Genomic DNA, 69964 nt, shown 5'->3' with positions numbered 1-69964 from the left:
ACACAAATATTGAGAAGTCTTTTGCAGGCCTTCTGAGCTACTGAAGCTGGGAAGGCCTGCATAAAGATTTCTTTATATGATTTCTAGTTATCATCAAGTTGCTACCATTACGCTACTCGCATTAAAACAGAGGTAGATAGCTAAGGGGTGTGGCTATTTCGGTTCCCAAATTACTCTAAAGGAATAATTGTTAATTTTGCGATATAGCGGAATGATGAAAACGTTTTATGTTGTCATTTCTGATCTGTAGTTTTCAATTAAAACAAAAAGACGAAGGGGGGGAGGGTTGCGGCAATACCAAAACGGGGGTGTGTCTATACCGGTTCCCTAAATTTATTATCCATTATTGTCCTCTTATATGTAATAATATTTATGAAACGGGACACCGCGTTAAAGGTTCCAATCAGAGTCAGCATTGGTCGGTACAGGTCCAACTAAGCAAATGCAGAGCATCGCAATGATTGCGACAGAGATTTCATATTAGCAATTTAAGACGAGCGCACTTGTCCTAGGCGAGATGCGTCTTGTTGCCGAATCATTCGATTGTCCCTTTTAGATTAGGATTTCTCGAAGTAACGATTTCAGGAATACTTTTTGACCGTTATTAAACGGTCAAAAAGTATTCCTGAAATTGTCGAGCTACAAAGTTGAAATTATAATGTATATAGTGCGCCTGATGCGCCATAACCCGTCAGCTTCAGCACGGTCAGTAACAGCTTAGTTTTGGCTGCGGAATTGTCAGCTGCTTCTATCGAAATGCCATTTTCTCTTTAATATCGACACGCCTCATACTTGAATTGCCCTATGAGAAGGGGTCAATGCCGATTGGAAAATTGTGTTTTTGGCGGTTGACGTGAGAACAGAAACTTTTGCGATGTAAAGTGACTTTTAACTGTAAGTCGTTTCTTTGAAAGCGCTGGTATCTTTTTGGTGCTGGCCAGGATCTACCATTCGAAAACTGGAAGGTTTGTGCAACGATGAAGACTATTCTAGCGATAATTGCGGTGCTCTGTTTTGTGGCAGCTGTTGCTTTATCGGAAGAACCTACGGTAAAAGTTGGTGTTCCTACTGAAGCTGATCACGTAAAGAGCGATGCTGGCGTTGAAGCCGGAGACGTGGTACCCGATCTTCAGGAGAACCATCGTGGCGGGCATCATGGTGGGCATCATGGTGGGCATCATGGTGGGCATCATGGTGGGCACCACGGTGGGCACCACGGTGGGCACCACGGTGGGCACCATGGTGGGCATCATGGCGGGCATCATGGTGGGCATCATCGCGGGCATCATGGCAGCTAGCTTGGTTGTCATGGTTATAACCGCGGTGGCGGTGGTGTTTGTGGCGGGATGTGGTGAGCGATCTCACGGAAATGAAGTCTCAAGATTCGAGCTCCGACTTATTTTCAAAAATTTGACGCCGGAAGATTTACATAAGATTTCTATAGCTTTTTAAGAAATTAGTAATTGAATCGTTTTTGGGGAACGTATAAGTCGCTGTTTGTGAAGTAACTTTCGTGGTCTCGAGAACTGCTTTTTGGATGAGTGAACAAGCAAGCTCGAAATGATTACGACATAGTCAGTGACCATGGTGGTGCGTCGTCTCGCAAGTTCAATCGGTAAACGGACGACTTTTATTTATTCGGCCCATCTCATGTGGCAGCTTTTGTTGTCAAAGGTTTGGCCACATACTGTAAGCAGATTTTATCGTTGTTGACTTAACAACGCGCATTTATCGAATTTTGACTCAACAAAAAACAATAAATACCGAAACTTTAATTAACGACAGGGCCCTTATTTGAAGGTAGGCCTTCGGCTTAGTGTGTATGACTCAAAATCCTAAACTGGCGCTTGAACACAGTTGCTGTGACGTCGCAAGACTCTTACTCTCCGAGCTCACGCATCACAGCACGCTTGTACGAAACAAACTTAGTAACGACAAAATCTCTCCCTTGTATCTTCAGCACGTCGGCCTTCAGATTGGCACAGTCTGCGGCACGCCACTTGTAGGCTTAAACATCTTGGCTGAAAGGTCCGTATGGAACGCAAGTCGTTCATGAGTCATCTTGCGTTTTTCCCCTACAAATGCGTGCGTCGTCGACAGTTGTTGGGACACTGAATAATGTAATTCTGGCGTCATCGATTGCATTGGGCTCATCATCATTTGCGGGTGTGGAAACGTTGGAGGCAAGCCTCGTGATTGGCCATCCTGGTGATATGCTGCGGGCTGATGAGTGTACGGATTCGTAGCCATCGCCAAGACGTTTGAGACAAGCGGGTTCCCATTGTGCGTCATCAGTGGTTGCGACTGTCCACACTGTAAAGACGTCATGTCGGATTGGGAACTCGTAATACCGACCTCTGAAGTACTGGAAGCGGCTTTGCGTTTCTGACGGGCGAGCACCCGACTGGAGCCAACTTCAAAAGACGTGGACATTCCAGAACCAATGCATGCATAGTATCGGCGGTCTCCGGCCACGATCTGTACAAATGCTTCAAACTGCACATAATACTTGACGTTTCGGCGTTTGCATTTGCCTTGGGTCATGTCTTCGGTGTACTTCCACACTTTTGGCTTGAATTCAAAACACGTCACGTTCGCGTCTTGCTGTACAAAGTTCGGCAACCGTTCGCCCGTGATCCATTGATCCTTCATTAAATCCAATGCATCCGCTTCGACTGTCTGGCCAAGCATACATTCCCGAATAACAGCTTCTTCAAATGCCACAGGAATGTTCTCAAGCGAGTGCACACGTCCAAGAAGGACAATATCATCAAACGTCATGGAGCTATTGAGTGTAACTTCAGTAATGAGACTTCCGCGGCACTTGCCCCACATGAAATCGTGTTGCTTTAAGTCTTCAATCTTAATCGCGGAATAGTCCCCAAAGACTTTACAGCTCGGAAAACACTGGAGATTGCGTCGTCCGTTCCGCCAGTATTTTAGCTTGAGCGGTGTTTTCACCTTGATCATTGCTTCTTGAGCTGTGCCGCGGACATCGCCATAGATCGATGTAGGAGGATGGGGGTACGCATCGACCTCTTTTTTGGTTACGGTGGTTAGAGGGAATTGATGAGGTAAAGGCAGCATGGGACTGTACATTTGGGTACTTGACGATCGGGGAAAATGGGGTCGCGGGACTTGGGGATTCAATTCAGAATGATGGTACGTTCGCGGCTCGGGGTACTGCAAGTGATGATATGGACTGAGGCGTTGGCTAGAAGGGGGCGGCGCATAGTCCGAATGGGACCCGTACGAGTTGTTGTAATGCATTGGAGCACTGGACGTGACGATCGAGATGGATCCTCGCCCATCGTCTCGGTGCGACGGTGAGTATTTGCGGCTATACTCGAACGGCAACGGGTCCGCGGCGTAATCTTCCGAAATGCTGGGACCAGGCTTGGCAAGCGGGTGGAAATTCATTGCAGTGGATGACGATGGATACAGTGGCGCGTACGGCGATTGATTAAGGAAGGGCATTTGGTAGATCCGATCCATCTGCTGTGGCGGAAGCGATAGCACGTTGGCGTGGTGGATCTTGGCGTCTTCTTGGTACCTTGGGCTTCGTCCATGGGGCGGACTGAGCACGGCATTAACATTCGGCGTTGCCGACGATGGCGCGTACCGCTGATTCAGTGTCATTCCAACAGCCATTGCGTTGCTCTTTCAGATGGAATGGAGAAGTGCACGTGGAGAAAGGTAGTGTGGGATTAAATTTGACCAGCGACGGAGCGAAGCGGCCAACGTTACACGATACAGTATTACTCGGCGCAAGGGGTAGAAAGAGGAAATGAGCGATCTGTGCGCGGGGGACTTGGCACTCTTACGCCCGGTGTTGTTCCACGGTGGGTGGCGCGCATCCTTACTGAAAGCGACCCAAACGAACCCGAAATGGGTCTTTCTCAAAGAAGCCAATTGCACGTGTACCTATTCTTCGAAACCCCAATTTACCCGATCGGGAACGAAATGGGGGGATTGCGTGAAGGATTTGAGTCCAAAAAATAGCTCCTGCTGGCGTATTTGGGCATCGCCGCAAGGTTGAGCAGGGAAAGTGGAAGGAATTTTGTTCACTTTACGGATCATCGTAGAGTAGATCTTGACGCCCCAAATTAAGATAGCAAAAAGTGGGCCTACGACCTCGTCTGTAGCGCGCAGGCGGCCCGTGAGTGGCGTACCATGCACAGGGCCAGGACGTCGCCCTCAGCGTACAGTAGTACTCCTGATCACTGATACAAGTTGCATCTCTTCGAAAAAGCTCCATCTGGGGGGACAAAGAACCAACCGTTCGCGTGTAAAAAAGACAATGGTAATATCAAGGGAAGTCTTCCGGTGGAACAAGAGTGACGTGGGTTAGCGTGGTTGATAGACTAAGGCTGTCGTGCTATATTGAATCTGTCCAGAACTACATACATCTGGGAGCTTTAAAGAAGCATTTTGTTACAACTCGTGCCGATACGAAACGGCGTAGTTGGTGAAAAGGCATCATAGCTTTAGGGTATTACAAAATTCTACCCCGCGACCTTCGGAAAGAATGAATTCCCTCTCTGTGCATCCTTTTCTGGTCAATAGAGTCGCTTCTTTAAAAGAAACTCAGACTCAGGTACGTCCCTGGATCTAAATGGGCTGACATTTCTAAAGGCGAAGAAGATTTTGTAAAATTTATATACGAGAACAAGGGGAATTTGTAGTTAAATCCGCAGCTACCGCATCAGAGTGGGACGACCGTCGTCGTTGATCGTAGGTGGACTAAAGAGTTGCGTCGGCGCGAAGTATATCGTGGTAGCGCATTGTTGCAAATAACAACAAACGTGCAAACTATGCGCAATCAACTGGGTGCGGCATGCTCTTACGTAATTTAATCGCGCCTAGAAGCAATGCCGGATTGCTCTTCTTTGAATACGTGGACAGCCAGCAAGCTTCAACGTTTTCGTGAGGGAAAGTTTTTCAGAAGCGCCACCACGCTGTCCTGTCGCCAGCGCTTCCTTATCGAGTATTGTATGCAGTCGCCGCAACAGGTGCTGGCCATATTTGTTTACGTACAGTATTGCCTGTTGCCCATGCTGCCTGTAGCTTTGGCATGTGCGTCATTACTTTGGTTAATGTTCTAGTGATAGCCGGCAACTTTGTACCACACCGTGCAGCGGAGATGCTTTTGAATCATCATCGACCCGATCATACGACCACGCGATGAAGGCGTTTAACGAACGTTTTCAAGCTGTGACTAAGTCATTGCTTCAGAAGTCGATCGGGTCCTGCGCGAGCTGTGATACGGCATCTAGCCAGCGCGAACCGGTTCTGGTGATTTCTTCATTAGCACTCCGCTGGATGCCTTAGTGAGATAGCGACAAAGGCGCTTCGTTGTCTAGCGTGATTGTATTTCGACAGCAGGGCCTGTCGCTATCGCCGCACGTGCTAATTGCTAGCTGCATATCGATTGTTCCTGAGCACGCCGTTAACCGCTTTATACGGCGGCATTCATGCGATTATCTCGAGCACGCACATGTGTATTATATATATATATATATTTTATTTTGTGCAATCATTGGCAGATCACCAATTTCATCAATATACAAAGTTCCATTATTTGCAGCTTTCCGCCTAAACTAAACAATGTTTTCAAACGTTGAAAGGGTAAAAGAGAACAGCGCAACGCTGTAAAGTCGCGACCGGTCGATTTGAAACTATAGTAGGATCCCTCGCACAAAAGTCGATCCAGCGCTTGGTTCATGCAGACGAACACTTAAAACAGTTTGCAATGGCTAACATTTTGTTCCACTATATAAACACAACACTACACGTCAGACACAATCGTCTCCTTAGACTTGACCGACTTATTGCCTCTCTTTTCTTTAATTCATAATTTTTTGTCATGTACAGGATAGTATAATTTTCATTGGAGGCTGCAACCACCTGCAAATCCTCAACTACAATTTAAGAAGAAACACAAGCGTCGGCTGCTACTTTTAAACATCAGTTGATGCAATTTGCAGAGCTGAAATATATTCCCGCACTTCAAGTGCACGCTGCTCAGCTTCTCGCCGCACCTCCTCCTGCCGCTTCTCCTCTTGCATGGCCACCTCGGCACTGTGTACGCGATGATAAGTGGACGAAATCGGGATATCGTCGGCACTGTGGGATATTTTCTGCAATAAAGCCGGGGAATATTGAGTGACCGCGTTCTCCGGATAGCGCAGTAGCACTTTAGTCCCAACCACCAGCGCCTTCGATTTGTTCACAGATGCTTCGTGCACACGATCCATCAACATTTCATTTATACCATTATTAGCTTCATTTACTTCAGCTTCAAATGCACATCTATCTGGTGCCACGAAGGGCACGACTTCAGTTGTAGCGATCGATTTAGATGAACACAACCCCATTGTGCTCTCGCTTGAGACTTTTCGGCAAATTTATAAGGAAGGATTGTGATTTGAACATTTACGGTATTATAGACATCACACGGAACCCATCGAAATGCATTTGAGGAAAACCGTCAGATGTCATCAACATCAGCTAGACTTTTTTTACGGCAAATTAATTTTGTTACTTTTACGTGTTCGATTTTCAAATTTGTTTTTGCTCAAAATAAGCGCAGCGCCTGCAATTAGCATTGACGGCACATGATGCCAGTGCCTGAAAAAATCGTGAGCCTAAATAGATTCCTTCCTTCTAGATCAATTGATACAATTACTTCTCCACATTATTAGTAGAGTTTAATCGATCCGTACTGCTTTGCTCTACCAAACTAACAATCAAGTTTCTGGGATTACAGGATTGAAAGCGTCCTTAACGTCGACCTTATTCAAGAAAACTCGTTGACTTGCGATCATCGTTAGGTTGTAACGGGTTTCCCCTTTACAAGAATATTATTTCATATGAGAGGAAATAAACAAAGAAGAACAAAATTATAATCTTTATAAATTTTGACTCAATAATTACAATATTACCAAATTTGGTAATATTGACGCAATATGATGGTTGAAATCAACCCGCCAATATTATAAGACACGATTGTGCGGTGCGCAAGTAGCCGCCATACATATTTTGTTATTAGAAAATATAATAAAGACAGTATTAGAAAGAAGATCTTTAGGATGGAATTTAAGAAAATTAATACAACTTTACTTTTTCTCGATTCTAAAGCCTAAGAACTAACCTGTGGTAGCTAAGACTACTTAGCTACCTGTAATTTTCCTCTGCATGTCGTGTACGTAAAGTAACCGAGCCACCCCACCTTCACTGTAATCAGTGTAGGTTGTCTAGTACTGTTAACAAAACTAGCAAAGGGTGCTCCGTAACACATCTTGCAATTCGTAGTCCGTTCAACAACCTACGCATATTCCATCCAACACGTAAATGTTAGATGAAGAAGGAGGGAGCTTTCTAGCCCCTCAAGAAGGTTATCACGCAACGTGTGAAACGTTTACTTATTCGAGTGACCTTGAATTGAGAGCGGTCGAACGACTGAGTTCGGTCGTAGGCGGGCCAGCCGTTGGCGCTATGTTGTTCACTCTGAACACAGATGATCAGCATGCGGCCATAGCCTAGTTCATATAACACGAACTCGACGGGGCCCAAAACAAGTAGCCTTGCTTCACCAGCAAGGCTCTCAACACCCAGAGGTGCGTCGATTGGGGGGGGCGTTCCTTGAATTGTACCGTGTGAGTTGCCGAAGGTCAAAGGCACTCGACACGAAATTGACCTAATCCGAGGTTCGAAATACTGTGTCATGAAGCAATGGTCAACTTGCCTCGTGAACAAGTTATAGCGATCGACAATTTTCTGCCGATCGCTTAGCAGCGAGCCATGTGAGGAAATCAAGTTCCCCTCTGACCTTCTGTGTGCGAGCAACAGGAGGATGGCAGATCGTGCATACATTCAATAAACTAAACGCTGCAACTGTACCGGCTCAAACGCTGATACAACGAAATGACGTAATCATTGATGGTATTGAAAACTATTTAGTCGTAAACGGCTCTGATGATGGATTCTTTCAGATCCTTATGCGTGAGCAAGATGTTTCGTTTTCAGGAGCAAGCACCCAAGCGGTATGCTATGAGAGTGGCTAGTAATGCCACAGGGGCTTAGTTATGTCCTTGCGAGATTTAACAGATGTGTAACCAATCTGTTGAGATCCATGCGGGATTTCACACGGAGTTGTTTTGATGATGGCTATGTTCATAGCAGAGACAAGAATGTAAAGTCGGACGTTGAAGTACACCGTAGCCACGTCCAAAAGATAATTATTTTTATGCGTTAGCACAAGTTGAATGCAAATCTCAAGAGGTGTATATTCGCTGCAAGCAGGATACCACTTCTTAAGTGCATCGTGGGTAAAAGCGGTGTTCGCCCGGTCCGAAAAAGAAGAAGATGATCACTGATTGGTCTGTCCGAGTCGATGTTAATGGACTTCGAAAGCTCCTCCTATTAACGGGGTACCTGTACAAGTACTCACGCAATTACGTCTAAATGACAGTACGTCTCTTTTCAATGTTGAAGAGAAACGCAAAGTGGTCATGGAACGCTGATTGTCAGCGTTCCTTTGAAGATTTCAAGCAACCTTGATGCAATCGCGAATTCTGGCGATTGTGAATCAAGACAAACCATTCCATGTGGTCTGCCAGCGATTTTTGCAATCGCTGGTGTCGGCTGTTCGATAATGCAATGTGACACAGATTGCGCAGAGCGCGCTGTCTGTTATCAATCGCATCAGCTCAACCAGCTGAATGCAACTATCCAGTGCATGACCAGGAACTACTTGTCATAAATACGCACTTGCTAAGTTAAGGGTCTATCTCATGGGAAATAGACCGTTCATTGTTAATTAGGATCATGCATCTTTACGCGCGGCCGTAAATAGTTCACATTTCTCGCAAAACATGACGAGATGATTGTCCTTCTTTGCGGAGTATAACTTCTCCGAAGGTATAAATTAGAACGACTTAACGTTGTCGCTGATGCCCTTTCGCGCAGGCCGATGAGCCGGTTGCGCAAATTAACAGTGATCATAAGACCACTGTTGCAAAAAAAGTGTTTGTCGTCAACATTACTTGACGACGTTAGAAGAGCTTATCAAGCAGGTAGGAATCTTTAATGGTTGATGGATTGAATCAAAAAAAATATCCCAACAATCCTTACCAGGATTGTCAAAATTGCATTGATCCTCAATAGATCGATACACAACACGCAATAAGTTAGTGTATTACACAGCCATTGCTGGCGACACACCTCGTCTCGTCATCCCCACCCGTGATGATTTGCTTTTACGCATTATGTATGAGTGCCACGATGTAGCAATAAGTGGTCATCTTTGATGTGAGATGACTTATCTCACGATAAGTCGCGACTTCAGCTGGCCACGCCAGTATGAGTTCGTCCGCATGTACATACATACTTGCGAAGTTTGTCAACGGGTAAAGCCTATTGCTTCATCCCGTGCACCTTTACAACCTATGCTCGTTCTGGTAGAGTGTTGGCGGTCCGTACCCCTATGGACTTCGTCTTCGGTTTCACCGAAGATGATCACACGAATACGGGTGTTCTTGTGTTTGTTGATCGTTTCAGCAAGATGGGACATCTTGCTGTAGTCCCGGAGTCGATCACAGTCAAAGGCTGGGCTCGTGTCTTTGTTGATACGATTTTTCGGCTCCATGGGTTATTCTGTAAGCTGGTCTCAGATCGAGACCCTAGATTCACGGGAGAATTCTAAGCAAACTTTATTCAAACCACTTGGAACACACTTGTAAATGTCAACTTCTAATCATCCTGATACAGATGGTCAGACAGAACGCGCAAATCCTATCCTCGAAGAGATACTTCGTGGATCTGCCCACCACTTTTACGAGTTGAAGCGAGATCTTGCCGATGGTTGAATTTGCTATCAACAGTTCAGCGCATGCTTCTACAAAGCATACATGAATGACTTGCGCCATCCACGTAAAAACCTTGTTTGAGAGAAACTCGTATTGAAGAGAGTTGGACTAGCTCGAGCAAAGAGGAATCTAGCTGCTGCTCATCACTCATTGGGCTTACAATCAATGCGAAGAATACCAGTGTTGATCAATCAACATTGAAGTGGAAAACTCAGAAATAACAATAATGCTATTACTTACTTTCACAACGATGCTGAGTGACTCAGCATGAGAACAATATTGTTTATGAAACAATAATGCTCTCACGAATGAGCAGAATGACATTTCCGCACCGGTCGCACTGACGACAAAAACAAATCGAGTCAGCAGGTGAATTCCTGCTGGTTAGAGAAGCAGTAGTCCCCCATTTCATACAATGGTTAATCGCTTTTGCAGTGGATCGAAAACTAAACTGTGACAAAAATAGAAGAGCAAGCATTCTTTATTTAATGATAGCGATCTAGTGCAAATGTTTACGGTAAAGCTACCAACAAATGTGTGGGCACTAATATATTACAGCCCAGGTATCGGACCGTTTCGTGTATTGCATTGACAAGGCAATACATACACGATCGAACTGTCTCGTAGGTTCTGTCGGGCGTCATCGCCATACCATCAGTACGTGAGTCCTTCCAATCCCGAATTACACCGGAACGGTCTAAGGCATCTGCCAAATCCTTTTAGTCCCGAGTCAAAGAATGAAAGTCTCGGGAAAGAGATTGGATCTCATGAACCAGACGTCCCACTCCTCTCTCCAAGGAAGAGATTTTGGCAAGCTGTCACCAGCTTGCTTTGAAGGGACTAACGTGTCCTTTTGTTCGCCAGTTGATCAGTCGCAACTTGCGCATGATCGCTCAACTGTTCCCGAGAAACATTATCGACCGTCACTGCGACTCGCAGCAACGAGATCGCTTGTGATCAATATCGTCCTCAAATAATAAAGGGTGTGATTTAAATAACGATGTTGAATCAGGTTCGTCAAACGAGGAAAACCCGAATTTTCCTTTCCTCCACATCCAATGACGAATTCGAGTGGTCAGTGCGTTTCTTGATAGGTGGTTCGAACGTTTTATCTCGTTCGTTGGCGAGGGTATCCACCCTCGCATAATGGTTAGGAAACTCGTTCTCAACTGATGATGGACTTTTCGGGTCTCGTTTTACCAATAAGACCCATCCTCCTCGACAAAGGGTCCATCAGAGAACGGGCGCTTCCTGCGCTCGTAAAAGGATTGGAGGATTTCAATGCCTTCGCGCATCTCACAAGAGATGAGCGTCTTCCAATGAGTATCCTTAAGGGAGTATGCCTCCTTATGGTCGTGACCTACACCCTTAAAGCAGCATGGACATGAGTCCTCCCACGAGAAGCCAAGTATCCCTGCCTCTCCAGACAAACGGTGCAGCTTGTAGCGTGGACCAAATGCGAACCGTTTCTCTGCCGTTCACGAAAAACATCCAGTTTTTCAAGCCAGGCCTCCCGACCTATGCTTTGCATACTCTGTATAAATCCTTCCCAAGCTAGGAATAAAGGGGTGACATCTTTTGCCCGCTTACAAGCGAACCACCGATGTCGGTAAAATGCATCGACGAAGGATTCCGTTTTATCTCCACCAGGCTTCTGGAGCCTGGACGAGTCAAACAATGGAATACGATACCGATCGTTAGTCATACCAGACCAGCGAATTAGATTGCCCTTAGAGGCCTTGATAGGCTCTTTTCAGAAGCAAACTATAAAGTGTTGCGGTCAATGCTAACGCTTACATCACTTTCAAAGCGAGTCCTAGAATCACTACATTCCTGGTGATGCATACTAGCGCAACCAGTAGTATGCTGATCGAGAGACCTTGACGATCATTTCGTTCCTAGTGGTGCATCCTGACATTATTAGAGCTGCCATTATCTATGGAATTATCATCAGATGACTCCCCACCAAAGAGGTCCGACAAGTTAAACAACCTCGTCATCACCTCTTTATTTGTCATGTTAGAGCCTGAAGGTTAATGGACTCAGCTTCGGGTAATTCAGGCGGCCTTCACATTAGTCACTGAGTCGGGCGATGACGCCGACTTGGACTAGTCACCTACTATTGGCGTAGTACGTGACATAGTCCAATCACCTTGAATGGAAGTAGGAGTTGATATCTTTTTCCCACAGTAGACGCATTACCGTCTACTGAAACATTTGCATTACCAGCAACTGCGCTGATCCGTGCAGCTACCAGCTTAGCAGCCTCGCGGGCTACGCGCATGGACTTTTTAGTTGAAGTGCGCAAACGAATTGATTTTTGAACAAAAATCCATAATGCGATAACAGTGGAATATTAAATGAAACTAAAATGTACAAACTACCGGAAAATACATTAAAGTATATATCTGCCACTCCGCATCAGTCACTATTGTTACTGCTAGTCAAGGGGAGCTAACGAGGTGTCCCGTTGCATACATTTATCTCCTAAAAAGAGTAATAATTAGAATTATGATCTATGATAGGAAATAAACTAAGAAGTACTAATAATTATCTCTATTGATTTTTTGACTTAATAGCTTCGATATTACCAAATTTGTTATATTGACGCAATAAGACATTAGTTCTATTGATTGATTTAGTTTAAATCAATCCCGCCAATGTTCACAAGGCACGATTATGCAGTGCGCAAGTAGGGTATAGATTTTAATATAATAAAGTCAGTACGATATAGAAGATCGTTACGTAAGAACTTAACACATTAATATATTTTCCCTATTCTAAGCGTTAGACTAGACCCTACAAGCTAAGTCCTCTTAGCTTCATAGAATTTTTCTTCTGTATCTTTGTGTACTGAAGTTTCGAGGCACCTCACATTAACTGCGATCAGTGTAGGTTGGCTAATACTGGTATCAGCAGTAGCGAAAGGTGCCCCTTACATAGCTCCAGATTGGTGGGTCCTTTGAATGATGATTTTTTCCTCAATAATAAGTCTTTGTGCTATTGGATACTCAGCAATTATTTTTTGTTCAAGGTTATGCCGGCCATTCTTCACAAGCAACCTCCATTTTGATTCAGGTTTATATACTGTAGCGTAATGCAAAGAAAATGGGCAGTCAATTAACTAAGTGGCAGTTTTGCGCTGTCAAATTTAAATTAGGATTGACTTTTTATTTTTGGATTATTAAAGCTGTACTTTTGTCCCTCCTGAGTCGTACTTTATGTGATATCGCAATTTTTTAATTGCCAATCCATGGCCTTATAATGAACTCTAAAGAGCTCTTCAAATGTGTTATTGGTTTTGCGTAAGCTTATTGAAATGTTGTAGGCAGCAAGTGTCTTTGTCAAGTTTGATGTAAACGTTAGATGAGTGATTGAATTGAAACTGTATCAAGGAGCTGGACAAGCAGCCTTTATACAGACAAGGATTACTGGTACCAATCATTAGTAATGCTTTGAGCCATTCATTTCGTAATTCACATTTAGTATGCGTCAAGTAGGAGAGATGATGATTAGAAGACTTAGATAAGGATAGGCGATACATTTAAGAGTGCTTCACGCCAACATAATTGTTAGTTAGGAAAAACTTAGGATTGATTCAGTCTTCCTTTAGCCTCAGTTGTCGTCACAGAAGCAATATAGTATTCAGGGAAAAGCGACATTTTGTCACACTTTCCAAATGCTGAGTCAAGCTGTAGCGGAGCTACCTCGCTCCTAAAGTCAGAGGAAGATTTTCAGACTCAGAGAGTCGCTTAGTTCTATTGAACTAGTGGGCTTAATGATTCAGGGAGTTGTACAAGCTATTAAAGCTTAGGGGATCCTAGTTCAAGGGATTAAGGGATTCGTAGAACCATGTGGCAACTAGTGCCCAACAGGATATACCTTAGAAAGGCTTCTATGTTTTACAGATCAATGCGCAAGCCTTACGTAGGCACTTAAAGCTTTAAGATCAAAGAGGAACTACACTTGATTTGATTAATAAATATAAAATCTTACCCTAGCTAATTTAAAAATAGATTTCGGCCGCCAGATTTACATCTGGCGGCGACAACATTTGTTACCCATAATAAATGGGATTTTAAGTATTTAACTGTTCTAGAATACAATATAGTTTTTTTACCCATAAAGTAAATGGATTGCAACAACGGTTCTCCAACCGATGTGGACCCATTACACAAGCAAACTCGCTCTTAGCAATATTGAAGTCATGGTTATTTTGCTAAATCTAGTGGCCCATTTATTAATGCAAATTTGTGGTGAGCGTCGCCTTATTGAGCTTTCGATGCGGTGGTTGTGTTTTAAATTGCATTTCTGCACTTAAAGAAATGAAAGACGAACATTTTTAAATTCTAAAAGGAAGTTGAAGTCCATTTTTTTCAAATGAATTTAGAAATTAATATTACGTGAGCATGGACACACCAAACTTCTCGTGGAATGTAGTAAAATGACGTCCTTGACCAAGTATGCACGTCAATGGCTCAGTTGCATAGCGAATGGATGACGTCAAAAAATATTAATCCAGACGGGACGGTCAGATTGTGCGGCTTTTTAAAGGAATTACCCAAGTTTTGACGGGATTGTAGCCCTTGACAAAGATATTATAAAGCTGGGATGTCAAGGGGGTACGATGCTTTCGCGAAAAAACGTATAGGCACTAGCAATTGAAGGATGCCTATTGGTTATGTATGCTTACATTAGCGGCTGCCGCGCTAAAGGGGGAGATTTTTTGACACCTTGTCGATGTCTTTCCTATCGTTGAGGTGCCTACGACATTATAATTTGTCAATATGCTTCATACACATACGCAAGGAGAAGTGGCCATCGGAGATGCTTTACAGAAATTACAAGCGTGAACCGAGACGGCAAAGTTGCTCATGATTACACAAAAATAACGACGTGTTGAAACATTAAAAACTAAGAATACACTTGCTGCTAGCTAAATGTGACCGCAATTTTTTGGGGGAAAGACATATCATGTGAGATAATAGGATTCGTGATGACGACCCAAAGGCTTTCAAATTCGGGAGTTTCCGTTATAGCTGGGCCGTATACTTTCCCAAAATTCCATTTACATTTCTTGCGTAAGCGCTTACGAGTCAATTGTCAACTAAGGTGTACGCGGGCACGTCGTAATGCGGCCACGCTCTTCTCTTGGACACACACCTTAGCACAGCGAGGAAGCAGATTAACCAGCTTCTCTTTCGTGCAGTGAGGTAGTTGTGGTGGGCGCGTTAGCGACCTCGCCCAACGCACTGAGTTCTTTGTTTAAGTGTCGTCACGGGAGCGGTAATCCGGTCCCTCGTGCGCACTTACTAAGTAGGAAATAGTTTTCAGACTGATTTATATTTAATCGCATTAAATATAAACACCTATTTTTACTAATGAAAATGTCATCTCTATAGAAAACACTTAATATGTATTACGAGCGTATCTTTCTAGATACCTCGCGTAACGGATAACGCTAGCCGTCATCCCTCCTAATGTGAATGCACCATGTGCATCACATACACAAGGGTTGGTCACAAATGGGAACGAAACCCGAGTGCGGGGTCTAATTACTTAAATTAAGTAATTGATCATCTTCTTAAGTACACCAAGGTAATTAACGGGATTATGTAACATTAGGGCAACTTTAGCCCGTTACACCATCCCCCCTAAAAAAAATTACATTTTAAATTCGTCAAAGAGGAGCGAGGATCTGCGAGCAGCTTTACGCGCCGCTAGTTCTCTCAATCACTCAAGCGACCTGTTTTTCCATACACGGCGCCATAGATGCCACCTAAAAGGGGCCACGGTGGTGGGTCGTCTGCGAAGACGCCCACTCAACCTCGCACTAAGCGCACGCGCCGCTGTAACTCGCCGGCCGCGTTCAATGCCTTAGTTGAAACGCTGACAGCTACTGCTGCTGTCGCGTTAACGGGGCTAAAGGATACATCCCACTTTAACAGTGAAAATGCTGATCCGTCGCTCATTGTCGACTACAGTGAGTCGACACCGATGCCGTCACCTCATAGTAGTGCTTCGGACAACGAGCTCATGAGGAAGGATGATGGCGCATTATCGCCCATCCAAACTTCTCTCATGGCCCACAACATGGAGACAGTAACATTTACGGATGCTGTCTCGTCGTCTGCGCTGGATAGAGCAGCGATAGGTAATGAGAGCGCTGTTCATAAAGGCGCAGCTGCTTCTTCGATGGCTATAATAACAACACCTTATGCTCAGACCATAATCCATAATGGTTCTGACATAAAGGATTCGGAGCCTGGAGCTCCGCCGACGACGTGAACGTGCTCAGTCGGTGTCACAAGCCAGTCGTTTTGAAAGAAGCTATGTGACGGGTGGCATATCACCGATGCCCCCTCCATCTAAATGACCCCTTTAGAACGGACCAAGAGCGTCGCTCCTAGAGCGCGCTTTTGTAGACGCACATAATTATGATGGCGTCTTTAAATCATGGAGGGCTCAGGGAAAATCGCTTGGGCGTATTTTCCCGATCCCGGTCGTGTTGCGTTCAGATGAAACGTCCGACCAATACGAGGCGGAATTCCTGCGCCGCATTCATCCGCATTCGGATGTGATGTAACAGTGGTCGCAGCGAATTAATTTCGCCCGCTTGCGTGTGAAAGAAATCATGGGCAGTACTGTACCCCCTGTTTCTTCTCACAACGCTACTTTTGCTAGTCCATCTGAGACTAGCGAAGAGGCTAGTGCTCCTTTTCATAGGCAGCCACCAAGCCGGGCACATCAATACGTAGGGTATCGATCGGTTCCCAAGAGTCAAAACGCTTCGGATAACCTTTCCATTGAATGAGAATCTGATGCCCTTGCCTCACGGAGCGGTGGGCAAGCAACCTTCTAACAAGGAAGCGTTCATAATAGATTTATTTATTTACTACGATTAAAATAAAAAAATCTATTATGATTGCTACACTTCAGACTTATGTTAATGAAGGCTTCGTCCCCAAGACTATCGATAGCGGAATTGTGTAACACGGATGCTCGTTACTTAATTATCATTGCCTGTATGAGGAATAATACTTAAAGAGGAATATGATTCCCACCTGCATCCATCAGTGAAGGTGGTCCCTGATAGGAGTGGCGATCTCGCCCACCTACTCGCGGATTCAGTCACAGGCGTTAAGCGCTGCTGAACGACGTATTGCGGATCTCGAGAATCAAGTTTCGCGACTGACCTCGGATCTTGTTGATGTCCGAGCAAAGGCTCGTCAGGGTTATGAATGCCTGAAGACTAGTACTTAACAGTACTTTATACCCACTCTAAAGCGTTCATTATTTTTGCGACCATTTCGGTCCGCATAATCTTTTTGCTTGTCCTGTGCGCTTGCCATTGCGCCACGGACTTTACATGTGATGGCTAATTATTCATTCACAAAGCGTTGAGCCTCGCTCACGCTTTAGCATCAAACTCGTCTATGATACCGCCGAGAGGTCGGTCGTAGGACGTAGTTTTATTGACCAATGCTAAACTGGCAGGGTCACTAGAGCAAGTTTCTGTCTTTAAGATGATACCCTCATGGGTCATCGTCATATTGAAGAAGCTATGTCCCTCTTTCGCACCGAGCATAGTGAGGGGCCCTCCTCCACTAAGACTTGGGCTATGCACAAACGAGACTGACGTCCGAGGATGGCGCAGTCCGTTAATATGAAACGGTGTCTCACCCGTACTGGCGTGGACACTGTTATTTATAGCGAACTCCACAAAGGGCAATTGCTTGCTCCACTCTTTGGGAGTTGCTATAGTGCGCAAGACATCCGCCACGACACGATTGGCACGTTCTGCTTGGCCATCGGTCTGGGGATGATCTGCGATCGACATGTGAAGCTTGCTACCTAGCAGCTCGAACACATCTCGCCAAAAACCAGACGTAAAACGTGGATCCCGGCACGATACTATGGACTCGGGCATCCTATTTAGTCGGTAAACATGATCCAGGAACAAGAGAGCTGCCTTTTTGCCTGTGATCGATGTTTTACATGGTGCTAAATGCACCATTTTGCTCAGGCTGTCTACAAAGACGACTAGCCCTGTCCGACCCTTATGATCGGGCGGCATGCCAAACATGAAGTCCAGGCTTACTGACTTCCATCAGTTGGTTGGAATCGGTAGCGGCTTCAGTGGCGCACTGCTGGCCGGTGCAGGCTTAATGCGCTGACACTGTTCGCAAGAGCGAATATAGTTGGCCACCCATCTAAATAGATGTGGCCACCAAAATTCATATGACACTCGAAAGAATGCCTTCTCACGGCCCAGATGTCCACTGTATGGCGCATCATGGAGCTCGTGAAGGATCATCAATTTGAGATCTGTGTCATGAGGCACATTGATTCTCAAGGGATCACAAGCTGACAGCTGATGCCATACATCCTTTCCTGTGTCCTGCGTAGAGTTCGCAACTGTGTGTGTACGCCAGTCTATCCATGGTTGGCTTTTTGCCAACCATGGCATGCCTAGGATAAGGTCATACGGACTCTTCATACCTAGCACCGCGAACTTCTCCTTACAAGAGAAGTCACTAAAGCTGAAGGCGAGTTCTACCTGAACTCCCTCAGACTTAACGAGTGCGCCGTTCGCTAAACGAACGGTCGCCTCTGCTCACTTGCCATCCTGGCAAAGCGACTCAAACATCGCCGGTTTCTTTCTTAGAGCCGCGAGTTTTACAAAATTTTGTGATGCACCCGAATCCACTAGGAGGGGCATCACCTGGTCATAGCCTCTTACTTGAGCGCTATAGACCAGCGGTGGTGAGGTCCAGAATTTCGAGACCTCAGGGACTATGCTACCCATTTTTTCCACAACTCTGGACTTAGGGATAGCTTCAGAGTCCGCGTCAGTAGGGCATCCTGCCCATACTGCGCTCCTGCATTTCCCGACCCCTCAGTGGTCGATGCAGAACTCATACGTCTCGCACGCTGGTTCTTGCCATCGCCCTTTGGGAGGGAGTCCTCTTGCTGGGCGTCTTCGCCCCAGCAAGGACCCTGGCATAGCAGCGAGTCATCATATGGCCGCGCTTGCCGCATTTGTAACAGACACCGTCTGCATTGCCCAACTCCATGGGAGAGGCATCTGACATCTTGGCCGACGGCTTATATAAAGCTGTCTCCGAGGCACTGTTGTAGGATTGCTCCTCAACCGAGGCAACTTTGATTGCCTCTTCTATCGTTGACGGCACCTTTCTGAAAAGGGCCTGTCGCGATGGGCCATGCCGTAGTCCGTTCATAAACGTGGGCACTTAATGTGCTCCGGAATCGGACCTACGGTTATGGATGCGGACAGCGAGCGCATCTCTTGCACATACTCTTGCAGAGATCGCTTCGCCTGTCGCGCTCCAAAGAAGCGCGCCTGAAGCAACACTTCGTTGTTCGGCGGCTGGTACATGGCGCAAATCTTGTCTTAAGGAGAAAAATCGCCCATGTAGGGAACGCCTTTCTGTCCGCCATGAGCGCCGAGTAAGCATAATCTGAGGCCTTACCGCACAGATGCGACATGGCGTACGACACCATCCGGCTCTCGTCCTCGATGAGCTGCGCGACACCGCATTGCTCCACGGCTAAAAGCCAGTGGACAATCGTTTGCGCTGCAGTTCCATCGTTCCATCGAACTTGGGCGGGTCCATCCGAATAGGCCTCGGCTCAGCCGGGCAGAGAGCATCTCAACCGTCCTGTTGAGAGCCTCGCTCCGAGCCTGCTCATGCCTTAGCCCAATATGAGTCGGAGTGACGGACTCCGCCGCAGCATGGCCCTGCACCTCGGACGCAGCCCTCCGCTGTCCGAGCACAAATGCTTCAAACTGCTCCAACTGAGCAACATGTTGCTCAGGAAGACTACCCAGGAGCCTGGCCAGGGCTTGTTCACCAAGTCCCTACGCCATAAGCCCTACCACCTCCCGATGATGTTCGGAGAGGTGGGAGAAATGAGCCCAATCAATATTGAAGCTCATCCTCACACGTACACTCGCAGAGATGCGGGTCATGGGAAGGATTTCAAGTGCTACCAAGTGTAGGCGGGCATGTCGTAATGCGGCCACGCTCTACTTGGACGCACACGCTAGCTCAGCGAGGAAGCGGTTAACCAGCTTCTCTTGCGTGCAGTGAGGTAGTTGTGGTGGGCACGTTAGCGACCTCACCCAACGCACTAAGTACTTTATTTAAGTGTCGTCACGGGAGCGATAATCCGGCTCCTCGTGCGCACTTACTAAGTAGAAAGTAGTTTTCAGATTGATTTATATAATTGATTTAAAAATAAATACCTATTTTTATTAAACAAAATGTCATCTCTATAGATAACACTTAATACGTGTTGTGAGCGTATCTTTCTAAATACCTCGCGTAACGGATGACGCTAGCCGTCATCCCTCCTAATGTGACTGCACCCATGTGCATCACATACACAAGGGTTGTTCACAAATGTGAACCACACCCGAGTGCTGGGTCTAATTACTTTAATTCAGTAATTTACCATCTCCTTAAGTTCAACAAGTATACTTCACGGGGACTGTGTAACATTAGGGCAACTTTATCCCGTTACATCTCGGTTGACAAACGTATAAATTACACTTCGTCCATGATTAGGCAACGAGACGTCTTTGCTCATTTAATTCGAAGCTTGTGGCGGCCTCGTCGCTGAGTAACGTAATTTGACCGATGGCATCGATTCCGTCACTTTTCCTACTTCAGCATTAAATATCGAGCAATGCGATCTTCGCGATTGATAGTATCGATTGCAACGTCGCTTGGCCAATCCGCCTTATTGAGCAAGCATCAACCTCTCGTGAACAGAGATTGGACCAGACTGAAAATAGAATATATACGTTATTGACGGTCGGCACATGTATTTGTCAAGGCTTCTTCTTCTTTGTGACCTCGAAGCTCGCAAATAGGCCTCACAATTAGCATTGACACAACTTCTTGTTGATTCGGTTAGTGCAATGTTATGTGTGCAGTTGCCACGTGAAAGCTACGAATGCTACGCTGCAAGTCGACAAAAACAAAACAGCCATCCAAGACGTATCGGCGTTTATTTTCAAGCTCATCAGACTCGTACTCTTTGTTCCAGTAAAGATGAGCACATATAGATACCACGGCCTTGACTAAAACACAGAGTGTGACTCACTACCCGACGATGCGAGCCACAGCAGCTAAAGGATTTACTGCTTAAACTTAGCACTCTTATTACATACGGCCTCCCTGCTAAGAGATATTTTGTCGAACAGGTTTAGACTATCAAATGCGTGACGAGACTGATGACATCTGATGAGAATTGCAACAATTCGCAAGCACTGATGTGCTAGTGACTGTCGATATTAATGTTAACGTTTAAGAGATGCGCTATTATCTTGAAAACGTCCGTGCACTCTCGTCGTAATCACAATTATAAGCGTTCATATTCTTACAAAAGGCTTGCCCCACCATTGATACGTGTTTTTGTATCGAGTTACCTTTTTAAGATTGGATATATTTAACAAAGAATGTGAAATTGAGACAAAGCACAATGTTGTGTATTTGGGTAAAACGAAAGCTTGCAATAAATTTTATACGTTTCTTGAGATGTATGTCGATTTTCTCTCTTTAAATTCCTTTCTCAATAAGCTTACCAGTAGCCGCCACGGTTGCCACCATAACCACCACGGTAGCCCCGATTCCCGCCACGGTAACCATCATACCCGCCACGGTAACCTCTACGACGGCCGTAATATTCTTGGTTATCCGGCGATGAGTCGTCCATTCCAGCATCAAATGATTCAGGTTCAGCTTCAGTAAGGACAGCATTGTCGACAGCCGGCTCTTCAGCAGTGGCAAAAGCAGCAAGGTAGCAAAGCGCCCCCAAAATCGCGAAAGAAGACTTCATCTTAGTGGTTACTGATAAGAATTGTTGTGTGTGTGTGGAAGACGTTGAATTGTCGAATGAGCTCACTTGGCCACCTAATTCACAAGAAAGCGATTTCGAAGAAAACACTAGTCATTAGTTGCAAGTCAATAAACATCGCTGCCGATTCCTCAGATAGTCGAATCTATTTCCATCCTCAGTGACTTCAAAGCTTCAATCGAAACATTATTTTAGAACTATGGGTTACGTTACAAGGACTTATAACCGTTTTCTCTAAAAATACGGAATCTGGCTACACAAGTCACATGTGGTGTGTGTGTCCATAAATTTAGTGTGCAAGTTGGGTACCGTCCGCGTGTCGTAGCCTCACTTGTCAAAACGTGGTGATGTGGACGGCATTGGGGCTATGCGCGGGAGGTTTCTTGGCCTCTAGGGCCTACGCAACGGAGCCACAATTGCGCTACGGATTCGGCGACTGTGTCGACGAGAAGCGGACGTTGTATTACTATATTAAAGGTGACGGCACGTGTTCCGCAAACTCGACGGGTCAAGTGCTCGCTAAACGTAAGACAACAAATTCCCACGTGTCTCGTAATCATTAACACTTCATGACTGGCTCGTAGCTCCTGTTCATGGTCTTCGATGTGACGTCCACTGTGCGCGAGGCTTTTATCTTGGGGCCAAGTACGTCAAACAAAAATCACTCTAAATTCGCATCGCTTTCTTTACAAAGTGCACATGATATGCTCTAGTTTCTCCGGTCCGACGCCTGTTTCAAGCTGTGAACGCTGTCCCCAGGGAAAGTATTCATTAGGTGGTGGGAAACTCTTTTCCCAGCGCACGAATGCATGGACATCGCCTCTTCCCGTGGAGTTGGAGACGGATTGTATGACGCAAGACATGTTTACAGGCGAGTGGAAACACAATTGCAATCCATGGTCGGCTTCCAAGGATGGATCGTTGATTTCATCGGGTGAAAACTCGGGGGTACTTGAGAACTTTGGTGGTACGAAACTTTATTCCACGTTACGCATTGGCGCAACGTTTGTACGCGATGGTTACGTGACGTTTAAGTACCGAGTTGATGCGGAATTACCGTACGATGGCCTTGTGTTTCAAGTTGACGATACTGCAGGAGCCGAAAGTGTTTCGCAATCGGATGGATGGAAAGAAAAGGTTGTTCCAGTGACAATGGGGGCCCATGTCTTGGCGTGGCATTATCGAAAAGATTATACAGGAGACGTGGGCGAAGACAAAGCGTTTCTCAAGGTGATTGAAGTCGTTGGTACTGCCTATTCGGACTTGCATTGTCATACTTGTGGCGGTGATATGACGAATAGTGGAGGATCTTTATGTGCATTCTGTGACGTGGATGAGTACGCTGCGGCCAAGTCAAATAGTGAGTTGGAATTTACGTGCTACACGTGTCCTGATAACACACACGCTCCGAAAGGATCGATTGGCATTTCGTCTTGTGTCGAGCAACGTCCGTGCTCTCTTGACGACGTTAATGCGACGTATACACCCTGTACAAATGGTCTACGGAATGTCACGTATTCATGGCGTCAACCACAGACGTGTGAGTTACAGCAAACGTCAAGCATACAACTTCCGAAGGCGGAACAAGGCGTCGAATGCGCAAGCTGTGCACGTGGGTATCAACTTGGACAAGGCGATGAATGTGAGCCATGTGGGACGAATCAAGTACGGAGTGTTACTGGACAATGTACGATCTGTCGTGCTGGAACCGTGGTCGTGAAAACACTCGAGTTTGGCGTTGGGACACCCGATGGATGGGAGGAGTGGCCTTCTATTGTCGATGCAACAGCAGCGACAAAAGCGGGATGGAAATTGACTAAAAGTGGGGTCTTGTTGGCTCAACATACGAGTCCTGACGACGAAAGTGGTCGCTGGAAACGTCCAAGTCGAACGGTCTTGTTGTTTCACGTGTTGTTTGAACATTCGGGGTCGTTGACTATCACATACAACCTCAGTGGTGTCCCTACGTTTGAAGACATTGGCTCGCGTGCATGGGTGGAGCTTGAAATTCGGGATGTGGGGGCCAATAGTATCAAGATCAAGCGTGAAATGAATATCACGGGCAGTAGTTATGACGTTGCTAGTAGTAGTAGTACCAGCGACGTGACGGACGAGTTCACTGCGACGCACTTGCTTCATGGCAGTGAGAATGGCGAATATAATCAAGTTATTCCAATCAATGTCACGACGGCCGTAATGAAAGAAATTGCATTGGTTGTGCGTGCAACGAGTGCCGAAGCGAAGCGAGCAATGGAGGTGCGAGTGATGTTTCTTGGACTTGTCGGGACTCGAGATGGAGCGGGGGTGACGTGTGACAATTGTCCTATGGGCTATGCCCCATTCGAATCGGAAGGGACTGGTTGTCATGTTTGTCCTGCAGGGACATTTGCGGATACCGAGGATCCCAGTGGCATTGTTGCGTGTGTCAAGTGCCCCTTGAATACGTACTCGAAAGAAGGTGCGTCCACGTGCACCCCGTGTGGGGCCAATACGTATAGTGAAGTCGGTGCTATCACGTGTGCGGCTCCTCAAGCATTGACTGTGAAGGCAAGTCCTGCAGCCTCGTCATCGTCGTCGTTAGAGGTTGTTTCATCTGCACTTGGAGGACTTCAAGTGACGTACAATTTGTCGCTCTTAGAAGCGCTTGTGTGGGGGAATGCGAGTTTGTTTTTAGATGATACGGTGTATGGGAATGCCACGAGTTTATTGTCAACTACACGTGTGCATGCGTCGATTCCATTTGAAGCCGATGGTCAGAGTTTCTGGTTCTCGGGGCTCTTTCGTCCACTTGGAACGGGATGGAAGGAAAAGGTTCCGGGTCAGATTGTTGATGAACAAGTTGATACGAATAAAGACGTTGCGCATGTTGTGATTGCTAGTATCACAAATCCTCGAGAAGCTGGTCACTTTTTTCAGCAAAATAGTGGTCTTTATGGCAATGTATTGTGTTCCGCCCCCCCGGTATTGTATTGGTTATTGTGTGTGTTTTTTTGTTGTTGAAATACGCAACTTATCGACGGATGATGTTGCAGCAATGGAAAGTTGTTAACGGCGGAAGGCATATGGAAATTTTACCTTTGGACTATGGAGCAGGAGTGAAGGTCTCGTTTACGGATGGATCGGGTTGTGTAAAAGGCAAAACCATGACAACAACTTTTCATTTTGAGTGCGATCTTGGCAGTGGTAAGCGTTTTGTGATATAGTTGCTAAAAAGTAGGCGACTTATTCGTAATTTTTTTTATAATAGGCACGACCAGCAAACCTGCAACTGTGTCTGTAAATGATGACGACAAGTGCGATTGGAACATTGTATGGAAGACAGCATACGCTTGTCCCATATGCGACGACGATTACTTTAATGAGCTTCGTTCGACTTGCAACGGTGGGGAGCAGCTGGTCTCGTATGCTCGCAAGCTCGCATGCTATGGTGGTGCAGAGACGGCGAGCACAAATACCATTTCCACGTGCTCCGAGAGCGCTGTGGTGCTGAATACAAAGGATTTGTACTCGGTGTATGCTGTCATTGTTGTAATTGGGTTTATTGTCTTGCTTCTGTTGATGGGCATTCTCATTATTCATCGCAAGTACCGCAATGTTTACAATGATTATTTGTATTTGAAGGGCAAGTTGCCAACGGATGAAAAAGAGCAAGGTGATGGCACGAACGAAACTACGTTTGAATTCACGCCAACGTCTAATGCACTTCACAGCTCCCCAATGGGTCTCGCATCCTCTCCCGCTTCATCTGGGCAAGTGGATGTCGACCTCAACGACGATGGCGTCGAGCTGCAAAAAATACGGAGCGTTTAGACACACATTTTGTGTTGGTGCAAATTGAATATACTTTACAAGGTTACATTTTGACCATTTGCAGCAAATGAAAGGGAAGTGGTCTTTAATGTGATTTAATTCTTTTTTGCATGTCAAACAAAATTGAATCAGTAAGATCTCTGAAGGTGAAGCATGAAATACATTAGTTTCTGAATGGGGCAAGGTAGTCAATGCCCAAACTACGGAATATTATTTTGGCAGCAATGACACATCTTCGACACAATTATTCGAGTGCTATAGTGTGCTACCTCGAGGTTAATTGTACAATCCATAAAGAAAAGATTCGTTTCTTTGAAACAAATCTTTCATGCAAACATATTGGATTCCAGCGGATTCCCTACCCTTCACTATAACTTTTTAATTTTGTTTAGGTTTTTTGGACGTCTCGGCTAATAAATAAAAGTAAAGTTCCGCTATTTGGCCATACTGTTACTTCACGTGTCGAAGGGAGGCACATTACGCTGATAAAATATCCTGGAAAGAGCATTGACAAATTACTGACGTCTGAATAAAGATTGGAGTTACCTGCACAGAGATTATTGTTGTATGTTAAAGAACAAGGGATTAGGTGTTCAGGTACGAATTGAATATACTTTCAAGGTTACATTTGGACCATTTACAGCAAAATTGGTGATCGATAAAAATGAAAATATCGATAAATTGAGCAATACACATGGATTTAAAAAGTATTAAATTGTGTTGCTTTTGTAAAATCTGCGTATATATTTTTGACATTACAGCGCTGTGATGCATTTGATGCTCGGGAATACGGCACGAGTGCTTATTTAATACGAAGCCGACCTTCTTTCATCGGATAGTCAAGTACTTTATGTTGCTTGACAAAGGTTTCTACCAAGTAGCGCACCACTGGTCCTGTCCTTAATTGACAAGTAGACTCGAAAAAATGCCATCCGTCTAAATGACAAACCATTGGCATTCCCACAGTAACTAAACGAGTCCATTCAATCTTTTCTTCATCTTTCAAATCAAGCTCTTTCGTGGTACCAATTGGCTTAATAGGATCTTCATACTTTTCACTTGTCAATTGAATCGACGAAATTGTTGGTGTACCAGTCGAAGACATCTCGTAAACAATCCGAAGACCTGAAACATGAGGAAAAGACGCGGTCATTTCAGGAGCCCGTCGAAGCCAGTACGTAAGAGCATTTTGGAGCTCTTGTAGTGAAAGCCTCATAACCACCGTCGGTGTATTCAATGGCAAATACTTCAGTAGCCATTTCCGTGTAATTACAAGTCCTGGATGATGTAGCCTATCTTCTTTTAAAAAACTAGCATTTACAAGTCCGACATCAACTTGAAGACCATATCGTACCGAATCGGCCACCAAATTGCCCAAATTGCTTTCCTGTGTGCGACATGTGACACGGCGTCCATCCAAAGCAGTTTGAACGACTCCCAGTGGTTCTAATTGACCTTCTCTCAACTCCTCCTGTTCAACATTGCATATATATTGATGAATAATCGCTCGACAGTTTTGATCGGCTTGAAATCCTCGATTTTGAAGCATTTTCCATTGAAAACTCACGTGACCATTGGATTCAAAGTCCGTATCAATCAAAGAAGAGATTGTCATTTCAATCGCCCCAAGCCAACAAGCATCTCTACCAGATTTGTGAAGAAGAGTGGAAACACCGGCAACACTCGTGACTGGATAATGATCGTGGCCTCCAAGGATCAAATGAATACTAGGAACAAGCGTTGCGAGTCGAATATCATCCACGAGCTTTAAATGCGTAAGAGCTACGATCACATTCGCTCCTTGCTTTTGAAGAATCTCGACACATCGACGTGCATGGAGGTACTCATTCTCAAACACGACACTAGGACCAGCAAATTCATCCTTGCCCGTGGCCGTGGTGACGACTCCAAAGAGGCCCAATTGTAGTCCAAAACGCAGTGGAATGATACACGTATCGACAAGAGGTGCAAAGATCTCCTTGCTGCTACTCGAACGAACGTTTGAACCAAAGCTTGTAAAGTGAGCCCCTTGAAGCAAATCTTGGAGATCTTTTGCTCCAAAGTCGAATTCGTGATTTCCCACTACGACATACTCAATGCCAATTTCATTGAGTAATTCCACCATCAGAGCTCTAGAGAGTAAAAAAGTTTAAGACGGATTTTGTTATGACGCGAGGCGAAAGAGTGGATGACGCACCCTTTGTCTTTGCGATCACGTTCCGAGCGCCATAAGAAATCACCATTTAATGTCACGATTACGTGCGTATCTCGTGGTATTCTCTTTCTGGTGATTCGGAGCATCGTTGCAAGTTCCGCAAGTCCTCCAACGCCGTTTGAGCATGGAAAGAGCTCATAAACATCATTCACAGTGAGAAACACTACTTTGGTCGAGATTCTGCGTATCCCTTGCACCGATTCTGGCTTTATAGCATTGCAAGGAAATAGCGCATCCTCTTGCACTCGCAAACAGCTAGTGCTACTTGCCGCAGAAGCTTTTTCATTTGAGCTAGACTGCATAGCTTACAATTATACTTTATTGCATTTATTTTTAAATTGATCAACATGCAAAAACGAATTAAATCACAGTAATAACCAATAAACCCATCGATTTCCTTCTTCTATCAAATAAGATGCGAGTTTTCTGCCAAAATTATTTTGAGCCCATAATTGTCCGTGAAAATTCTCTTGGTATAAGTACATTCTTTTTTATTTTTACAAAAAAAATGTACGGCACAAAGACGCTAAAACCTTTTATCCTTGTGCAATTAACGTCAACGATCGACGTCAAAGCTGCACAAGCAATTGACATGAGAATTTCTATCAACATGATTTTAGATGAACATAACCGTCTTCTGACCTCGCAAAGTTTAAAATGGCTACCGGCCTCTTTTGATGTCACCAGTATTTTTTCAGGTTTCACATCGTGGTGCCAACGGCAATACTCGACGTCAAAACAATAAATGGATCAAATCAACAACTTTTAAGTTTACGCAAATTGTACGCGAATGCAACAACTGGATCATCGATGCGAAATTTCAAAACTAAGTAGTTACATTTGTTTTCAGAATTCTTCCTATTGCGAGCTTTTGAATGATCACAGCAGCTCTACGAAGAGCAAGATGACGGTCAGAAGCAGTAGAAAACTACTATTTTCTTGCAAATCAACCAAGTGAAAGTCACTCGTACTTAACGCAATTTCTTTCTGTTGTTCCTTGAGTTTGTATTTCAAAAAACATCCTACTGATTTTCAAACACGATCTCTCAAAAAATGAATTTCATTAATTTATTACCAAAGTCTCTAGCTCGCAATCAGGTGGCTCCATTAGCTCCGTCCTCGCATCGTTCTTAGCCTCATGCGCAGCTATGGCTTGTAGAAATGCTGCTGTTTGATGATGGTTATTCATCCACATGGAAGCACTTTGACGTTCGTGACGAATTCGCATTGCACCTGAATTCGATGCTGTCAACGGAAGTGGCTGCTTGCAGTCGGGAAAGCGTTTAAATGCTTCATTCTTTACATACTTCCACATAGCGTCTTCGCCCATGTTCATTTGAAATGCAAAGAGAGCTACCACAGGACCTCGATACCACCATCCTGGGTGTCGTGGCTCTTGCGAATCCAGCATAAAGAAAAATACCGCGCCCAGCTCTTTGTACGCGGAAACAATCAGCGATTCAAACGCATTCTTGGCGGCAAGCTGACGATTGTTGCGCTTGTTAAATTCAATGAGATTGAGTTTACGGGACACGGGTGCCCAGAAATTGCGTTCCCAGACAGCACGGGCATGACGCGACCAAAACGTGTGGAGCTTTTGCGCCAATACAGGATGATCCTTTTCGTGAAAGGGTGTGGATAAGTTGGCAAAGACCATCTCCCATGGAGTTTGCAACTCAAACTCCGTAATCTTGCGTGCTAATACCATTTGGCTTTGACACATTTCTTCACTCATCACGGGTTTGCCACGCTTGTGTGATTTTCCTTCCGTTTCAAGCTTGTACGCAATCTCGTGCTTGCTAGGTTTATGCGCAAGATGTTGACTCGCCACTTGACGATTCAATGTGAAAACGTGAGATTTGTGTTTTTGGCCTCGCTTGAATTCAAGCGACTCGCGAATGATTCTCGAGACAACTTCCGACAAAACGGCTTCAATCACGGTCATTGTAGCCGCGGAGACTACATCCTGCACGGTGTCCGTAAAGCCAATTATTGAATGTGTTGAAAGAGTTGAGATTGACGCGGTAGATGCGAGAGCTTCCGAGGAATCAACTTGTTGTAGGAAGGTGTGGGAGGTTGAATTTGCCACGTTGGATGTTCCGCGAGTTGAAAGGTTGTTAAGGACAGCAGAACTTGCCAACTGCGACGTAATCACTGCATTGTGGGTCAACGAACGAATGGATTTATTTGAAGATCTTGTGAAATCCGTAGCCTCAATTTCCACTTCGTCGTCACTATTTATAGTTTCGATTGGATCTTGTGGTAATAAATCGGAGACAATAGTTTTTTCCTCTTGTCGAGCCGTTCTGGCTTTGTTTTGTACCAAATCGGGGCTATCTATAGAATCTTTTTGTAAAACAGCTGTTACGACGTGTGAAGTTTCTTGTAAAACATCCGTTGGAGTGGTTAAAGTTGCATCCTCTTGTAGAGCAACGCACTCGGCTGTTACTTTATTGATATGATTTAAAATTAAAGTCGAAGCCCCTTGTTCGTCCTCAACATCATTTGTCATGAAAGATGGCGTATCCCGAATTGGCACCGTAGTAGAAAGAGGCTCTGTCTCTTGCTCTTCAGCAATAGATTCTGTCTCAAGTGGTTCAATTGCTTCCATCGGAAAAACATGCAACAATTCACGACTAGCATTAAGATCTCTGCTACTCGTCAAAGGCGAGTTAGAAACCAATAAAGCTGTCGCCATAATGTTTTCACGTTGCAATACACTAGCGTCAGTTTGTGGACTTTTGACACCTTTCACGGACATTGATTTTTTCTGCAGCTCTTGCAAGTGAGATTTCATAACATCATCTCTTTCGACGTCGCGTTTTCTTTTGTTTAAAAGCCTCCGCTCATCGCTATTTGTTGCTGATTCTTCTCTCGTTATGATCTGGTTGGTCAAACATGAGGAGGTTTCTTGTGTCTTTGAAATATCTCGTTTCCGTTTGGTCACGTGGTTTTCACGAATTTCTTCTGCAACGTTTTTCTTCTCGGTCGTTGCATTTTCAATGCTTAAAGAAGAATTATTGCTCTTCTCTAAAAGCAGCGGCTTACATTCCGGTGTTATCCTTTGCGGTAATTCAAATGGAATGACACTAATCACTTGATTTCCTCGTTCTACAAAAGCCAATAAAGCATCTTCTTGATGATTTACAAATTCGAGAAAGATTTGCTTAAAGAGCGCCATGTTTCGCGTCGCCGTGCGGCATTGCAGATAGAGAAAGACACACCCACGAGTGTCTAAATTATATTTGCGCTTCTTAAGAAGGCATTTCGCCTGATGCCGTCTCTTGGCACTAGTTCGTAAAATAGGGTACAGAGTGATGATCGTGCTACCAAGTTGCATCATCGGAACTAACGTATTTTCGTGATCATTTAGAAAATCAGCAAAAATCCGGCGCAGCATCGACATGTTCACACACATTAAACGCAGCTCTAAGTAGGCTGCAAAGTCTTGCAGCATAGCGTGATCGCGAGGTACGGAACTGGGCGGAGATTTGCCACGACTCACATATCCATCTAGTGTCATGATGGAGATCGTCATGGCCATCGTAAGTGATTATACGAATATGTGGCACAAAGCTTCTTATTTGATAAAAATCTGGCAATCGATAAAACGTGTCAATCACCAAAAAGAGGTGAAAACAAGAAGGGAAAATATCATTTACTTTTGTCATTTACAGGGCGAAATTGTACTTTTTGTAAATTATAAGCTACAAATTATTTCTCACATATGTGTTCTCCATCATCTCAAAGTTGCACATATCAGAACATAAGCGCAAAACACAAAAGTTTTACTCAAACAAGAATCCACAGGTTACTGCAAGAACAAAAATCTCGAAGTATGTCTTGTCGCCCAGCTTAAACTCCATGTTGCGACAAGCGCTTCGACCCTTTCTCAAAACTTGACCAATGCGGCCGTTGCCATGAACAAGGTTACTTTCGGCCAATTGCTGAGAAAAGGGTAATTGCTCCTGCACAATTTATCTTACGAGATTGTCTAAATTCCTTTTGTGTCGCGATAAAATCGTAGCTTGTCCACTAAATTTTTAAGATGTGATTCGCCAAAAAAAAACGAGCCGTGTATTCTTTTAAAGAAAAAAGTAAAAAAGATTTGCTTTCAAAATACAATGACCTCGCACACACCTCCAGCATCTCTAGCCAAACCAAAGCTTTTTCGTCACATGCTTTTCGCCAAAGCAAATACATGCCAAAGATCGTTTTATATTGAACAGTGACGCTCCATCCACTTTCTGCCCCACAAACGACTTTGGAACCTCGCTAAGCGCATCTACTGCGACTTTTCTTCAATCTTGGCCGCAATCTTCTTCGCCGCATCCTCACCACGCTTCAGTGCAGAGTCAATGTGGCTCATGTGTGGGGTAACATACGGCTTGATAAGTGTGTTATAAATCAGCTTCGAGCCCTACAATGCACAAATCAAATCCCGTCAATATCGTACTTACCACTAACCTGTAATACGATATCAACAACGTACATGAGTGCTTGGGTGGTATGTCCAAACAAGGAAGCCAATTTTAACAAAAAAGTAAAAGGGCATCCACGACAACACAAGATCCGTGACGGACTCCGTGAGGTTAAAAAACGAGTAAACGACCCAATACGTGAGCCACTGCGTGTCATCGCCCGTGCCTGGCGTGTTAATGGCCTTAAATGACATGTAGGCTGGGTAAATAAATCCCACGAGGCCCACCACCAAGTCCTCACCGCCCACAACAAACAGTATAATGCCAACGAGCACAGTCACCACACAAAAGATGTAAAACTTGTCGATGCCCGTTTGCTTTTCCAACTCGACAATCTTGTCGTATCGCTCCAACTTGGCCGAGATCTTGTCTTTATACTCCATTACCTTGTCCATTGTTGCAAATCTAGTAGTCCAGATAGTTTTCACTTACGGGTGGCAAGTTTGTTTCGAAAGTGTTAACGGATTTCCCCCCCCCCCCTTTCGACCAGCTTGTAATATTTCGGTGACTTCATTTTAGCCAATATCGTTTGGATCGATCCATGCTGAAGTCATTGGATTGGCTGAAAAGATCCTTCTTCAAAGAGTGATAGTCTTATCGCTTGGATGGGAGCCAATGGTAGCCAAAAGAGTTGTTTTGACCAATGGATTTCTTCCGACCCCGACATCCTCCATGGACCCTGTGTAAGATGATTATCTGTTTTGTCAGGTCAAAGAAGACAAGGACGCGACAAAAGTTGTCAGTCATCTCTTGTCCCGCGCTGCTCTATTCCTTGTCTTTGCGTGAGCGTCAAGCCAAGCAAGCTCTCCTTGCAGCAGCATGTACGAGAAGGACAGTCTTCGCGATGCTGGAAACGTTGATTTGTCGTTCTCGCAAATTCTGGAAGTGCGGAGCACGTTGCAGCGACGACGTCAAACGTCTGTAGTTGCGGAGACCCAGCTTTCAAGACCTGTGAATCCATTCCCTCGACAGAATGCGTCTCAATCTTACAGCAGTATTGAAGCGAATTGTGACAAGGAGGATAAAGGACCCCCTGCGTATGGAATGCTAGACTCGGTCTATGAAGGCAGTGAAGATATATTGGAAGAGAGTGCGGATGACATACGTCGAGGTAGCTTGCAGCATTGCATTGATAGTAGTCGTACCGAAGATCAAGACTGGATTAATCGAGATGATGGCCATGTAGGACCAGACATGTACCGATTCGTCCAGCCCAGGAGGCTTTCGTCATGGGTTCAAGACGATGCCGTATTTGCATGTTTTAAATGCCACACCGTCTTCTCGCTACTCATTCGGAAACATCATTGTCGTGCGTGTGGACGCATCTTTTGCTCGGTCTGTTCTAGCCAACGTGTTATCATTCCTGGCGACTATGAAGTTACTCCTGTATCCCCAACGTATAATTCCTTGACAACCAATGCTACCGACTTGATTGGTAATATTAGCTGGTACTTGACATCCTACTCGACTCCAGACACTGTAGCAGAACTTGAAATGCGTACGAGCTCTGCACTTACCGATTCCGAGACGTTCACACCCGCAATTCAGCACGAAACGTTTTTGAAAGACGTTCAACGACTGCAAGAATTAAAGATTATCAGTAACTTTACACCCAATCGGTCGAAAAGTGCCTCGTCGTTGTCAAATGCTTCCGCATCAACAACACAGTCTTCCATGCCTCGACCCGATGGGAGCGTCCTGCAGCGTGTATGTGATGATTGTGCCTGTGCATTGCAACAGCGACGCCGTCACTATAATACCGTCAAAGTCTTTGAATTGTGTGCATTTAATTTGCAAGAGCTACGGACTCTTGGCCAAGTGTGTCGCAAATGGCATCGCGCGACCATCATGTGTCTCTCGATGTTTCGTCAAATTCAATACTATTTACCAACTCATCGTTTATCCGAGCGTGAAAAGAATCTCTTGATTATCAATCGTCACTTTCTTGGCGGTCATACCAAGTGGCTCTTGCAACTTGTCAAAGCGATTGATTTTTCTGCCGAGAATGAATGGTTTGAGAGAAAAGGACAAACAGGTTTTTTTCCAACGCATCGAGATACGACGAATCCGCACTTAATTCATGAAGTTTTAAATCTCTTGACGCAAGAACGCAAGTATACATGCATGCTCACCATGTGTTCACGTTTGTGTAAGCCTCAAATCGGTAGTGTCGATGCGCTCGAGATCTTAGCCGACGACACGATTTATAATGATCAACTCCGTGGAATGGCAGTCAATGCGCTATTAAAGACTGCAACCGAGAACGAATGGTGGAGCTATTTACATGTACTGCTCCATAGTCTTAGTGTCGAGACGAATGCGACAGGAAGCAAGCTTGGACAGTCCCTTATTCGTCAAGCGCAGTGTGATATTCGCTTTTGTTATGAGTTGTATTGGGGGCTTACCGTCATGGCCGAAGATCCGAGCTGTCGACGCAAATTTGATGGCATGAAGCAACGACTGCTTCTTACCTTGTCGCACTTTCAAGACAACTCCTCGACGGGGCGACAGAACGAGTCGTCGCATCAAGGCACTCGTGATGATGTCGCCGAACAGCTTTTACAAGGACAAGAGTTGGTGGATTTACTGTGGAAGATTCCACCACGAATACCCGTTGAAGATGCGCGTCGATTCCTCGAAGCTTCGATACAAAAGTCTTCGTTTGGCACACCACATCCCATTGATTTGAAAAAAGAGTGGCGAGGATTGCGACTTCCCGTGGATCCCCACGTGAAAGTTCGTGGAATTCAGTATCAAAAACTCGAAGTCAAACGGAGTGCCGAGGCGCCCATGATCATTACATGCACGGGTGTCGATCGCACTGAAGAGGACGCGGAAGAAGCTGCGGACGCGACGATCAAGTCACAGCGAAATACGTGGAGTCGTCGCACACATACATTACCCCACTATCGTCTCATGTACAAGCGCGATGATCTCCGAAAAGATTCCATTGTCCAGAACATTATCAATGTCATGTATCTCATCCTCAAGCAAGAGACCAAGCTCGAGATTCCGCTTGTGACGTATCGTGTGCTTCCAACTAGCAGCTTTGATGGTTTCATTGAAATTGTTGAGAATGCCCATACCTTGTACGCGATCATTCGGGACCACGGGTCGATTTTGAATTTCTTGCATCATTACAATGGACATCGTACACTAAGTGACATTTCCTCGTCGTTTCGGGAGAGTCTTGCGGCGTATATTGTGATTACTTTCTTACTGGGTGTTGGTGATCGACATGCAGACAATGTCATGTTGACGAAAGATGGGATTTTATTTCACATTGATTATGGTTTTATTCTTGGAAAAGATCCCAAGCCATTACAGCCTCCCATGCGTCTGGATCATTATATGATTGAGGCGCTTGGCGGGACACTGACGCCGCAATTTGAACAGTTTAAACAACTCTGTGTCATTGCATTTAATTGCTTAAGACGTCACGTGAGTTTATTTATGATTATGCTGACATTAGTCGTCAAAGCGTTGCCCGAGATTACGGATTTTGGCGTCAATTACACTCAAAGCGACCTGGAAGCGTTTGTTATTGAACGTTTCTTGCCGGGTCAGTCAGATGACGAGGCCGCGACTGCTTTGATGCTAAGGATGGAAGGCAAATTGAATGAACGAATTGGCTTAAAGCTTAGTGACTTTGTTCACGCCCATGCGAATGAAAAGACGGTATCAAAGGGCATGACGTCGGTCGGGTCGTCGGTTAAAATTGGTGTCGAGGCTGTTGAAGCTACAGTTTCAACCGTCGCGAGTTCATTAACTAGTAGTGCTTCGACTATTTACAAGTACATGTGGGGTGGACCGCATCGTTAAGTTTACGAAGGTCGAATTCAGTCGTAGAAATTGGAGTTTATTGTTAAAGAGCGGACCTGTAGACACGGCAAGTACTTAAAAACGTATTTTGATCAAGTTGGAATACAATTGACATTGATTGGAAGGCATTGAAGAGTCGTACGCGTGCCAGAAAAATATAAGGTTTTCTCATTGATATGGTCTTTACAAGAAGGTCATTGATATTACGACCATAGACACAAAACTACTACGGCCACAGACACAAAACATACTATGGGCACCGACCTGACCCCAATATTGCCAACTTTATTACTTAATAATGCTGAAGATGTCGTATAGATAGAAAACTGATTTATGAATACCAATGGTTGTATTATCGGATCTAACGTCCCGGTTTACGTCCTATACATGAGGACAGATACTTTTGATTATAATTGATCCAATTCCATCTACTCACAGATCGAATAACTACAAAGACAAGCACAATATGTAACGGGGTGGATCGTTGCATGAAATTAACACTTAAAGGTTGTTAATTAATATATTCTCTAAAAGGTAGAGAATATTTGGAGAATTTTACTTTACATAATAATATGTTAAAGGCTTATCCATTGGTAGATATAGACCATTATATCTACTTTCTCCGCGGTCCAGTCAGCGCTGGACGCGCGCAAAGAGAAAGACAGATAAGACTTTTAGTACACGTTTTTGAATTAGTAAGTATTAAGTTAGTATTAAGTAGATAGACAAGAAGAACTTAATTATATTAATACAGTTTTTAATGAACCCTCTTTAAAGCAAGTGCTTCAAAGAGAAGACTTCCTCTGCACGTACTAGTGTGCGTGAAGCGACGTGAGGCACCACTCGCACTAAGGCAGTGCGAAGTGGACTTGTACTGATGCAGTACAAGTCGGCACAAACACGTTAACAAATAGATAGCAGATTCAAATCCATTCAATTTTATCGCAAATCTGTACGTTTCAACACCAGTCGAGCTAGATGCCCACAGCACTTATAGCAAGCATGGCCATGGAGCACCAGCAAAACGAACAATTCAACGCGCGGAAGACCATGGAAAAACAAATGAATGTGGTAGCTGCTGCAAATGGCTATGGAATTGTCACCAAGTCCTCACACAAGCAACGAGATGGACGACAAAATGGGTTCACTATAAATGCGATCGTAGAGGCGTGAATCGAAATCGTCACGGACTTGTCCAAGAACAAGATTACGGGAGGCGAAAGGTAGTGCACTCATTGACTGTCCCTCAAAGGTGTGGACACAAACCGAAAGTAAAGCTACGCATCATGGTTGAGTGAGTTCACCGAGGAATTAACGTTTGCATTAACAATCTCCTTCCAATTGCAGACGGCACCTGGTCCTTTACAATTACATGCAAGGAGCATAGCCTCGAACCTTTTAACGCCAGGACCACTCATCCACTTCATACTCGTATCTCGGAGTCTCAATTAAAAGAAATTGCTCGGCTTTTTTCAGTTTGGTTTGAAAGCAAGGCATCTTCAACCATCATGCGAGAGCAAGGCCAGCAATTGGAACTCAGTAAGCGAAAGCTCTGGAATTTAAAGCAGAAGAACGCAATCAGGAAACTCAATGGACGGGTTCGAAATAAATATCGAGAAAGATTCCAATGGGCGCATCGCATATTTGTTCTTCGCTTATCCAAAAAAAATATGTGGAACTCTTAAGGATGAATTGCGACGTCTTGTTGCTAGATTGCACCTATAAAACAGACTAGACGAAATTTCTTTGCTCCAGTTGTTGAAAATACCATGCTATATTCCAAGTTCTCGGCAGCCTTCGTTTTCATGAAGAACGAGGAGGCTGACTTGTATGTTACCGCGATCAACTTTTTCCGACAACATTTCCATGCCGACCATCAACGGAAGTATTTGTAATTGATCGGGAACTTGCTCTCATACATGTTCTGCGGATACTGTTTCCTTTGGCAACTATCCTGCTTTGCATTTGGCAATTCGATCTGGAAGCTTTCTGTGGACTCAACTAACCGCTCGCAACACCCAACCAGATTTTCCACGATGGTTTCAATGAACTCTTTCACGATATTGTGGGCACCTTCTCCGCGTGAAACGACTGTGTGAAATCAAATTTGTAATTTCCGAACAAATGATACCTTGTGGGGGTCGATCCACGCCTTGGCTAGATACTCCACCGTTCCGTGTAGCGTTCTGTCTATATAAGCTGGAACGTCCAAATTTACATCGAACTCCGCGATAGTGTTTGGGAAAACCACCTGCTTAACAAGGAATGACTTAGAACATGACGAAAAACTACTGATTTCAAACAACGAATGGCACGTTACCGATCTCCAATCCTTCGAAAATGCTTTTCACTCATCATCCTCTCCAGTAAAATGGGGCTTGCATTTAACGGTGACATTCTTCTCAACGTCAATCGCGTCAGCTTCAACCACCCGAACGCAACTATCCAGTGCATGACAAAGAACTCCTTGCTATTAAATATGCACTGGCTTACCACAGAATTGGCAAAGCAGCAAGTGAAAATTTAACCTTCCGCGGAGCCGACTCCACGTGGTGAAAATCTTAAACATATCAACCAAAAGATCTCATATTACGCCCTTCGGAATGAACAGGTGAGTTTATAACATTCCTTTCATCCTATGTTTTTTTCAATCACTAACGGCTCGCAATAACAGCCGAAGAAAGCCCGACGTCCAATGGCGACCGGCGCTAAGCTATTCTCTTCTACTTTTGCTACCATCTGGGGGATTCCTTGAGAACATCAAATGCGGCGGATCATCGCAAGCGCTTTACAGTGCTTGAACGCGCAGACCAGCATATCAAGGTTTTCCAATTTTAATCTTGCACTGGTAGGAGGCTTAAATTGAACGATTTGAATGTTCATTGGCATCCTTATCAATTCTATTCAATACGACCTCCAGTTGCAGGCCACCCAGATGATACTTTGCCAGTCATATTTGAAACATTACGAGACAATTTCAGCGACCTGCCTCGACATCAGAAAGAGACAGTCTTGGACGATTTGAAAGAGTTATGAGAGGTATTTCAGGGTGATTACTTTTGTGTGTTTGATATAACGATGGGTTATGATACTGTTTAAAGAAGCAAATACCACAACTTCTCGAAGAACCGGAGGTTGCTCGAACAAGAAGAAGACCAAGCGGAACGAGCAACAAGACCTCGACGCGACGAGTCCCTTCTCACTTAATATACGTGGTGGGGATGCATCTTAACGAAAAGAAGGCGCCGACGTGCGGCGCTTGTCATCGAACGGGACATCGACGTTCATTTGCAGCGTGCCGGATCATATAGGCCTGTCAGCAAACTCTGAAAAAACGAAGTACTACCGATAATATCGCAATTTTACAAAAGTAAATAACCGAGTTTGTTGACGTTTTAGAATGGTTCCATTAGCGCGTCTTGGACAAGCACAGATAAATCTGAGCCCGAACAGCTAGCGATGTTGTTTTAATGTCATGCATTGAATGAACTACACATAAAATTCCATTAGACTATAAAACCGCAATACTCTTCCGTTTTTTCTGCTATTGCCGTGAGATCAGCAATGCTTAGCTCGTTCGGTGTATCGCGTGCATGAATGCCTAGCAAAATTTTGCTTGCATTAACTTCGGGAGGAGGAATGTAAATCAGGTTTTGCAAATATGTAAGTATCTGAAATTCACATTTATGACCAAATATACACAATCTATCACCGTTCGAGCGCTGGATCAAGTTCTTATGGTACATTCTTAGTGCCGAGCACCAATTCACCGTCATGCTTGTTGGCCATGCTATGTGTCTGAAAAAAAAATTCGGCCTCAGACCTATAGTTACAGAGAACGAGTCAATTTTATCTATTAAAACGATAGCAGGCCTTTTCTCTTGCGCCATTTCAAAAAGTATATTAACCAGCTTATAAGACAAACGTCAATAAATACATTATTTTGATATGATTTTACTGGTGTCGCTGTTTTTGCTGTCACCTTGCCACTTTGATCCAAGCTGCTTGATGAAGTGGCAAAAAAACGAAGTATTTGCTTCCGTTGCGATGGCTTGAGCAAAATACGACTTGCCTGTTCCGGGAGACTAGTAGTTATTAAATGCAACATATTTACATACATTGAAGCGTGAAAACACATCGAAATAGTGCAGCTCCTACCTCGTGAAGCAAAATTCCCTACCAAGGACGTCGCTTTCATGTGAAATGCTGTGGAAACCCGTAGGGCAAAAAATCTGCTTTTCGAACGAATCTTTCGCATTGACTTGACTTTTGATTTTTCAGAGACAATCACGGCTGTACAAGAGCATCCAGACAATTTGAAGACGAATTACTAATGCAGGAGCTCGAGTCAACTTACACACTAGGAAACCACGCAATTCGGCTGTTTCCGCGGTGGTTTCGTGGTCATTTCCTCCTCTGTGAAAAGCAAAATTCAGTTAGGTCCGATGATACTATCTCGTAAGCAATTTCCGATAAATCTTACTTGTCCACATCTACGGCTGCTCACGGCTTTAGGAGCCTTTTTCTTCTCCAGCATTCCTCGGAGCTATTCTGCGCGCGCCATGTAGCCGTCAACATACGTCATGATAGTTTCTTTATAAAAGTAGGGTTCTTCTCGTCTATACGGCATCTGTGTTGTATACCGCACGTCATATGTCGCTCCCTGATGCAGGAAAGTATATTTCAACGCACATTTTCACGCCAACCATAAATTGCTCTAGCGCCTTTTGTAAAATCACAAGGTTAGCTGTAATTGGTTAGATCAGTCGTCTGTGCCGTGGTAGTTTTAGTAGTTATTTTTGTGGCCATAGTATTAGGTATGTGGCCATAGCGGCTGCCTTATAAGAAACAGCATTACAGAGAATGCAAAAAACCTTCGAGGTTGTTAAAAATATCGTGCAAATATTATTCAACAGCCGGGAGGAAAAAAAATTAGTAAAGAAAGGCATCAATAGCTTCTCCTTCACTGCCAGTTGCTTCATACATTTCTCAGCGAGATTACGAAATAGAATAAAATTGAATGAATTGTTACGCTCTAATTTAGCATAATTATACGGGTTGGTTTAATTAAAAGCAATTATATTACAAGATAGTAAATACAATTGTTGGACACAATTTCGATTGATGCGTCACCACCGTTACAGTGTTGGTCTAAGGCGCGTAAAAATTGCAACATTAATTTAATCAAAAAGTATGATAATCGATGCAAGAATATTTTTTTATAACGTCGGATAGCATAAAGTTTTCTGCCTGTAAAATTTATCTAAGGTAAAGAGTCCGTTTAATCACGCTACCAGAGGAGCTGCCGATATTTGTGACGGGCTCACTGCCTAATGTTACACAGTGATCCACCCTTGTTTATGTGATGCACATAGGTGCATTCAAATTGAAAGGGATGACGCCTAGCGTTATCCGCGAGCTGAGTTATCTAGACTGATACGCTCGCCATGTAGACATATGCACATTGATGGCAACTTATATTGTCAAGAAGGTTTAATTTGTGATCCCATTTAATATAAATCAGTGTTAAAGCTACTTCCTAGAAAACATGTGCGGACGAGAAGACGAGCAACCGCTTCCGTGACAAAATTTGTTCTAAGGTACAAGTTCGTTGGGTGAGGTCGCCTTAGCGCCCACTCGCTGAACGTGAGAAAAGACGGTCAGACCGCTTCTCGTTGTGCTTGGAGGTGTGTACTTTCTAGTGCGAGGTCGCTTTGGAAGCGCCCGCCTACACTAGGATTGCCTCAATATTAGCTGACCTACACTGATAACAGTGAAGGCAAAGGTGACCCAGGCTATTTCCGTTAAAGTATTAGCGAATGTTGCGCGAGGAAACCCCCGGCCACACGAAGACGCGACATGATGACGCCTAGGATGGCACGATATGATGACGCCCGCGATGAGTCATAGGAAAGGCTTAGGAATAGTGAGCTAAGGATCTTATATATAATCACTTCCAATCTTGTCTTCTACTGCGCAGACCACCTCCCCAACAGGTTATAAGCCAAACGACTGGCTCCGACAGCACGCCGAACGCACTGACCCCAGTCAGCTATGACGTCGGCCACGAAAAGGCCGCAGCATTCCTTGTGGCTGTGGAAGGCACACCGGCCGCTCACGAAAGGGGTGACGACGTTAACGCAAGAATTCTTGCTGCTCTCCTGACCTCCAAGCGCGGATGGCGTAGATGGAGCCTCGTAAGTGAAGCGAGATGAGAATGAGCGTATGCTAGGAGAAATTGAGTCTTGGATTTCTTACTCGGCTCTTGGTAACGGCCGCGGTGGTGCGCTGATGTACATCGACGTACTAGGCAATTCACCCGCGCAGCAAAGGGACGGTCGAGACCTTGCATACGCGCATGGTGTAGGAATACAAGTTGTACCGCCGGATTGGCGCGCTCCGCAAGGCGATGTGCTGCAGGAGACCAGTCCTTTGCATTGGAGTAGGCGGCAGGACAGAACTACGCGCTACGAATGAGCCGGTTGTACAGCAAGCGATGCGTGTACCGGATGAGCGTCAGCGCAGGCTCATGATCCGCACGTTTGACGGGACAGAGCTGCAAAGAGGTCCAGGGTCCGTGATTTTGAACTGGGCTCGAAATCGACTCGCACATATATGCTCTCGATCTGAAGAAAGTTACCAGCAAGCTGTTGAGTGAGCACGACATGGCCTCGGCAAAACACGGCCGCCTATCAGTGATGACTGCTACGACGAAGCTACGCCGAAAAGTGTGGTGCTGCAGGGTATTGCCGGATCCGGACGCCCAGTATTCGTTCGTTCCATTAGCTCGTTGGCAGTCTGCAATAATTCGCAGGATGTACGCGCCCAGAAATTGCAGTTGCGTTCCATAAAGCAACGCGACACACACGTGCGCCACGCGTTTGAGACTGGAAGCTGGCAAAGAAGACTGTGCGCTATCAAAGACAGCAGGGTGATGCGGCTTAAAATGCGCGCTGCCATCAAACGTAACGAGCCAATGACGCTCGAGTCTTTCAGTGATGCCGACTTTGTTGCCGACAAGGGAGAAAACAGTCGTGCCGTCGTGGTGCTAAATGGGATGCTTTTGAGCTGGGCAGCCTAGAAACAGGGTGGTCTCTCTCTGTCGACCATGTATATCGAGTTTGTCGCGGTATCTGAGACGGCACGCAGGCTTCTTGGTATCCAAGAGATGCGGAAAGAGGTGATACTTGCGCCGGCTCTGCCGATGCAAATGCATGTGGATAATCAGGCTGCAATTTGCCAGATCGAAGGAAGGCTACGTCCTTGAAAGCAATTCACATCTACGTGGGTCAAAAGTTCATTAAAAGACTTTGCTCGTCGCGGCGTTGTGAAGATACGCTACATCCGGTCGGAGCTCATGCTCGCGGATTGTTAGCAAATGCATTGGACCAGCACAAATTTGCGGGTTTGCGAGCACTCACGAGATTGTGCTAGGTGTGGCGGCGGAGATACGATCGCGAGGAGGATTGTTAAAAGTAGTCTGAGACATTAGCGTACGTTGCAAGAGCGAATCCTACGGCCGCACGTCGACGCGACATGTCATAGAAAAAAATAGAGGTAGCACAGGGACTAATGGACTCCCAACATCCTGTGGGTACGGGTAGACTTGCCAGTAGTCTAGCAGCATGCGCCGAGGGCTAAACCCGTTGGCATGCTTTGCATGTGCGAACGTGTGCGCTGACCCATTTGTAAATTTTGGATCACCAATAAATCTGGCTTACAGAGCCGTACGTCTTTTCTATACCGAGATGATCACCAACGACAGTATCGTGTGCCTTACAGAGATTCGGTACTTCAAATTTTCAGTATAAGGAGCAACGACGCGCGAAGGATCCGCAGCCTCCGTGCAATATAGCTACAGGACGTTATCGATTAGAAATCGATGTAATCTTGCACACAAACGTGCCGACAATTTAGAGCCTGATTCAGTGACGCGTGATCTGTATATATTACAAACGGCTTAGAGCTAGCAAACGAATTTGAATTTGACGAGAACATACTTCATTGCAAGTAACTCTTTGTCATGAACTGAGTAGTTCTTTTGCGCAGCTTAAAGCTGTCTAGGCTCGAACGCAATAGCACGTTCACGCCCATCAACATCTGTTTGTAACAGAACACTACCAATGACAAAATCCGATGCCTCACAGACGACACTGAAGGCCAATTTGGATTTGGTAGTGCCAAAATCGGGGCACGGATAAGACTATCCTTAATTGCTTGAGAAGCATTTTGCTTTGTGCTAGTCCAGTACCAATTTATATCATTTTAATTAATTTAGGTAATGGTCTAGCCATATCAGCGTAATTTTCGCTTTATCTGTGTAAATAATTGGCGAGACCCAACCACTTCCGCGAATCCTTTTGGTACATAAAAACCGGCCAATCTGCTATGGCTTTTACCTTAGCGGGATCCGCTCTAAGGCCTCGCTTTTTAATGAAGCACCCTTAAAAAGGAAATTTTTCTGTGCCAAAAACACATTGAAAGGCATTGGTATACAATTTATTTTTGCGCTTGGCGAATCAAGTACCTATAAAAGAATCCCATCCAGTCTTGCCTTCTACTGCGCAGACCACCTCTCCAACACTTTCATGTACACGACGTTCAGAGGAAGGATTTTTCAGATGCTAAGAGTTGGTCGCAACAGAGGTCAATACTAAAATAGTTTTTGTAACGGGGCACTGCCGACTTTACTGCTTCAGTACAATTCCACTTCGCACTACCTCAGTTCGAGTGGTGCCTCACGTCACTTCACGAACACTAGTACGTGCAGAAGAAGACTATTTATAAAAAGTTGCTTTAAGGGGGGATTAAAAAAAATTGTATCTAATATAATTAAGCTCTTCTGTTTCTATCTATTTATACTAAATTACATACTAATACAAAACATGTAATAAAATTTTACGTGTTTTTCTCTTTGCGCGCGTCCAGCGCTGTCTGGACCGCGGAGCAAGTAGATAAAATGGCATTTATCTACTAGTGGATAAGCTTTGCGAATATTTCTATGTAAACTAATATCTCCTAATATCTGTTTTAGATAATTTATTAATTAATAACTTTTAAGTATTAATTTCATGTAACGATACACCCCGTAACATCACCCTTCTCTGAAACGACAATCAATATGACTGTCATTGAATAGAGTAGTCACTATAAGAACACTTAATTAAAAGTGATGTTGATTGGTCAAAACCATCATTTTTAATTCTATCGCATGGTCGAGAAGTCCATGCGGCGTGCGAATAATGCGGCGCCTTCGGCTGCGGTTCATGCAGCCGCGGGCGACGCAGTATGGTCTCTTGCCGCAGACGTTTCGTCTACCGTAGTGTCACCTTCTCCCGCAACTCTAAATTTTGCGGGTGTACGTGGTGAATCACCACGTGCGTGCGGCCCCTCTTTGGATGTCGACTATGAATGCGAGTCGGACGAAATGGCCGACTCTGAGAGAGCAGACTAGTCGCCTGATCGTCGTCAGGCGCTGACTATGAGCCTTCGAATGGGGGGGGCTGAATCGGATAGACGTGCTAATAGCGCTATAGCATGTTCGGTTCCGACGATAAGGATGATTCCTCGCCGCCAGCACCGTCTCCGTGCCGTCAACCGCACTTATCTCAATGCGTGGTGATGACGATGGCGTAAGCCATTGTAATAAAAGTTCTCGTGGTAACCCTGCTACGTGGGTACCACTCAGGGAAGCGTAGCAGCAAAATGTATTGTCTTGCCCCTGGGAAGAAGCCGTGGCTTTTACCCGAGCAGCTAATTAATAGCTTGTCTGGAGAGACTACTCCTCATATTAAATATCCCTTATTTATTGCGACAAAGCTACATGGCCTTGATCCCAGCGCGATGAACTTTCGCGCTAAGGAAGATTTTTTATCTCGATGCTTTTCTTAAGCATCGATGGTATAGTGGCAACAACAAATGATATAAATCTCGTTGATGCAAGTCTGGAGCGCATTCATTCGCAATGTTAAAGAAATGGACGCAAAGCCTGACTTCAAATAGTTTACACGATTCGCGTTAAGTTTGAAAAACGAACTCTAACCGGTGCAAGGTATAAATTGCATCATTTGTCTCGTATGGCAGGAAATCCATGCCTCGCGTTGGGTGATCCTTGTCTGTGTTGTGTTGACAACACGAAGCGAGTAAAATGGGATGTCTATATTTTTTCTTCTCGTTGGGGAAGTGCTCGCATCTCTATCGAGATGCGCGATGCGATTGACGCTTTGCAATCGATTTACAGGCGCCAGGGGCGCGTGTTTTCCGATGGACCTTCTGATCCATCGGATGGGTCTCGTCATACTGACGGACGAGGCCTTCAATATCAACAATCAGCTGGGAACGAGGCTCCCAGCTGTCATGCGAAGGTGGATAACCACGCCAGCGGACAAGTTAACGCGTTCGTTGCCCCTTCACATCACGGCGGTTCTGGATACGTTCCACAAGGAAACGTTGACCACTGTGGGAATTCACCAATAATTTTGGCGGAGGAGGGAGCATTAGATCTGACTCGTGTGTCAGATCTAGAGTCGAAGATCGACAAACTCGACCACTTCCTCCATGAATCTGGTAAGGGTCTTGATTACGAGCGCGGTAAGCGTCGCTCGTTGGAGTAGACGGGGCAGGCTCCCTATATCGAGCGGTTTGAAGACCGTTCGATGAAGAGTGCGTACTCCATGTTGGAGAACGAACGGATGTATCACGCTCTTCGTGATGAGCTGTCGTCAGTTCATCGCGGTTTCGAGGATTTTCGGACCCGACATGAGAATCTCCAAATTCAGCATTAAAAAAAATCTGGTTTATGACCACAAGAATCTTTAAGGGATTTTTATAAAGGGTGGTCAGATCCGTCCTCGGAAGAAAACGGTACGGGCGGAGCCGACCAACGTAAAACATAGGATGCGTTCGCATCCTACGTAAAAATTCTATTGCACACGCATTGCCTCTCCGATGCAGTTAGAGATCACGGATTGTCAAAACTCCGCCGTGAACCGTGGAAACTGATTACCGTGTCGATAAAGACACGGGCAAAGCCCGGAGCCGTGATTGACTTTGGTACTGCAGCAAGATGTACCATCTTGCTGAATCTATCTACAAAAACAAGGATTCCATTATTTTTGTGATCATTTTACGGATATCCGAAGACGAAGTCAATAGATGCCGACTGCCAACATTCTGCCGTAAGTGGTAGAGGTTAGAGAGGTGCACGTGATGAAAGGCTAGGCTTCACCCATTGACATACCTCGCAAGCACGAATATATTTGCGAAATAACGGATACTGGCGGGGCCAGTAAAATTTGCAACTTACCAAGAGATTAGTTTTCTCACGTCCACGATACCCACTTGTTGGTGCATCACAACACTCATACATTATGCGCACGCACAATTTATTATGAGCTGGAACGACGACACGTGAAGTTTTTTTTTCGCCCGAAACGGCTGTGTAATACAGTAAGCCGTTGTGTGTTGTGTATCAATCGGATCACGATCGATATAAAGCCGGTAAATCTTTATAAGATTTATTGAATGGATTCGTTAGATGATCTATTAAACATAGAAGGTCCTTATCTTGTGTGTAGGCTTCATTGTGTCACGAAACATAGTTGATAACGGAACACTTGTAATGAGTGCTGCAACAGTGGGATTATTTTCGCTATTGGAGTGCGCAACCGGCTTGAAATCGGGTCGGCGTGATAACGCATCAGCTACGACATTGAGTCGACCTTGTTTGTATTCCACGTAGAAATTGTACTCCGCGAAGAAGGATAGCCACCTCGCCATTCTTTGCGAGAGGTGTGGGCTGTTTACGGCCGTGCGTAATGACGCAAGGTCCGTATATACGATGAATGGCTCATCTTCGAGGAGATAGTCCCTTAACATCGACTGGAACTGGCCAGTCGATAATTGCCTTGATCTTTTCGGGATCAAATCACACGCCGTGTTTACCGACGATGCACCCAAGAAATGGTATTTCGCTTGCAGCGAATATATACTCTTGAGATTTGCGGACAACTTATGCTTTCTTATAAGTGTAAGAACCTGACAAACGTGAGTTTTATGAACTTCCACGTCCGTCTTTCTGTCTATTGCCCGGCTATGGACAAATACATCGTCAAAATAACTCGGTGCGAACTCTCGCACCGGTCTCAATAAATTCGTGACGCATCTGTTGAATGTTGCAGGGGTGGTACTAAGCCCCTGTGGCATAACTAGCCATTCCCAGAGCATCCCACTGGGAGTGCTCACTGCTGTCTACGGGATGTCCCGTTCACGCATAAGGATCTGATAAAATCCATCCATCAGATCCATTGACGAAAAATAATACTCTCAGACATACCATCCATAATTACGTCTTTTCTTGGTATCGGCGTTGAGCGGGTACCGTTGCAGCATTCAGTATATTGAATGCGTGCACTATCCGCCACCCTCCTGTGGCCTTTCGCACACAGAAGGTCGGGAAGCGGTGTGGGGAGGTTGGCTCCCTTACATGGCCCGCATTTAATCTATCGATAAAAATTTATCGATCGCAAGTACTTGGTCATGAGGCAGTGGCCACTGCTCCATGACACAGTAATTCGAGCCCGGTTTGAGCTTGATCTCATGTCAAGTGCCTTTATCCTTAGGCAACTCGCATGGAACTGCTTTAAGGAATTCACCCCTGAAATCGATAAAATCCTTGTATAAAGGATTTGTTTTAAGTGACTTCCAGGATTGAGTAGTATATCTCTCAATCCGATGTCCTCACATCGGAGACACTTTCGTCCATCGATGAGCTGCTGAGTACCCGTTCGTTCTCTGAAAAAATTACGCTGACCAAATATCGGTTACGTATTCGTCCTCTGTGACGAGTACGCAGATCTGCTTGATTCTACCATTACGCTGATCTCTCAAGAACCGCTTAGGTTGTAGGGTTGGTAATTGAGTAATTTTAGAAGTTAACGTCGGAGGCGCATATAGATAAAGAGTATAAGCGCCTACTCTTGATCCGTCATTACCCAAGACACTCAATGTCTCGGTTTCTTCCTGGGATTTATCCACAGGCTGTCGAGGGATTAATCCCTCGGAATGCTGAAGTCTAGTCACTTCAGCACTATCTATTTGAGGAGCATTCTCTTCGAAAACGTGGGGACTTATTCCCTCAACGTCTTCGAAGTGTGATTGCGCTATCACAGTCGGGTCCTCTACGGTCTACTCTCTACTCGACCTTGGATCATCGTATTGCCCTTTTTGGGCAATCGGTATTGTTCTTGAATGTCGTTCGATAGGCGTACATTTATGTCTCAATCCACTCGCCTTTTTTTGAGTGGTGGACCTTTGGCACGGCCTGTGCATTCGCACAGCCGCCGGCAGCCGACTCCACAGTGTGATTAATAATCTTGTGCAGTCGTACTAACGACCGTACCACAAGTAAGGTCATCGCACTCACTCGTAGTGCATCCACACGCTTGTGGACGCTCCAAGACGTACATCAGATGCCCATTTGATGAGCAAGTGGCAGGCATCTTTATGGATCGATGCTGCTAGCTGATTCTAAGCTGATATGTTCTGAGCCAATGTAGACCTAGGATGACATCAATTTTGTTATCCAAATCCAGTACGATAAAATCATCATCATACTGTAAATCTTTTGAAGTGTAGTGAAATTTCACTACGTGATTCATCACTTTTATCAATGCGCCTGTTGCTAGACGCACCGTCATCCTCGTTGGAGGGATGTCGCGCTCAGCATATTTGAGCCTACCACCCTCTAGCGACTGGCGCCGAATAAAGTTATTCGACAACAACAAAATAGTCCACTAAGGCTCTAAGTGCAAATTATTTGTCAATTTTATCTGCTTAGTGCAGAAGCACATAATGATTGTGTGTCTGGAGCAACTTTCGTCAATAGATTTGCAAATTCTCTTGAGGTTGCTGGATCAGTAGGGCGTCGCGCCCCTACTGACCTCGACCGTTTTTTTGGCGGTTCGCCTCGTTTTTGCGATTTCGCAACAACGTCAGACCCGCAACCGTTGCGTTTTTTGGCATTCGGTACATTATTACGTTCAGTACCTCTCGGTACTGGGCGTAGGGCACCACACTCATGAGCGTATTGACCTCACTTTTGACAGCGATCGCATTTCTGCCTTCGCTTATTGTTCGATAACCGAGGTTTCTTGTTTTCGACATAAGAGAGCTCCATATGTTCTGGACCTCCAAGCTCTTATCGTCCTAAGGACGATACAATGACGAACTAGCTTGAGCCTGTCTCAAGTTAAAGTCCTGTTCCGCGACGAATATTGTTTCTTCAAGCGTATCCAGTTCCAAGCGGAACATGTCGGTCTTCACGGGACCATCCGTAAATCCTTGCATGAACACCGTAATCAACGTGTGTTCATGAACTAAATTGTTCGTGATACAACTCGCTAAGAGTCGTATGTGCTGGGCATAAGCGTGAACATCACGCTTGCCTTGCTTGAGTTTCAAAAGCTCTGATCGAGCTCTGAACTCAGCCCTAGGCGGTTCAACGTCTGTTTGAGCCGGGCTTTTAAAGACTCTAGCGACCCAAATACATATGGGTCGCGCAGCTTAAGGCCTAGTGCCCAAGTTTGGCACGACCTGCGAAATTTGACTGAGCAAATGCGACTTGATTTTCTCGTCGACGATGTGGCGAGCCCTTATGGCATCGTCCAACTCGACGAATCATCCTAACAGGGAGTCTTATTCGACTCCCCTATACTTAGAGATGTCGATCTTTAAGGTGACGCGTATGCGTCATCCCAGATACAGGGGTCTAAACCTGCTGTAACCTCAACAGTTCTGCCTGTTGAGAGCCTTGCTGATTAAGCAAGGCTACCTTCTCCTTCGCCTCGTCAAGCTCATGTTGTATGAACTTGACGATGGCTGAATGGAGGATACCTCCGACCATATCGGACAGCATGGCCAAGATGGCATCATTCCCTATGGTCGAACTCATTCGTTCGACCGCATTCCTTTTTATGTCACTTAAAAAGGAGTAGCTATCACGCGAAACGTGATGCGTGTTTCCATAATCATCTAGCATGTCCATGTTAGATGATAGAAATGTGGTCCTTGGGCGGACTACAAAAAGCTACCAGGTGTAACGGGGCACTGTCGACTTGTACCGCTTCAGTACAAGTCCACTTTGCACTGCCTTAGTGCGAGTGGTGCCTCACGTCACTTCATGTACACTAGTACGTGCAGAGGAAGACTCTTTTAAAAAAATGCTTTAGAGAGGATTAATTTAAAACTGTTTATAATATGATTAAGTTCTCCTGGTCCTATATATTTATACTTACTTAATTACATAACATGTAATAAAATCTTATCTGTCTCTCTTTGCCCGCATCCAGCGCTGACTGAACCGCGAAGCAAGTAAAATTAATGGCCTATATCTACGAGTGGATAAGCTTTCCGAATATTACTATGGAAAGTAATATTCTCCATTACCTTTTAGAGAATATATTAATTAACACCTTTAAGTGTCACTTTCATGTAATGATACACCCTGTTACAGATTTAGTATAGGAAAAATACATAATCTGTATTAATAAAATAAAGTTTCTACGTACCAAAAAAGGAAATTATACTGGAAAGTTCACAAATCACGTTTAGCAAATTAATTTAGCAGGATACGCCCGACGTACTACAAGTGCCCGCTGTCTATCAAATACCAAGGTCGGCATTTAATTTAATAAAATGATCCTTTCGGCCACTCATTTCGGAATCCCACCTAAATGGACTGCACTTCGCCGTCGCTCCTTATCGGGTCCAATTGGCCCCAGGAGATTCTACCAACTCCGCTGTCATTATATGGCACGTCGTTGTCCTCTCCAAGTTCAATTGCCTCGTCCTCAAACGATGCAATTCACCTGGATCACCGCAATGGCACACGCAATGTCTATAAATTTGGTGGCACGTCCGTCGGCAGCCCCACGCGCCTCTGTGGCCTCTTACGCATCATACGTGAAGAGCGCGAGCGCGTTGTAGCAATTGTTGTATCCGCCATGGGCAATACGACCGATTTATTGCTCGATGCTGTCGTATATGCAGCAAAAGGAGACGCCAAGAGCGCTTTACACGTCGTTGATACGATTGAAACCTTTACGCTTGCAAATGCACACGAGACACAAACACTACTAAAACTCTTTCCTATGGACGATATGACTACAGACATTCGTAACCACTTTCAACCACTTCGTGAGCTTTTATACGGAATCTCGCTCCTCCAGGAACAAACCGCCAAAGCCACCGACATGGTGCTGTCGTTTGGTGAGCGCATTAGTGCTTTAATCGTTGCACGACTCTTGACAAAAACAAGTGTCCACGCTTTTTTTGTCGATGCGCGCGAGTGGCTTACAACAGACGACACACATGGATGTGCCAAGGTGTTTTTTGACGAATCCAAGGAGAAATTCCAAACGCTTGCTACCAAATGGACCAAGAACAACGTGCCAGTGATCACTGGATTTATTGCCACGACGCGCTCTGGTCGTACGTCGACTCTTGGGCGCAATGGCTCGGATTACACGGCTACGTTAGTAGGAGCTTTGCTTCAAGCGGATTACGTGGTGATTAATACCGACATCTCGGGCGTTATGACCGCTGATCCACGTATTGTTGATCGAGCCACGACATTGTCACATTTAAATCATTACGAAGCCCTTGAGCTTGCAGTGTATGGCACGCGCATGTTCCACGCACGGACAATGGTGCCCTTAATTAAACACAACATAACTATGCTTATTCGTAGTACTATGGAGTATAATGGTCATGGCACGTATATTAGTGGCCGTCCTCGTCTTCATGCTCGCGAAACGTGTACGACATCTTTAGAGAATTTAGCGATTATTGAAGCACGAACACGTATTTTACAGGATGGGAGCAATAAGTATTGTGACGAAAATATTGGCGCTCGAATTACAAAAATATTGGAAGAGCTTCAAATTCCCGTGTGGCTTTCGATTCGAGGAGCTCACGGACAAGCAATGAGTGTCGTAATTCCACGCAGTGCCGAAGACGTTGCTTCCATGCGTATTCATGCTGAACTCCGTGATGCAATTGAATCGCACGAAGTTGATGCCCTTCATTCCGAGTCTCCAGTGACCATGTTATCAGTCGTTGCGGAAGATTTGTCCAAGATTCCATACAATCAAACAAAATTCTTTGGCGCGCTTGCAGATGCAGATATTGAAGTGTTAGCAGTTGGACAAGGCACGAGTTCACGCTCGTTGAGTTGTGTGATTCGTGGCGCGGACACCAAGGTAGCAGTACGTCGTGTTCACGACGCCTTTAACGTGGAATATCTCGTTACAAATGTCGTTCTATTAGGCTACAATTTCATTACTTTGGAAATTGTTCGTCAACTTCAGAAACAACAAGCACTCTATCAGTATCAGCACAAAACTCGTATTCATATTGTTGGCTTTGGCTCGAATTGCTATGACTTTTTATACAATTCCAACGGATTTACGTACGAGGAACTGATTACGCGCTTGGAAAGTTGCTTAGATACACGAGATGACGTGATTGGTACCTCAAATGTCACTGAAAGGGAGCTATGTGAAGGTGATTTACCGTTAAACTATCTCGATGAGCTCCAAGACTTGGCAATTCCAATGATAATCGACTGTTCTGGGCAGCGAAATACGCTTGAATTGTATGCGGCTTGTTTTCAACGAGGAATTCACGTCGTTGCGTCCAATGCACGTTCAGTCTATCGTCTTCCTCCTACATTATCGCGTGAAAGTCTCGCTACGACACGTGCTAAGACTGGACGTACGTTTTTCATGTATACCTCTACAATTGGGGCAAGTCTACCAGTTATTGACACGCTTGGCAATATTCTACGAACTGGTGACCGGGTTTTGACGATCGAAACTTCGTTAAGTGGATCAATGAATTACGTGGCGAATGAAGTAATGAAAGGCACGAAAGTATCCCAAGCTATTGGTAGTGTCCTTCGAAAAGGCTATTGCGAGCGCGATCCTCGTGAAGATTTCTTGGGAATGGATATCGTTGCTAAAACGATTGTTTTAATGCGTGCACTTGGAGTCAATCTTGATTCCAAAGCAATTGAGTTGGAGCCTTTTCTTCCAACGAATGTGGTGGAAGCGATTCCGTGGTCGAAGGACATTCAAGTGGAAGATATTATTGCTGGATTTGAAGCTTACGATGAATTTTTTCATGAAATGTATTATTTACCAGCTAGGGCGGAGAAGAAGCGGCTTTACTACGTTGCATCAATCGATTTGTCTGTATTTGAATCGATTAGTGTGAAAATTCGACCTCGTCTTATTACGGAAGACCACCCGTGCTTTTACTCCAAGGACAATGAAATTGCGTTTGGATTCACATCAGTACAATATCCCCGCCCACTAGTTCTCAAAGGATCCGGTACCGGTGCAGCAGCGAGCGCAACTGGCGTTCTTCGTGATGTTTTGACAATTCTCAACTCGCTTAACGGCAAACCTGCGTAGATGTAGCGAAAACGTGAATGGAGCATATTTGTAAATTTACTATACATAAATTAAATGAGTACAATTCTGCTTTCTTTTTATAAAACCATTTGGTTATTTGGTTTTTGAAAGGCAACGTCTTTTCTACAAACTTTATCTTGTTACGTGATGTAATTTGTTTTTATTGATAAGCATTAATAAAGTCGTGTTTAGGAATTAAATTTAAATTTCTATCGCTACGTATTTTTTTTCGAATCAAGCACTTTGATAATATGCTCAGCGACTACATCACTTGCTCGAATGAATTGCCGTCTTCCTTGAGTCGTTTTGCGCCAATTGGTTAAAGTGCTCATGGCAAGTGCGAGTTCGCGTGTCTCTTTTTGGCTCCTTTGCTGCTGTTGGAAGCTTCTGTTTTTCATATACTCACTCGTATACTCAGTTCTTTAAAATGTCTAACCTGAACTCAAGTACCTTATATTCTCTGCAATCTTCGCGACAGTGCAATCACGAAATAGCAGTTCTGGTAGAAGCGGTTTTCCAAGCAATAAATTCGGAATCGACACGAAACGAACCGCAGCCACTTGTTTGCCAATCCATTCCGTAAACCAATTGGCTCGGTAAATTACAATTGTCGGAAGAGTAGCTAGGGTTGTTTCAAGAACAATGGTGCCAGACACAGCAATTGCAACGTCACAACTCTATTTGAAATAACACGTCTGCGTTAATTAAAAGAGTAGCAACGATTCAAGCGACAACATTGTAGTCAATACTCGGAAAAGGTCAAGACGTTGATGTGCAGGGAGATTGGTCAGAATCTGACTTTTTAAGCTAAGTCCACTTGCCTGAACACAAGTCTTGATCTGCTCTTCCATTGTAGCAATGGTCGGAAAGACAACATAAATCTAACCAGACGCCTACTTAAAGATAATACAAATTGCTTTTTAACGAAAGAGTTACGCACCTCTTGCTGCTGTTTTTGATTATTATTGAGTTTAAAAACTTCAATACCTTTGAGGATGTGCGGCAAAGACTTTTTGACTTCGTTGGATCGACTGCAGCAATTAATGTATCGTCAACGATCCCAACGCGTTCTTTAAAAGAATAACACACTTTGTTGTTACCTTCCCGCAAGTGCACAGATAACAAACGCATTCAAAGGAATTCCAAACCCTTTTCTAATACGAGCTTGAGTACTCGATTGGTGTCCACTAGCCATTAATTCATGAAATACTTTGCCACGTGCTTCCAAGTCGCTCAAATCATAGGACGAATAATCGAGCAAAGCATCGCGTTCTTTGATAATATCACTGCACTGCATTGATTCCAAAGGAAGCGACATATCAGTCTCAAAGACCTCGTTTGCTTCCAAAAAGTCTTCGACTGCGGGATGCCCTACAAAAAGACACCATGGCTCCTTTTTTTCATTGGAAATCGGTTCTGCCTTACTCGATTGGAGCTTGAAAAGATGTTTTTCAAACGGCAAGATCGTAAACATTGCGTCGAGAAGTTGTTGCAATTCAAAAACGTCTCGTGCATTTCGATGTTTATAAGCCCATATGGAAGGTGCGACGTAGTGAACCTTAATCATGCGCTTCCCTTTGATTTTCTGCTCGTTGACGTGCAGTGCCTGAAGTACACGAAATGTAAAGCCCTTGGAATCAATCGTAAGAATCACGTCAGGATCAAATTCTTCAATATCACGCAATGTATCGTGAATTCGTCGCTGTATCAAAGACCACTTCGATTGATAAAGCATTCTTTCATGAACAAAAAACAAATTGACAAACCTGGAATCGCCACAAATGCGGCAGAACTTCTACCAGCCCCATGACAGACAACTCTTGCATTGGAAAGAGCGATGTAAAGTCACCTACGTGACACATTTCTGGACTGTCGCATCCATTAGCAAATCATTGCTTCAAACCTACCAAAATCTCGTACCCTCCAATTCCTCGAAACTTCCATCGAACTTGCGTTTGTCGACGCAATAACGCTCGAATTACTTTCGCGCCAATGCCATCACCCGATGCTTCACCAGAAATCACATAGATCTTTTTAAATGCATCAATTGCGTCGTGCGTAGTCGAGAATCGACGCAATTGTTCCCGACGAGGAAGGACCCAATTCAATCGATCCCACCACCCCATCGATGCTTTATTAAAAAAATCAATACAAAAAAACTCCCTTTTTTACTCTATATCGGTACGCCTACTTGTTTTATTCAAAAGTTACCGGTATTCCATCAAAGCACACGGGCTCGATTTTTTCATTATCAACTCGCTGGAGCTCCTTTAATCAACTACTACATCTTCAGCTCGGCCTTCTTCGCTTGAATGACTTGCAATACAATGGGATTTTTCACGTATTGCAATTCCTCTTGAAACACGGCATAACGCAAGTTCAATTCCGTATTCATTTCGGTCGTCACGACCGGAAGTTGGTGTAGTTTTAAAAGCGCTTGCAAACACAGCAAATACTTTTTCTTGCGCAATGCAATATCAAACGCTGCCAAATGCGTCTTTGCATCGTCAAACGCATACCGCTGTAACAGCGAGACAAAACGCCATGCTTCTTCCAGTGGCGGCTTGGCCACGAGCTTCAAACCAAATGGATCGTCGTCTTTTACAGGCGTCGCAGTTGCTTTAATTTTTCCATTCTTGACCACTTCGTTCTCGTCCTTGTTTTCTTTCACATGACCGTCTTCGTCCTTGTTTTTTTTCTTAAATGCCGCTTTTCGCGCTTTTGCTTGAACACGTTTCGCCTTCTTTTTATCAGCTGCCGACATGGTAGCCGTCGCAACAGCACTCTTGGCTTCCTCTTTTGCCTTTGCTTCTTGTGCATCCGCAAGCGCTTGGTAACACGCGATTGCTCCGTGTGCCGCGTTGACAAAGAATTCACGGCCATAGAATCCGTCACATAGACGCAAGAGCTGAATATACGATCGCAAGGTCATCTTGCGAATACAATACGTATGAAAATCAAATTGGTCGTCGATAAAATCATCAAAGTGCGTCTTGACGGCAACAAAACGCTTTAATGCAAGGCCATACTTTTTTTGACGCACTTGACTCCAACCAACCTCATTTTCATACCACATACACTGCATGTCGTACAAATTTTGCTGAGGATCGCCTTCGTGACGCGTAAAGAGCGCAATTGTCGCATCGGCTTCGTCGACCCGATCGGCATGAAGAAGATACTCGGTCGCTTTGTTATTAATGTAGCGATCGGCCAAGTCCAGCTTACGACCCGCTACCATGACGTCGGCGGCCGTGTTGAGATCGCCCATGTGCTTTAAAATACGCGCCTTGCGTTGGAAAAAGTCAAGCTGCGTCGGTTCGCGTGTGATGCATAGATTAATGTACTTCATCGCTTCCACGTACTTACCAAGACGATCGTAATGCTGCGCGGCGAGGTAGTAGGTCCATAAAAGCACTTGTTCCGTTGAACTCGTGGCCGTCAAGTCGTCTTCGTCCAGTGGTTTCTGAGCCTTGAGCGTTGCAAGGTATCCAAGAAGGAGCTCCTCCAACACCTTCACCTTGTCTTCTTGTACGTACAAGGGCTTCAAGTCGGCACCTAAAGACGGCACTTGTTTCTTCAATTGCTTTTTAAGATACACATCCGTGTACTTTTGAAACGCGGCACCCTTGGTGAAATCAATTAAAAACCGCAGCGACACAAGGGTCGTATTTGTATGTGTTGCCATCTTGTCTGTATAAAAGCATAAAAGCGTCGACACGAGCTTTTCTTCATTGAACGAGTCGATTCTTTCTGACGGCATCAGCAGCGTTTTCAAACTCGCGTTGGTCACGTAGAAATCGTGGCGTTTAAGAATCGCACACTGAAGTCCACAGTGATATTCGTGATTATCAAAATTGATCTCCAAGAGCTCTTCAAAAATCCCACGCGCTTCTTCGTAGCGCAATAATTGCAATAGGTATTGTCCTTTTTTCTGACGCCACGCAAGGGTATCAAGAATCCGAGTTTTGCTCTCTTCTAAATGACTTAGCGCCTTGTGCACGTCCCCCGTTTCTTCAATCAATTGATTCTGGTACAAATAAATCTCACTATCTTCGTACGTTGCAACGCGTTCACTGTCTAACGTGCTGAAATATTTCACAATAATGTCAATAGCCATTTGATAATTGCCAACAAGATGATGCGCAATGGCAAATCCAATCCAATTGTTGCGATTATTTGGTTTGAGTGTGAGCATGGTACGACGGGTTTCGGCAAAACCCTTGAGGTCACGCATTTGTACTTGCAAGAGGTACAAGTCTCGCAAGATCTGAAGATTCTCGGGATCAATACGAAGGGCATTACGATAACACTTGATCGCTTCGTGGTAATTCCGATCGGAACGATACAAAAGACCAAAAACATGCCAACAGACGTGCGAACGAAGGTCGTGGCGTAACCCATTCTTGACGAACTCATACGCTTCTTCCTTTCGGCCCATACAATTCAAAGTAAGGCCTTTCATGGCCAACGTCTCGCCATGATCCGGATACTTTTTTAAAATCGCATCCGCGGCTTTCAATCCTTTCTTGTATTGCTTGATTTCATAGCATTTCTACAACACGAATCATACGAGAAGAAGAATGTTAGAAAGGTGGTGATAATCCGAGCGTCAAAACTGTCGTGGGAGCTTGAAAGAGCTTCTGAAAAAGCAAGAAAACGGATACAGCCGATAAGGGGGAGTGTGAACGCACCACAATGGAGCGGAAGAGCGCACTCTCCTTCGCGGGCAACTGCTTTCTTGCAACCGCCATGGCATCCACTCAACTTTACGGAGTTCGCGTTCGACAAGATTTATTAGCCAATCATTCGGGGAAGGTATCTGAAGTTGTCGAGTTTTTTATTGTTACTGCCAAAAAAAAAAATTGCGGAAAAATTTATCGGAAATTGTAAAATTTCAAGTTCAATTTCTTCACTTTGTTCTTGCAACTAGCTTTAGCGTGACAGGCCTCGACGTATCATAGTTTATCACTTCTATCTCAAACAAGGAGCTTCTCTTGATCCTATAGTATCTGAATCAAGGTGACACTGGCTAGGGGTCGTCGATACTTTTAGCAAATATACACATGATTATAAAGTTTCGATTAACACATTGACAACATTAATCCGCTTCCACGTTTTTTTTCTAAGCGTATTAATAGACCAATACACAGTCCGTTTACACAAAACGTAAGGATGTTTACAGCCTGGGATCCTCGCTATTTTAAGAGTGCGAGACAGTGTTACTATATAATCGTATCAATCTTTAGGAGGCACAAAGTTTGCATGACTCAGCCAGTATCAGATTGCTTTCATAAATATTCGTGTTTTGTTAAGAAATAAAAAGAGAGCATTTTTTCTACTATAAGGTCTAAAAGAAAAATCATCGAGCTCAATTAAATTTAAAGCGTCTCTACTTTTGCCTTGTCACCTGAGTTCCACCCAGTAAGTTTGTACCTTTCAAGAAGTGCTGGCGTTTGAGCAAAGCGCGTTTGAAACACGCTTTCTTGAACCAATCGCTTCAATTCGAGGACGTCCACGAGAAACTCTTTGTGTTGTGCATGAAACAGGAAAAACACAGTATTACCAGGCAGTGAAAGGCGCAATCCACTTGAAAACACTTGCTGAAGTGTCGCTTCAACAGCGCTTAGCACCTTGTTGGACCGAGTGATCACATTAATTGCAAGAATACCGCCAGGAACTAGCCGTTGCTTCACGCTTTGTAAGAAACTCAAGTCAAGCATGTCAAGCGGAGGCGCTTGTACATCGTCGCAGCTCGCACCAGCCTCGACATCGATTAGCATCATATCAAAACGACTATCCTTTGCAGTCGCTTGAATAAATTCTTGACCGAATTCTTTGTGCATTCGTAATCGCGAATCGCTTTTTAAAGCCTTCTCGACACCAAAATAGCGCTGGGCTACCTCAATCACAAATTGGTTTGGTTCAACAGCATCGAGCTGCGTCAATTCCTGCGATGAGTGATGTGCAAGAAGAAAGAGTGGTAGGGTGCAAGCCCCGGCACCCAAGACACATACACGAATTGGCAGCAATGCCTTCTCTTGCTTACACAGCCACGCAAAAGGTAAACACAATGCCCGATGGACATCCAGCAGTAACGAACTTCGATCAAATTCACGCTCGGAATCGATCGGTTTCTTAACTAGCGCCACTTCACTCTGCGTTAAATGTAGCCGATCATTAAATACAAAGCACCGCGTAAGTTTTGAATCGTCATTGAAATTGCTATCGATAACTGTAATGTTTTCATTCCGAAAGATAATGTTTCTCGAAAAATTTTCGAGAAATTCGGCTTTGTATTGAGCCATGACGTTTGGCTCTACCTCTTGCAAGTCACGTAAGAGCTCTTGAAGCTCGTCATACGTAAAGTTCTCGCCCGATTGGTGAATCTGCACCATTACAAAAGTTTGGAAAAAAAATGTTTTCATTTAAATTTGAAATATTTTGAGTCTCACATCATACACAAGGGTCTCGGGTATCACGTCATTGAAAGAAAAAGCTGGCATATCATCGTGCTTTTTCACTGAATGCGCTTGAATCCCTTCACATTCCGTCGCTGCAAGCTGCCAATCATAATCTGACACGAGATGCTGTGGCCACCACGGAAATGTCCGACACTGGGTTGGCCTTGCTGAAAACAAAAGCGACAAAGAGTAAAAACTATTGTCGATTCACGCGATCAATATTTCCTACCTTCGTAGACAGAGCACTTGGATCCTTTTAAAAATACGCATTGATTTTGATTCGGTGATTGCTTTAGCATGAATTGCATCTTCTTACGTCCACTAACAGTATCTTCGATTGCATGTGTGAAGTTCCGCTTGAATTCGATGATTGTGGAATTTGTGACAGCGGCGAGCTCCTCTATTTCACGATCATTAACGCGCACACGGCCGCCTTTACCGGTACAGCACTTGCCACAAGCGGTACAGCGAAAGTGTAGCCGCACCTCTTCTCGACTCGCTGACCAGCTTTGAAGCTTATGCTTCGACAGCCAGCGCGACATGTTTTTTGTCGTTGATTAGTTGTCTAATTTATAAAATTGCTAATATTGCAACGTGACAGGATTAAGCACGAGTCACTTAATTTGAGGATGGGTAACCTTTATCATTTTAACAAGCAGCTATTTAAATACCAAACCAATTTCTTACATTTTTGTGAAAAATAACATTTAAAACGTATAACATGTTTAGCTGAGAGAAACAATCATGGAGAACTTGATAAATAAGAATATTGGTCTGACTTTTGAGCCGTTGGCTTTGATAAAAGAAGTGTAGCTAGTCGTTCCACTATCCCATATAACTCTTTCAGGGTAAGGAGCAATAATAAATACAAAATTTACTTTGTTTTTATTTATTTTCCCAAATGGATAGTCGTTCTGCTGAGAACGTATTTTGCCCATGGTCTGTTAGTTGCAAAGACGTTTTTTTCTGCATCGTTCTTTTTAGGTTTTACTAAATTTTTGGCTAGGAATACGGGACATAGGCAGAGCATGGTATGGGGATACTTCGCGGATATTGTGCAGCTGCAGACGTTTTTTCCAGCGGTGTGCAAAGACTGCCGACATCTTATTAATCATAATAAGAAGAGTGGGTCTGCCACAACCCAGTCGAACAAGTGCTCCGAATTACGTTACGTCATGAACGGGCTCGAGATTTCGGAGCGCCCGGATTGGTTCGTGTCCAACAAAAAACTGGCGTCCATGCGGCGCAAGGTTGTTTAGGCCATGTCGGTCTCTGCGTTATCTCATGGTCGGCGGTCCATCAAGGAGTTTGCTTACCTTCGCTATCGCGGTCGTAAAAGGAGAAGTTCCAGCTCCATACTACTACGCCACAGGGTCGTATTTCCAGCGCATTGAAGATGTCTATATTCAAGAAGCTATTTGCGTGCTGCGCCCGGACGAGAAGATTATCCCGAATCGCAAGAAGCTCGCAGGTGGATTGTTAAAACAAGTGATACGATCGGTTGAAGGCAAACGTCGATATTCGCAAGAAAGGCGTTCATTTATGCCTGATAACAAATTGCTGGTTGAACTTCAAGAACACCCCTATATCAACTATAATGCCACGTCTCCTACAGTCTGCGTTTTCCTCGAGTCAGTATCTATCGGACAGCAAGGTTACAGCGCCGATTAAAGCGCGCAGGACATCACGCACGTATTAGATCACTATGCGCTGTCAACGTTCTGTTGGGTCGTGGCTGCCAATACTTTGGCCAATAATAATGCCTGACAACAGCTTAGCAAGGTGTTCATATCGCGGTATTCAGGGGTTGCTGCTCTCATGGACTGCATCTTTGTGTGAAGGATGTGTTCTCCGCGTCGAAAACAAGGAAGACCAACGAGAATGAGGCGACTATCCTGTGGGATGCCCATTTGTGAACATGCTCATCTTTGTTTCCGCGTGTAAGGATCTACAATTTTCATGTCGTGAAAGCACGTCAGCAGGAGGCGCAGAAGGCTGAGTCATTATATTTCCTCTTTCGACCCACGCCCACTTAGTGGGGTACCATTTAAGCCATGTGTGCGTCGGTGCTTGCATCAGAGCGCCTGGTCCCAAGCATCGTTAGCGCTCGGGAGTTTGTCATCGGGACGGATCAAGGACCTCGTCACCGGTAACGACGCGCTTTATCGACGCGCTCTATTGTCAAATACCAGTCTGATAGTGTCCCAATTTCATAAGTTCTGCCACATTTCATGCCCTCTATGGCATGTCCGCTGCTGCCCATAAGCAAGCAGTCATCCCCAGCTGGAGCTTCAGTATTTGATGAAGCTCGCGGCTTCTTGCTTCCAATTTATATGCACGGTCTGTCCTACCTCCTCGACCCTCGTCTTCTTGGTGGTGGTTTTGCCGCCACTCAAATTCCGTCACTCGAAGACAGGCTTTGAAAAACTCCCATTTATGACAGTACTCACTAAACTAACGTCATTGTACATCAAATTGACTAACTTATATCAATATTGCAGTAGACGCTACTGCAACATTGGCTGGCACATGGAGTCTAATGGCCAAATCTGCAGCCCACAGCGCTCAAGCTATTTCGATGGCAACATCCAGCGCTACATCGGAACGCAACTTCTCCACAACGGCGTTCATCCATTCAAATTTTCGTAATTTACTTAGCGTAGCATCGGTTAAAATGCGCGTCTTCATTAAGAGCAACATAAGCGCCTTACACGATATGCGGACCGCGAAGTAGTATCCCTCAGATGTAGAAGGCGAACCCAACGAAAGCGGTCAATAGAGCCAAAAATATACTTGTCCGTAAACCGGTTTTAAAGGTTAATCCAAAAACCTGGTGACTTCGCAAAAAACATTTCACCCTTGCCGCTATCTTAAGAGTTATCGTATATTTCCTTAATTTTTTTCGTAATGTTGTCAAAACACATTCTGGACAGCTGTGGATAGTCGAAGCACAGAGCGCGAGATTTTTTTACCGTCTATTACTACATATTTATAGGCAAGATGTCTAAAACTTTTTAGGTCAGGACAAGAGCAGGATGTCTAAAAACATATAGGCCCGGACAAGAGCTCCGGAGTTGTAGCTTGTCGTAGTTGCTATCTGTTGAGGCAACCCATACCGATATTCGAGAGTAAACAGGTCAAGACAGGCATCCAAAAGAGCTTCGGCGATGACTCTGTCGAGACCACGGTGTTCGCGTTTCACTGGTGCGCTGAGACGCCTGATCCCAAGCTTTCAAAAACGTGAGACGCTGTGAGAAGCCACCGTCCGCGCCTTACGACATAGTGTGTCGTTCCTTTCAAATCAAGTTTGAGTCAAACCGACGCTACTCATAATAAACTATACACGATTCCAACCGTAACTCCTGATTCTAATTCTAAACGTTGATTATGCCGATGTCACTGCACTACCGGTAGCGCAGGGGTCTGAGTGTTCAAGCTGCTGAAAATGGTTTTCACTAAAAGACTGGGACATCCTGTATACCCGTCCAATCACAAATAAGTTCCTCCAGCACACGGGTACCGAAGGAAAGTCAAAAGGTGTGAGCGTATGTTTCTTTGCGCCCGTTTGCTCTGTTAATGCTCGAAAACTATTGTCATCGTGGAGACCTTCATGTAATAGGCTAAGTTGGTTTGTGGCGATTCTGTGACTAGCCCATACCTGAACATTCGATTGGCCAATTGCATGATTCCAACTAGCGATATGCTTTAGTGTGGCGCAGCATACAACCAGGCATATCGGCTCATCACACGCGTTCCATTCCCTGCAACAGCCCTTTTGGAGGTGCAGCGGCTGCCGATTATAAGCTCTGAAGACGGGATATTGTCGCTCGAATAAACGCATTCGCCACAGTGTCGGCAACGGCCCAAGAAGACGTGTGATGCCGAGGATAATTATGATATACGACACCATATAGCCGCAATCCAGTTGCCCATGCTTTCTTCTCAGCGAATTGGATAGGCTACCCGACCTCGCCTGAGACGAGTCGGATCACGCAAGCGTAGAACATCTATTGATGGCCTGACCTCTTAAAGATAGACGTTTCTCCAACCCCCGGACGCGATCGACCCAGCGTTCAGGTACATTATATTTGCCAATGCGCCTGGTCGATCCACCATCCCAATATGTCAATTGGCCCACAAAATATCTGTTGCTTCGTCGTATGCGTGTTCGCGGAGCGCACCAGCGCGTCAGACAATCTTAGAGTAGACACAAACGACATCGAGGGTCGGACTATCTGACCAGTTGGAGCAGCGCTTCCCATATCGACTCAGGAGGGGGCTGTGAAAGCAATTAAATTGCCAACAATCAATCGTATTAGGAGGGCGGGTTTAAGTGAAGATGGAAGGTAAAACATGGGCAGCTCCAGCTGCAGTGTTGGCGCATACACATTCAGAAGTACATCGTCTACAATGGTATAGAGACTGCTCGAGTATTTCATTTTTCAGGGGCCAGACCTTCGCATTTATCGCAGGTTGGGGGTGAGAAGAATGGCAACTCTTGCCTGCTATGGTGAACCAGTACTCCAGTACGCTACGACATGGGCTCGGATCCTACAGTCGGGCCCGGCCATATCTCAGCATTGTCGCCTCTGGTGCGGTGCGCACATGTGTTTCCTGAATGCACTAATCCAATGGTCGTTGACGAATAGTCTTCGCTCGTCATGCCGACATCTAACCGTCCCAAACGCTGTTCTTTTAAGCCTTATACATTTTGATATATGTAGAGATTGTCTTCAACCTAGCTCTCATACCAAGGTGTTGCTGATTCAAGCAAAGTGTTTTTTAAAGCGCACGATGGTGGCCAGTGGTGCCGGCTGCGTCGAACGACGAATCGCCTGTCTGAATAAAATGTGCCTCGGTAAACTGCCTATAGTACTCAAGCAGGAACTGCTGCTCTGCAGGAGCCAACTCAGTATTAAAGAAAGAAGCGAGCTTGCGCCAGTCAACCATGGATCTTCCCGCCGAATAACATGACTCCTTGAAGTGGCCGGCTTGCCGAAGTCAGCGTAGATGAAAGTTTGGTTTCCCTGGAGGCTCCAGCAAGTATTCTCCATCCCCCGCCAGCGCAGGAATATCAATGTCGAACATTACAGCCCAGGGTAAGTGATGACTCATGCGTATACGTCAAAGCGAGTTGCACAAACATAATCCATTATATGCCGCGTAGTCTAATCCCCCCCCAGCTTGACCCAATCATCCGTAGCGTCGATCAATGGGGCGAGCCGAGAGGGTCGAAAAAGCTGACGATCCATTGATCGAACCGATGGATTAAAACTTGCACCTTGCGCCGGTACTTGATAAACTGGATAGCAAAAAAAATCTGGTTAGCTTGGAGGATAGGGGGAATGAAATTTCCTAGGATTCCTCAGGGAAGACAAAGCGTCTTAAGCGGTGGGCCAGCCCACGAGAAGCGCTATTGCTTCTTCAATCCGCGATTATTCCTTCTGCAGCAGCTCCGGCTCCAACGGGATGGTTCTTAGCCACGCCTCCGGGTTACTATTAATAAGTGGATATGGCACAGAAGCCGTAACTGGCCGTTCTACGCCAATAGCCTGTTATAGCGCTGGCGATCAATATGGTCTTCCATCCTAGTGGTATATGGTTGCCGAGATGCAGCGCCGGCCCACCTGTGTTGAAGCACCCTTGTTCTCTGCGTCGAGCCTTGGCTTACTATCGTGCCCATGTTTTCCAAGACGACTCAGGCCCACCGTGGGTCGTTCGCCTTCATCGACGCCGGCAGGATAACTATTGCTGCATCGACGACGTGAAAACAACCTGTTTCATTCGGAGTGGACGACGAGCGAGGTGTGTTCACTACCATCCGACAGGTGACCCTGACCGATGTCGAAAGAGGAGAACACTTCTCCTCGAGCAAAAAAGCTAACGTAACAATTATTGGCGTATCCTCCCCTGCTGCAACTTCCAATTATCGGTGAGGCTGAGCAGATCTGCCGCCCTGCTGTGTGTAGAATAGCCGAATAATGCCGGCCCCAGAACCTAATTATCAATAGAAGTGCGAGATGCACCTCTATTTTTGCCGTTTGTAGCTCGAAGATGTCCGTCATAAGAAATAGCGGAAAATCTTAAGCAGTTTCTACTACTGGGATATGTCTTTTGGTCGAAGTAGGACAATACTTTGTTACCTTCACAATGCAACACATAGATATCGCGATGTAAAGAATGGCAGCCATTCCAAGAGTGCTACTTTCACCCAGCTATTTTTTTCAACCACGGCTTCTCTTTCCTAAGGTTTAGTCATGCAAAAACCATATGAGATAGGGATGCCGATTCTTCCCTGGTCATCTTCACCCACCCCCTGCCAACGCTCTTAATGACACTTAAACGCATGTCATCAGCTTTCTGATCCTCCAAATTGAAAATCCAGCTTGGTGATTCCTCGTTCGATACTAGCCGTAAGGCTCTCATATCTTAAGCTCTCGCAGAATGTGCTTTAGGGTAGTCAAAAGCACATTCTGCGAGAGCTTAAGCTAAAGCATCGCCAAGAAAATTGCCTTAAGTCAGCGTGATGAATTCGCGGAGCTTCAAAATTTGTGCCAGCTCTGTCACATGGAGGTTTCGCGTAATTGTGCATCCGCGAATTGAATCTCCAGCTGAATGTTGTTTTGAGAGGTACATTTAAGTCATCAAACTGCAGTGTAGCTAACGACCCGAAAATGTCTTTTCGGCTAAGGCCTACACATCTTCGCCAAAAACGCCGGTTTTTACCAGGCGGACACATTTTTGTACTGGGTACTCAGGGTGCCACCAGTCTAGGTATCCCGACTATTCGTTGACGGGGTTTTATGCTTCAACGAGAGGGCGAGCTCGAGATACCAGGGTTCCCGATAGGTACAAACAAGTACACATTTTTGAATGATCTTGGTTTGGTCGCAGGGAGGTATGAGCAGGCATTCAAACAATTGGAACAGGTGGTGCTTACCCAAGGCGCCAGGGGAGCTGTATCTCCCCGCTGAATGTCCCAGAGTTCCACTCTGTAGATAGTGTAGTCGACGACCTGCATCTGGATGATGAATAATAATTGAGTTTCCGAACCAAAGAAATGCACTACATTTTTAAGGGATTTCGGGCATCCTGCGAAAAGAGACATGTGTTGCCGCTCTTAAGTTTATAGATGCCCCCCTGCTCGAAATCGGTTTAAATCTTTGAGCGCAAGTAGGCTGCTATGGACCCAATGTCGCTGAACCTGGTCAGATTATATAGCATAACCGTATATACAGATCGTAGGTGCCTCGAACGACCATCTGGACCCCGTTAATTTAGCCAGATGAGCACCTTACCGGCTGCTGAGCGTCCTTGAAAGGATACTTAAACGTCCCTGGAACGTCCGCGCCCTTTTTCGCAAGAAGAAAAAATGAATTGATCGAGCTGAGCGGTTGTTCGGAGACAGTATTGGCGAGGTACATTGGGAGTCGTAGAATAGATAAACTGAACTAACAAAACTTTTTATTGTTTATAAGTATAAATGCAAGTTTTCCATGTATTGGTGAGTTTATATACAGAACTGTAGTAAATATAAGGCAGCCGCTACATTTAAAGTACGGCTACAGACAAAACTACTACGGCCACAGACAATTGATCGAACCAATCACAGCTCACAAAACCTTTTGATTTTACGAAAGGGCGCCAGAGCAATTTATGGTCGGCGTGAAAATGTGCGTTGAAATATACTTTTCTGCATCAGGGATCGACATATGACGTGCGATATACACAACACAGATGCTGCACAGACGAGAAGAACCTTACTTCTAAAGAAACTACCATGAAACGTGTTGAAGGCTACATGAGGCTCTTAAATGGGGCAGCAGCCGTAGATGTGGACAAGTGATATTTATCGGGAATCGCTTACGAGATAAATCATTAAACCTAGCTGAATTTCTTTTCACAGAGGAGGAAATGGCACCGAAACACCGCAGAAACAGCCAAATTGCGCGGTTCGCTGGCTTGTAAGTTGACTCGAGCTCCTGCATTAGTTATTCGTCTTACGATTGTCTGGTGCAATAATCTGTATAATTCATCCAACGCATGATATTAATAACAAGATCGCTGGCTGTTCTAACTCAGACATATCTGTGCTTGTCCGAGACGCGCTAATAAAATCACTTTAAAAATGTCAACAAGCCTAAATATTACTTCTGTTCTATTGCGATATTATCGGTAGTGCTTCGCGTTTTCAGATTTTGCTGACAGATTTATATGCTCAATTTGAGGACAATTTTCATCTCCTCCGAATGGTTCATTAAGGACATTTTGCGGAGATGAACCGGCGTGCGCGTATTATCACATTAAACTCTCATCGTCCAGAAGAAGTGCCCGGAAGAACGAGGTTGTTTTCTAAAATCTTTATATGGTGGGTTGATATGGATAGTCTAGAGAGTGGATGTTGGAAAGATGGCTGTTGTTGTTAGGGGACTCGATAGGATGACGATTAACTGTTGCGTAAGATTGACTTCGGCTCTGTACATTAACGAGGCTCGCTGCAGACGAACCTCAGCGTCCCGTTTGATGGTAAGCACCGCACATCAGCGTCTTCCTTTTCTTAAGAGGCATCCACACTACGTGTTCGAATTGAGAAGGGACTCGTCGCGTCGAGGTCTTGTTACTCGTTCCGCTTGGTCCTCTTCTTGTTCGAGCAACTTCCGGTTCTTCGAGGACTTGTGGTGTTTCCTTTTTAGACACGTTAGTACCCATCGAGATATCAAACGTAAAATAACCTATCGCCCATAAAAAATACCTGTATAACTCTTCCAGATCGTCCAAGACTGTCTCTTTCTAGTGTCGAGGCAGGTTGCGGAAATTGTCTCGTAATATTTCGAAAATGGCTGGCAAAGCATCATCTGGGTGGCCTGCAACTGGAGGTCGTACTGAAGGGAGTTGATGAGGTGCCAATGAACATCAAAATCGTTCAATTCAAGTCTCCTCCAGCTTG

General features: G+C 44.9%; 13 protein-coding genes across 13 annotated transcripts; 5 read left to right on the top strand and 8 right to left on the bottom strand.

The window, feature by feature from the left end:
* Positions 1 to 1092: 1092 nt before the first annotated feature.
* Positions 1093 to 1452, top strand: CCR75_001894 (uncharacterized protein; the record flags this gene model as incomplete). Its single annotated transcript, XM_067959995.1, has 1 exon — positions 1093 to 1452. One exon carries the CDS (start codon positions 1093 to 1095, stop codon positions 1450 to 1452), a length of 360 nt encoding a protein of 119 aa, XP_067816819.1.
* A 519-nt stretch (positions 1453 to 1971) lies between these two features.
* Positions 1972 to 3651, bottom strand: CCR75_001895 (uncharacterized protein; the record flags this gene model as incomplete). Its single annotated transcript, XM_067959996.1, has 1 exon — positions 1972 to 3651. One exon carries the CDS (start codon positions 3649 to 3651, stop codon positions 1972 to 1974), a length of 1680 nt encoding a protein of 559 aa, XP_067816818.1.
* Positions 3652 to 4871: 1220 nt separating this feature from the next.
* On the top strand, positions 4872 to 5543 carry CCR75_001896 (uncharacterized protein; the record flags this gene model as incomplete). The annotated part of the gene is made up of 2 exons (XM_067959997.1): positions 4872 to 5076; positions 5112 to 5543. 2 exons carry the CDS (start codon positions 4872 to 4874, stop codon positions 5186 to 5188), a joined length of 282 nt encoding a protein of 93 aa, XP_067816227.1. The 3' UTR covers positions 5189 to 5543.
* A 417-nt stretch (positions 5544 to 5960) lies between these two features.
* On the bottom strand, positions 5961 to 6377 carry CCR75_001897 (uncharacterized protein; the record flags this gene model as incomplete). Its single annotated transcript, XM_067959998.1, has 1 exon — positions 5961 to 6377. One exon carries the CDS (start codon positions 6375 to 6377, stop codon positions 5961 to 5963), a length of 417 nt encoding a protein of 138 aa, XP_067816226.1.
* A 15102-nt stretch (positions 6378 to 21479) lies between these two features.
* On the bottom strand, positions 21480 to 21737 carry CCR75_001898 (uncharacterized protein; the record flags this gene model as incomplete). The annotated part of the gene is made up of 1 exon (XM_067959999.1): positions 21480 to 21737. The coding sequence occupies one exon, from the start codon at positions 21735 to 21737 to the stop codon at positions 21480 to 21482; it is 258 nt and encodes an 85-aa protein (XP_067816825.1).
* Positions 21738 to 22102: 365 nt separating this feature from the next.
* Positions 22103 to 25835, top strand: CCR75_001899 (uncharacterized protein; the record flags this gene model as incomplete). Its single annotated transcript, XM_067960000.1, has 5 exons — positions 22103 to 22280; positions 22340 to 22400; positions 22469 to 24716; positions 24788 to 24938; positions 25003 to 25835. The coding sequence occupies 5 exons, from the start codon at positions 22103 to 22105 to the stop codon at positions 25563 to 25565; spliced, it is 3201 nt and encodes a 1066-aa protein (XP_067816824.1). The 3' UTR covers positions 25566 to 25835.
* Positions 25836 to 26367: 532 nt separating this feature from the next.
* On the bottom strand, positions 26368 to 28082 carry CCR75_001900 (uncharacterized protein; the record flags this gene model as incomplete). The annotated part of the gene is made up of 2 exons (XM_067960001.1): positions 26368 to 27697; positions 27763 to 28082. The coding sequence occupies 2 exons, from the start codon at positions 28080 to 28082 to the stop codon at positions 26368 to 26370; spliced, it is 1650 nt and encodes a 549-aa protein (XP_067816636.1).
* A 761-nt stretch (positions 28083 to 28843) lies between these two features.
* CCR75_001901 (uncharacterized protein) lies at positions 28844 to 31324 on the bottom strand (the record flags this gene model as incomplete). The annotated part of the gene is made up of 1 exon (XM_067960002.1): positions 28844 to 31324. One exon carries the CDS (start codon positions 31322 to 31324, stop codon positions 28844 to 28846), a length of 2481 nt encoding a protein of 826 aa, XP_067816420.1.
* Positions 31325 to 31834: 510 nt separating this feature from the next.
* CCR75_001902 (uncharacterized protein) lies at positions 31835 to 32688 on the bottom strand. Its single transcript, XM_067960003.1, has 2 exons — positions 32273 to 32688; positions 31835 to 32200 (listed from the first exon to the last, which is right to left on the bottom strand). Exons 1-2 carry the CDS (start codon positions 32654 to 32656, stop codon positions 32066 to 32068), a joined length of 519 nt encoding a protein of 172 aa, XP_067816422.1. The 5' UTR covers positions 32657 to 32688; the 3' UTR covers positions 31835 to 32065.
* Positions 32689 to 33080: 392 nt separating this feature from the next.
* Positions 33081 to 36083, top strand: CCR75_001903 (uncharacterized protein; the record flags this gene model as incomplete). Its single annotated transcript, XM_067960004.1, has 1 exon — positions 33081 to 36083. The coding sequence occupies one exon, from the start codon at positions 33081 to 33083 to the stop codon at positions 36081 to 36083; it is 3003 nt and encodes a 1000-aa protein (XP_067816421.1).
* Positions 36084 to 51814: 15731 nt separating this feature from the next.
* CCR75_001904 (uncharacterized protein) lies at positions 51815 to 54556 on the top strand (the record flags this gene model as incomplete). Its single annotated transcript, XM_067960005.1, has 1 exon — positions 51815 to 54556. One exon carries the CDS (start codon positions 51815 to 51817, stop codon positions 54554 to 54556), a length of 2742 nt encoding a protein of 913 aa, XP_067816417.1.
* Positions 54557 to 54715: 159 nt separating this feature from the next.
* Positions 54716 to 59307, bottom strand: CCR75_001905 (uncharacterized protein; the record flags this gene model as incomplete). Its single annotated transcript, XM_067960006.1, has 8 exons — positions 54716 to 54943; positions 55007 to 55233; positions 55306 to 55437; positions 55497 to 55587; positions 55657 to 56258; positions 56323 to 56425; positions 56477 to 59108; positions 59248 to 59307. 2 exons carry the CDS (start codon positions 59305 to 59307, stop codon positions 56838 to 56840), a joined length of 2331 nt encoding a protein of 776 aa, XP_067816416.1. The 3' UTR covers positions 54716 to 54943; positions 55007 to 55233; positions 55306 to 55437; positions 55497 to 55587; positions 55657 to 56258; positions 56323 to 56425; positions 56477 to 56837.
* Positions 59308 to 59934: 627 nt separating this feature from the next.
* On the bottom strand, positions 59935 to 61559 carry CCR75_001906 (uncharacterized protein; the record flags this gene model as incomplete). The annotated part of the gene is made up of 3 exons (XM_067960007.1): positions 59935 to 60942; positions 61009 to 61184; positions 61247 to 61559. 3 exons carry the CDS (start codon positions 61557 to 61559, stop codon positions 59935 to 59937), a joined length of 1497 nt encoding a protein of 498 aa, XP_067816419.1.
* Positions 61560 to 69964: the final 8405 nt, after the last annotated feature.

Source organism: Bremia lactucae, linkage group LG4, assembly GCF_004359215.1.
Source record: "Bremia lactucae strain SF5 linkage group LG4, whole genome shotgun sequence".
Taxonomy (NCBI): domain Eukaryota; phylum Oomycota; class Peronosporomycetes; order Peronosporales; family Peronosporaceae; genus Bremia; species Bremia lactucae.
The sequence above is the reverse complement of the archived record's forward strand: the minus strand, read 5'-3'. Positions and strand labels throughout refer to the sequence as shown.

Bases quoted from the DNA above. Each gene is read 5' to 3' on its own strand.
- CCR75_001902 (XM_067960003.1), bottom strand. From the start codon at position 32,656: ATGGACAAGGTAATGGAGTATAAAGACAAGATCTCGGCCAAGTTGGAG. The intron at 32,201-32,272 runs GTACGTTGTTGA...TGTGCATTGTAG, and splicing joins CATACCACCCAAGCACTCAT to GGCTCGAAGCTGATTTATAA.